This window comes from Mus caroli, unplaced genomic scaffold (assembly GCF_978045245.1).
Source record: "Mus caroli unplaced genomic scaffold, Mus_caroli_1 scaffold_19, whole genome shotgun sequence".
Lineage (NCBI taxonomy): Eukaryota > Metazoa > Chordata > Mammalia > Rodentia > Muridae > Mus > Mus caroli.
In genome coordinates this window covers 4,913,223-4,985,311 of record NW_028227274.1, presented here as the reverse complement: position 1 = coordinate 4,985,311, position 72,089 = coordinate 4,913,223, and the positions used below count along the sequence as shown (strand labels likewise).

Genomic DNA, 72,089 nt, shown 5'->3' with positions numbered 1-72,089 from the left:
TACTATACTTCATTGTAGAATTTTTTAATCCAGAACATAAAATGTGTTTATAAACACCAGTAAGCTCCAGAAAATCAAATAACCCCATGAAAAAATGGGGCTCAGAACTGAACAAAGAATTCTCACCTGAGGAATACCGAATGGCAGAGAAGCACCTGAAAAAATGTTCAACATCCTTAATCATCAGGGAAATGCAAATCAAAACAACCCTGAGATTCCACCTCACACCAGTCAGAATGGCTAAGATCAAAAATTCAGGTGACAGCAGATGCTGGCGAGGATGTGGAGAAAGAGGAACACTCCTCCATTGTTGGTGGGATTGCAAGCTTGTACAACCACTCTGGAAATCAGTCTGGCAGTTCCTCAGAAAATTGGACATAGTACTACCGGAGGATCCAGCAATACCTCTCCTGGGCATATATCCAGAAGATGTCCCAACCGGTAAGAAGGACACATGCTCCACTATGTTCCTAGTAGCCCTATTTATAATAGCCAGAAGCTGGAAAGAACCCAGATGTCCCTCACCAGAGGAATGGATACAGAAATTATGGTACATTTACACAATGGAGTACTACTCAGCTATTAAAAAGAATGAATTTATGAAATTCCTAGCCAAATGGATGGACCTGGAGGGCATCATCTTGAGTGAGGTAACACAATCACAAAGGAACTCACACAATATGTATTCATTGATAAGTGGATATTAACCCAAAACATAGGATACCCAAGATATAAGATACAATTTGCTAAACGCATGAAACTCAAGAAGAATGAAGACCAAAGTGTGGACACTATGCCCCTTCTTAGAATTGGGAACAAAACACCCATGGAAGGAGTTACAGAGACAAAGTTTGGAGCTGTGACAAAAGGATGGACCATCTAGAGACTGCCATATCCAGGGATCCATCCCATAATCAGCTTCCAAACGCTGACACCATTGCATGCACTAGCAAGATTTTGCTGAAAGGACCCAGATATAGCTGTCTCTTGTGAGACTATGCCGGGGCCTAGCAAACACAGAAGTGGATGCTTACAGTCAGCTATTGGATGGATCACAGGGCTCCCAATGGAGAAGCTAGAGAAAGTACCCAAGGAGTTAAAGGGATCTGCAACCCTATAGTTGGAACAACATGATGAACTAACCAGTACCCCGGAGCTCTTGTCTCTAGCTGCATATGTATCGAAAGATGGCCTAGTTGGCCATCACTGGAAAGAGAGGCCCATTGGACTTGCAAACTTTATATGCCCCAATATAGGGGAATGCCAGGGCCAAAAGAATGGGAATGGGTGGGTAGGGAAGTGGGGGAGGGTATGGGGGACTTTTGGGATAGCATTGGAAATGTAATTGAGGAAAATACGTAATAAAAAAATATTAAAAATTTAAAAAAAAATAAACACCAGTAAGATTTTTCTGAAATATGTTACCAATACTAATTTGACAGAATATGAATGACCCTAATATCATCTAAAAAACTGCTAGAGAATATACTCATTCAACCAACAAAGATAATATGAAAGATGCAAAAGGAATAATATATGTAGAAAATAGTAAGTAATTTATTTTTTTAAATATCCATTACTTACAGTGTCTTTGTAAAACAGAACACTATTTTAATCAGCCAAAGAATTCGGAAGTGCATGTGATAGGATCAGAAAATGCACATTGTCAACCTTGAACAACAGGTAATACTGAGCTAGTCATTGAGGGAGCTGTGTCAGATTTCTTTGATATTTGAGAAATATGAAAAAGTAAAGAGGAAAAGGGTGGGGTAATAAGGGAAGAAGAAGTAAAATCAGGGAGTTAATAGACACAAATGGGATGTAGGTCTGTATTAGCCAGTGGGAAAATAATCTAATTCTTAGTAATGCAGTGACAGAGTGGGTAATGTGGGAAGGATATGAAATGAGCACTTTGTACTGTTTGAGAAGCACCATGTGCTTTCCACCTTTTATTCCTCATAGTTTAGATGGCAGCAAATTAAATTGTCTGATCAAACGGAGCTATATATGGGTCACCACAGACTAATATAAACATACTACTCATTATCCATGTATGTCCAGTAATTAATGTGACATTGTGCTGTCACATCATTGACTAGTACCATCTATTGATAATAAGAGAATCAGAAGGAATGGAAGCAATGATTTACACACAGAAGGACCTGCAATGCTATCATAGAACAGTTCCATTAGAAAATTAATGACTTGTATTGAGCTAGCAGCCATATCATGCCTGGAATTCTGGTACTGTAGCACACATGATCCAGAGACGGGCAGCACTGCTGGTAATAACGAGTCCCTAGCAAGTCACACAGTAACACCTGGTCCTCTGAAAGCTAGCTAGTACAAACAGAGTATGAAACACAATCTCAACTTTATCTTTCCATGTCCTAAAACCAAATTATATGGCATTTTCAACAAACCATCACAATAATCGTTACTTGCTTTTTTTTACCCTTTTGTTTTTGAAGATAAATTTTTTTAATTTATAATTATATGTATGTATCTTAGTCCCTTGTCTATTTCTGTGAGGATACACCATGATGAAGGTATGAGGAAGCATTTAATTGGGTACATGCTTACACTTTCAGAAATTTAGCTCATTATCCTCAAACTGGGGAGATTAACAGCATGCAAGTAGGCATAGTGCTGTAGAAGGAACTAAAAGCTACATTGTGATACACAGACAGAGACAGAGAGGGACACTGGGCCTGACTTGAGGTTCTGCAACCCCTAAGCCCATTCAGTGAGTGACACACTTCCTTAAACAGAACCACACCTCCTAATTTTCTCTCAGATAGTGCTACTACTTGATGACTAAGCTTTCAAATAATGAATCCATGGGTGCAATTCTTATAAAATTCCCAAAGTATTTGAGTCTGGGTTTGTGGAAAGGAGCAAGGATGCCTGTGGAGTCTTGAAAAGATCTCTTAATCTCCTAGAGCTGGAATTATAGTTAGCTGTGAACTGTTTAGCACGAATTTTGGGAACTAAACTCAAAAAAACACTGTATAATCTTAATGGCTCCTACATTTCATCAGCCCTTTAGCTGCTGTTTTAATAACCCATTCTTCCTTACCACTCACCCAGTCCAAATAGAATGGTAATGCGTATCCTCTTTGAGAGAGGTCAAAATGGAGCAAACCTGAGTAGAAGATGGTGTGCTAGATTAAATCAGTTTATTCTTCCAATAATTTCAAACTGCTGGACAAAGAACATGCTATGTTGAGAAAGAGGTTCTATATTTGTATTAATAGGAAAGAAGAAAAGGTTTTGGATTCTTTCCAAAATAATAAGGATCATGTTTGATAGAGGGAGAACCTCTGCAGGAAAAAAAAGAAAAAGGAGAAAATGAAAAAGACCAAATGGACCAGAAAGGTATAATGCTAAACCCTCTATTGAAACAGACTAGGACATATGTATGTCTCCAGCCAGAACTTCACCTTACATGGCCAATAAATCCTGTTGGCTACAGAATTACCATAACTTATGCCATCCTTTCATATGGCATGAAGATTTATGGTGCAGTTTGATTATATGATCAAACTAACTTCTGAAGAAAGACAGTTGTCTTTCACCTGCTCAAACATAGAGCAAAAAAAAAAAAAAAAAAAAAAAAATCATCCTTAATCTGTGCACCCTGAACAGAGACCTGGGAGGTGAGAGATTCCCAGGACTCAAAGGGAGGGACCTTAGAAATGCTCAACAGTGGAACTTATAGAGCCCACCTCCAACAGGAAGACAGGACAGCAAGTGAGGGATGGGGTTGCCATCCTACAGTCATATCTCTGACCCATAATTATTCCTGTCTGAAAGAATTACAGGGATGGAAATAGAGAGGAGCCTGAAGAAAAGAAGGTCAAGTGACAGGCCCAAAGTGGGATCCAACTCAAGGCAAGGTCCCAAGGCCTGAAACTTACTGAGGCTATGGAGAGCTCACAAAAAGGGATCTATCATGACTGCCCTCCAAAAGACCCAACAAGTAGGTGAAAGAGTCAAATGCAGATACTTGCACCCAACCAATGGACAGAAAGAGCTGACCCCTGTTGTTAAATTAGGAAAGGCTGAAAGAAGCTGAGGGGAAGGAAGGGCAATCCTGTAGGAGGACCAACAATCTCAATCTGGACCCCCCGAGATCTCTCAAAGACTGGACTACCAAACAGAAAGCATACACTAACTGATATGAGGCCTCCAACACACATACAGTAGAGGAATTCTGGATCTGTGTTCATTCAGAGATGATGCACCTAATCCTCAAGAGACTGTAGGGAGTTTAGAGGTCAGGTGGGGTGGGGATTAGGGACATCTATGTGGAGACAGGGTGGGGTGGGGAGGAGGTGTGGGATGTGGAACAGTTGGAGGGTAGATAGGGATGCAGGGAATGGAATATGGAGTGTAAAAAAATAAATTAAAAATACATTTAAATTTTAAAAAATCGGTGCACCCTGCAGATTCCATACAAATATCTTTATAGAACTATATATTGCTTGTAAAAATTTGTATGTTGCCAAATGGAAGGTCAAAAAAGCAGTCCTGGCACAGGGCATGGTGGCGCATGCCTTTAATCCCAGCACTTGGGAATCAGAGGCAGGCGGATTTCTGAGTTCGTGGCCAGCCTGGTCTACAAAGTGAGTTCCAGGACAGCCAGGGGCTATATAGAGAAACCCTGTCTCGAAAACAAACAAACAAACAAACAAACAAACAAAAAACAAAAGCAGTCCTGGCAAGATCCACACTTGAGGATGCTGGGATGCCTGATCCTACCTCAACTACATAGATGCTATTTCCTCTAAAGATGTGCTTCTGGGACAACTTTAAGCAAGGTCACTTGATTCAGCCTTTCAGACTGTTCCAATTGGGATTCATTTAAGCCTGCAGTTTCTCAGCATATGGAGACTGGACAACAAACACTACAGCTAGCTTTCTTCTCTTTTTAAATTTTTTTTTAAATGTATATTCAGACACACCAGAAGAGGGCATCAGATCTCATTACAGATGGTTATGAGCCACCATGTGGTTGCTGGGATTTGAACTCAGGACCTCTGGAAGAGCAGTCAGTCAGTGCTCATTACTGAGCCACTCTCCAGCCTTGCTTCTTTTTAATTATTTTTATTTATTTACATTCTACATTCTAGGTGTTGCCTCCCTCTGCAGTTCCCCCTCCCACAGGTTTTCATCCCACACCATGGCATTCCTCCTTCCCTGGGGACTCAAGTCTCTACAATATTAGCCACATCCTCTCCAACTGAGGCCAGATAAGGAGGCAGTCCTCTGCTACATATGTGCAGGGAGTTTTAGACCAACCTCTTTGGTTGATGGTTTAGTCTCTAAGAACTCTGAGGGTTCTGGGTTTGTTGAGACTGTTGGTCATCCTATGGAGTTGCCATCCTCTTCAATCCTTTCCCTAACTTCCATAGGGGTCACCGACCTCAGTGTAATGGTTGGCTGTAAGTATCTGCACCTGTCTCAGTTAGCTGTTGGTAAAGCCTACTGGAGGAGAGCCATGCTAGGCTTCTGTCTGTAAGTACAACACAACATCACTAATAGTGTCAGGGTTTGGTGCCCACCCATGAGAAGAATCCTAAGTTGGGCTAGTCACTGGACAGCCATTCCTTCAGTCTCTGCTCCATTATTGTCCCTGTAGTTCTTTTAGGCAGGAACAATTCTGGGTCAGAAATTTTGATAGTGGGTTGGTAACCCTGTCTTTCCACTTGGGGCCCTGTCTTTTGTTGGAGGTGGTCTCTTCAGTTTCCCTCTCCCCATGGTTGGGCATTTTATCTAAGGTCATCCCCATTGAGTCCTGGGAGTCTCTCATATCCCCCAGGTCTCTTGGACTTTCTAGAGGGTCCCCCTGAGGCTGCATATTTTAATTCATTCTCCTAGCCCTCTGGGTTTCTCTACCATTCCCCCATTCCTGACCCTGTCCCCCCCTTTTCCCCTCTTCTCTCACCACAAGTTCCTCCCTCCATCCCTCTGCCTCCCATGATTATGGTATATGTGGAGATAGGAAAGGCAAGGGAGAAACGCTGTAATTAAATTATAGTTTCAAAAATTAAACACACACACACACACATGAAGATGCTATCAGAATCTCAGAAGTGGATATTTGGTGTCTATAGTTAAAACATACAAGCAATAGTCCCTCACTAGAGGAATGGATACAGAAAATATGGTACATTTACAGCTATTAAAAACAATGATTTCACGAAATTTGCAGGCAAATGGATGGAACTTGAAAATATCATCCTGAGTGAGGCAATTCAGTCACAAAAGAACACACAGAGTACTCACTAATAAGTGGGTATTAGCCCAAAAGTTCGGAATACCGAAGATTCAATTCACAAACCATATGAAGCCTAAGAAGGAAGACCAAAATGTGGATGCTTCAGTGCTTCTTAGAAGGTGAAGAAATTACTCACAGGAGGAAATATGGAGACTGAAGGAAAGGCCATCCAGAGACTGCCCCATCTGGGGAGCCATCCCAAACCTGGGTGCTATTGTGGATGCCGGGAAGTGCTTGCTGATGGAAGCCTGATATGACTGTCCCCTGAGAGACTCTGCCAGAGCCTGACAAATGCAGAGGCAGATGCTCACAGTCAACCACTGAACTGAGCATGGGGGTTCCTGATGGAGGAGTTGGAGAAGGAACTGAATGGGCTGAGGGGGTTTGCAGCCCAGTGGAGGGAGCAACAGTGTTAACAAGCCAGATCCCCCAGAGTTCCTGGGAACTGGACCACCAACCAAAGAATACACATGGAGGGACCCCTAGTGCTGGCCCCATCTGTGGCAGAGGATGGCCTTGTTGGACATCAGTGGGAGGAGAGGCCATTGGGCCTGAGGACGCTTGATGCCCCAATGTAGAGGAATGCCAGGGTGGGAGTGGGTGGGTGGGGGAGCACCCTCATAGAGGCAAGGGGAGAGGAGATGGGATGGGAGTTTCCGAAGAGGAGACCTGGAAAGGGGGAAACATTTGAAATGTAAATAAAGAAAATATCCAATTAAAAAAAGAGAGAAGGAAGTCACAATGCAGGATCTTTCCCACCAAAATCTTAAATATTGGTATCCATGGAGAATTTTCAGTGACAGTGCTGTCATTTACACAAACAAAAATATGGATCACTGCACTAAAGAAAAGCAATTGCAAGGTCTTTTGACCTACTTTATATACTTTATATATATAAGCATCTTTATTTTGATAATTTAAAACTGTAATCATTATTATTATATTTATTGAGATAAACTTTCTCCATGTAGCATGGTCTAACTTGTATTAGTTTCATAAATTAAGCTGGCATTGAACTCACAAGGAATCTCTATGTCCCTACCTTTTACTGCCAAGTACTGAGATCAAAAGGAAGGATATATTTATTTATTATCTGTGCATCCTTGAAAACATCAATTTTTATTTCTCTCTCCTTTGGAGATTACTATGTATGTGGACTTATTTAATATTTTTCTCTCTTAATATTCTTTTCTATATTCAACTTTATTTAAATTCCCTTCCATTCAAGTATATAAGCATATTCCCAAGTAAAATTGCATCTGCTTAGAGGCTGCTGCCTTAGGTCTATATGTCATATAGACTTAACTGGCTAGGGTAACTAGTTGTCCCATGGGAGCCCACATTTGAAGAGCCTAGTTACTTAGATTAGCATTGACACCATACCTCACTGGGGATAGCAAGTCCCCAGTCTATGTTATTTCTTCTTTAGACCATTGTCTGTCAGTGTATCCAATCAGATGCTATGATGGCATATCACATTTAGACTTCAATTGGCATTAATCTTTTCTCTTGTTAAATTTAAAACAATATTCTCTATTACATTTATGTCCTCTAACAAAACCCATTTTTATACTGTATTGGCAAACAGATAATTAATGTGCAATACAGTTAATAAGCTTAACAGTACTATTCTTTAGAAGTTTCTCTTGTCCAGTGGGTTCTGGATTCCTTACCTGCCTCAACCCTAACTCAAGGTTCTTCTTCTTTTCTTCTTTCTTTTTCTCTTTCTTCTTTCTTCTTCTTTTTCTCCTCCTCCTCCTCTTCTTTTCTTCTTCTTCTTCTCCTTCTCTTCCTCCTCCTCTTCTCCTTCTCCTCTTCCTCCTCCTCCTCCTCCTCTTCTTCTTCTTCTTCTCCTCCTCCTCCTCCTCCTACTCTTTCTTTCTTTTTTTTTAGCAGACTTAATTCATTTTTTTTTTTTCTTGTATAAAAATCCTTATGTGGTAACCACAGCTGGAGCCTGGGTCTTCTGAATAGACATTCTGGTGTGGGTTTTCACTAGATGATCAGTGAATTCCTGATAAGGAAACTTGGTGAAGACAGTCTCTTTCCGGAGGTCAGGGGTCAGGTAGCTGTAAGAATTGGAGATGGCATCAAAGGTAGCCTTGACAAAGTTGCCCAGTGTGGCAGTGCAGCCTCTGGCTGAAGTGTAGCCATCATCTATACTGGCCATCATCAGTAGTTTCTTGGGCACAGGAGCAGAGACAACGCCAGGGACTCTGGGGGCAAGGGATGAGACGCACCAGCACAGAGCCACAGCAGCCTGTCACCTTGCATGGAGCAGTGTGGACTTGCCAATCTTGTTCCCCCAGTAGCCTCTCCGCACAGAGACGATGGAAAGCTTGGCCAAGATGATGGCCCCTCAGATGGCAGTGGCAACCTCCTTGGAGCACTTAACACCAAAACCAATGTGACCATTGTAGTCCCCAATAGGGACAAATGCCTTGAACCTGGTCTGCTGGCCAGCCCGTGTCTGCTTCTGAACTGGCATAGTTTTTAGAACCTCATCCTTTAGGGATGCACCCAGGAAAAAAGTCAATGATCTCAGACTCCTTAATGGGTAGGGAGAACAGGTAGATCTCCTCCAAGGACTTGATCTTCATGTCCTTAACCAGGCAGCCCAGCTTGGTGACAGGGATCCACTCCTTGTCTTCAGCTTTACCTCCACAAGCTCAAGGCCTAGACCACAGCCAGGGCACCAGCCTGGACAACAGCCTCAACCTCAGCCTGACTTTATTGTGTAGACCAGGTTGGTGTAGAATTCACAAAGATATGCCTGTGTTGTCTCCTGTGTCTGCTATTTGAACTCATGCAGTTTTCACCTTCCACCTGATTCTGGCTGAAACACCCAACCTAGTGCTTTATTTCCGCTCTCCATGAGTGCAGAGCATTAATTCCCACATGAAGGAACAGGGCTGACCTGCTGTGCCAACCTTGGGAGAACCAGTTGTGGTCTCTGGGAAGTCTCTGCTAGCTTGCCCATCCTCCACTGCACTGGCAGTCTGTGTGTAACCTGTAGCTGATTCTTCCCCTTTGGCAGCTGCTGTGCTCTGCGCTTGGGAGAAGCCCAAACCTGTGTTCTGATTTTAAAGAGTTCCTTTAAAAGCCTTCTGCACTATCTCTCTGCAGGTTCCTGCTCTCCTTGGCTAGGAAACCTCGTTCCCACTCCTCTTGTGTTGTTCTGGGAAACTTTGGCTTTGCTCTGATTTTGTTCTTTTTTAAATAGCCCTGCTAGCCTGACTTTCCCACCTTTAACCTGGGCATTTTCAGGCTGCAAACCTAGGTTCTAATTACTGTAAACTAGCCGCCATCTCTGTTCCAATAGAGGCACTGTTAGAACAGCAGCTTATATTAGGCCTTTTTGGCTTAAAAAGTTGAGGGTGGAAGGATAGGACCCAAAGGGTAAAGGTGCTTGAGGCACAAGCCTAATGACATGAGTCCAAATTTAATTCCCCACATAAAGGTAGGGATGAACTGACACCACAATGGTGTCCTCCACCAGTAAGCACGCACATGCATACCCATACACAACTAGTAAATACAAATTAAAAGGGGATCGTTAGGAATGGCATGAAGGCCCAGTTATTAAAAGCTAGGCACATAATCAAAACTAAAAAAGAAAGTAATATGAGAAGAGAGAGAACACTTGTATATAGGGGAATGGGGAGTTGTGAAATGCATGAACAGAAGGGGACACTATCTGAAGGAAAAAAAAAAAAAACAAATGGGAAGCAGAGATGATTATTAACCAGTTATGATGTTTATAATGAGGTTATAAAATCCTACCTTACACAAAAACACACAATTCTCTTCCCTTTTGGTGTTGCAGGAAATGGCCCAGTGCTTCCACCTAAGGTCTGCCAATACAGGCACTGAGAGAAGGTGAGGACAGAATTCTGTCAGCTTCAGTGGGCACCCTGGTTAGTAGTGACTTTCACACTCACTGCTACCTACCCACAGGCCCAGCTTTCTAACATTTTAATTCCCCACTTAACCCATGAGTCTGCCTGGGGGTGATTAGGAAATGTGCTTGCTTGCACTCATGTGCTCTTATATTCCTTTTACCATGGCCATCAGTTCTTGTATCAGAAGAGGGCTGTGTGGAAAAATGTTCTGCCACTTTAAAACCTGAGGCCATCTTGACAGTTTCACCATCAATTTATCAATTGTTGGACCTTTGGAAACCCACTTCTAGAACTTATCCACAGAAATACAGTCTTAACTAGTGAGTGTTCTGTGTGACTTAAAATATAAAATGGCCAAGAACAAAGGTGAAACTTGGTTTGAACTTGTCCATGGGGCTATCTATTCTAATAGTGTATTTTATGTTTCCCAGAACATTGAGCACATACACCTGCAGAGCTGGGCCATGTGCTTGGGGGGAGGAGGAATGGAACTGTCAGAGGGCAGACCGGGATGGGGAATAATGGGTGGACTGTAACCAAAGATTAAAGATAATTTAAAAACAACAAACAAAAAAGCAAGTATACTGTTCTTATCCTAAATGTCAGAAGGAACTAGTTGGGTGAATGGGAAATCATGTGAACCAAAGGTCTAAGTCCACTATCTTGGGAAACCCAGAGCCACCACCTCCTCCCTTGCCTCACACCATTAAACCCAAGGTGGTCCAAGACTTCCTGGTTCATACCCCATAGGTGATCCCAGGAGTGGCAATGTCTTAGTTCTCACTGGCTAATTTACTCCCAATGGAGTAAATTATTACTATAATTTACTATTATATAGTGGCTATTCCTGGTTGTCTACTTGACTTTATCTGGAGTGAACTACAATCCAGAATTAGAAGCCTCACCAGTGATCCTATTATGGAGGCTGGGAGATACAACTTTCTGAGCATGGAGATCTTGAGGCATAGTGGCTATGAATTCCAGACTGGGAGATCTCTGGGTTCAAGGTCATCTGGAATTAAAGGCATGATGGCTACACCTTCTGCTGAAGACCTACATAACGATATTGGAAGATACACACTCCCTCTCTTGTCTGCATGCATTGTGGGACTGCGCAACTGCTAGATTCTTGAACTTCCATTCACAGCTGCTGCTGACCACTGTTGGGAGTAAATCATCAACAAACTCCCTTACTATATAGAGACTACCCATAAGTTCTGCAACTCTAGAGAACCCGACTACACTCCCTAACTCACAGGCTTCTGCTACATGCTCAGTTGATTCCTCCTGCCCCAAGGAATTATCTTACCATGCTAATAATGAAGGTCCATTGGGAATTTATTTGGTTGTTTTTATTAGACTCAACCATTAACAAACTACTTCATATCTTTGTTGTTCTTTTCTTGCCTTACCAGTACTCAGAAGAATATCATAGAGAAATAAGATTTTAATAACCTTTGCAATTTTAAATCCTGATTCTCTCCTAAAGCCAAAGACAGCTGTAATTCACTCAACATTAAGGAAATATTATGTACTCAAGACAAAATGTATAGGGTACTTACTGTGTGGTGCTGTTGTAATTATAGAGTGGAGAACTGGACATACTATGAATGGACAGCAAGATTTCCTACTTCTACTCAGTGTGTATGGTCTGCAAAGCAGCACTGAGTAGTAGGTCTGGCAGATTCTCTAAACTTGCATGGTGTGCTTTACTTCCCAAGCAGACAAGGGTACAGATTAACACTCAATGTGTCAATGTACAGAGGAATAGAATGAGGGGCAGCAGCCTATGAGAACCTAAAGCAGAAGCAGAAAGGTCAGGATATGCCAGGATCTTGATTGATGACAGCAGAGTGGACTGCTAAGTGGCTTTGAATGCATTTTGAAAAGGCAAAGCTGATGAGTAGGTTATACATAGCAAGGAGCAAAAACTTGGACTTGAGTCTTAAGTAACAGGGAACCTATTATAAAGAGAATTTTTATAGGTACTCACCCCATGAAGGCAAAAAGCTACAGATTGTGTGGTGAGGAACTCATAGACCCAGTTCAGAGGCCATCTGAATGTAATTGAGTTTCTCCAAGGCATAAACCATAGGCAAGCTGGAGGCAGCATACCCCAAAGCTCAAGGACTCAGGCCAGACAATGAAGTACAACAGGACCTCTAAATAACGTCTAAACAAGCCCTTTGGGGGAACGACAAGAAATGGAAATCAAAGTCTGGATTCATACATACAAAAAGAGCACTGTACTGGACCTGCATGCCTATAATTCCAGAAATAGTCATTCAGACTGTAGAACATTTAAACACAATTAAAAGTAGCTATCTAGATCAAGTGTTTTAAATTTCTTTCAGAAATACACAAGTTTGTCCTGAAGTCTTTTTTTTTTTTCAGTTCTGAAATAACTGCACCATAGAGTCAAAACATTTTTTATTTCTTTTTCGTATCCTTTTGCACACTTATGTACAAATACAAGAATAAAAGCAGTGTTTACAGGTATTGAAAAGAACTCTGGATATTTAAACTCAGCACCTAAACACAGTAGCTTGAAGCAGTAACTTCAAGGCTCTGGTGGGCGAGTAAATGGTCTTTCCTGCATGTTCTTCTTTGAAGAATTCCCTTAGAGCCACGGTATTTACACAGAATACGAAATAGGAAAAGCAATCTCATTTGCTTGTTTTCAACAGTTCCTCCATAAGATTATTTTACAAGCATGAAATAAACATAATGCCATCTATTTAGGGAGCAAAAATCTTATTTTTTCTTTTAAAAAGTCTGAGTATTTTCTTTTTTCTTTAATTTATAGTCCCAAGCTTTAAAGCTACCTTAAGACTAAATAGAACAAGAAAAGGACCCATGCTGGTTCTTTGGGGAAGATTTTTCTAACAGATTTCTCACAACCCTGTGGGTAGGAGCAGTAAGTTTAAATCCTTTGTAAATAGGCAGGAGGGAGAGAGAGGTTTTCTTGAGCTATGAAGGATTTCTATTTTCAAATTCCTTAAACTTGGTTACCTATTCAGATTCATGGCACCTAAAGATAACCCAGGACACTGAGCCTGCTCTAACAGATATGCCTTAGTCACTTCAGGAGGTTAAGAGCCAGACACATGCGGATAAAGGGCAATGTTTAACGTTTTACTACAAAAATGCAATTGCATCAAATATTACAAAATACTTCAAGAAATTTCAAATTAAGCATTTTTTTCTAAAATATTTAACTAATCCACTTGGGGCTATAAGCGTTAAAACAAACAGGGAGTGACATAGATGGTGTACTGACAACAGAAATAACTTTTGCAACTCACAAGTCAGCTACTCATGGCCAGGAAATGGTCCCTTCTTACAGTACAAACCTGTAGCCCTTTGCCCCATAAGACAGTGTACAGGATTTAGCTTGACCTAGCTCTTCAAGACACCATTAACGCATATAAGAACAGTTAAGCAAATGGCAATGACTGCACAGGCTTCAACATTTTGTCATAACTCTTGACATTTGTCTTTTCTTAATGTTTAGAAGCACTTGAGTGTAACAAGGGGAAGTCAGCTTCCTATAAGCCTGTGCTTCAGCAAACGCCAATACTATCATTTCAGATTTATTAAAATTACAGAAGTTTTAATGTTACCTTTTGTAGCTTAAGTATAATTAAATAAAGTCAAAGCAAAGAAATAAAAGTTTTGATTTCAGTGTTTCAGAAAGTTAACATTGATTCTGATGTAAAATAAAAATCATCTCTTGGTGATTGTAGATCTAGAAGAAAACATCTGCCCCGACAATGGCAATTCTTAAGTCAGCTGTTACAATTTTGATACATACAAAAACAGGACTTGGTACAATGCTGGAAGTGTCATGTTAAGGTCATGTTGACTAAAAATTTTAAGCAAACGGGTTTAAAAAAAAAAAAGCCAAGGTAGCTGTATAGTAGCAATCGTCTCTTTTTTTATTTTAATATACTTTAGGAAACACTATACAAAGCTGAGATGTCCCACTGTTTCTGGGTACAGCAAGTAACTCAATGACACAAACTGTTTTGTGATGTTAGGAAGAACAGTCAGCACCAGACTTGAAAAGTTAAGTACAACACAGACATCCTTCAAAATGAAGTGTCAAAGAGCTAGACAGGTAAACCAAGTTGAACAAATGATGCCACTTAGGAAGTGCTCCCTCATTCTTGTTGAATTTCACTTTCATTAAATATCTTTTACACAATTATGTTAATGTACTTTAAACAAAACCTCCCTAGAAGGAATTATTACTTGTAATAAGATATATTCAACAAGAATCGTTTTGATAAAGAATCCTCATGTAGTTCAAATTCTAATATGTACCGGCCGAAGGGAAAAAATAGTAACAGAATGTGTTTGTTTAAACATGTTTATTACAACAGATACAATTCACATCTGACTAGCTTTGTTTCTCCTTTCCCCTCCCACAACCATGTTCATTGGGCCACTTCCTTGTATTTGAGCAGTTAATGCACTTTCAGCACACTTGCCCAGCAGTACTTCTTAAGTCCATTCTTAGGTGAAAATGGATTTCAATAATTTATACAAACGTGGGTTATGCTTGCTCACTGCGACTTCCAGCTACTGTACATAGGAATGACAAGGTTATAGAAAAGTGCCACAGCAACAGTGCCCCAAGAAAGGAAAGGGGGCACCTTAAAAAAAATGGATAAAATCAGGCCAAGGGACTTCAGAGGGAATGGAACATACAGGAAATGAAAACATATCTTTGCAAAACAAATGGAGCAGCACTGCTCGTGATGAGGTGCGAGTGCTGCTCAGTTGTCTCATGATATTTGTACACTGCTCCTAAGGTTCACAATCGCATCCTCAGACACAGATCACCTGGCGCTTGCACTGCATTTTTGAAAATGCAAGATTTCTAAATGATAAATTAACCCCCCCCCCAATTTTTTCTTTTTCTTTTTTTAAAAAAAGCTAATTTTGCAGACAGGTTTCCATGTAAAAGGCTAGGTATTTAGCCACCTCAGCATTGATTAGTTTCAGATGTCTAAGCTCTGTTACACATGGCTTCCCATGGCTTCACTCTACAAAACATATTTACAACGTGAAGATACATCTACAAGAAATCTACATTTCAAGGGTTTTACAAATCAATCTTGTATCTTTCCCCTGAATTGACTCTCACAGCCCCCGTCCCCTTGTCATTTCATTTGCCCAGCTTAACGGTCCATAGTCTACTTAAATGCAGCTCAAAATGTTATGGCTGGGCAGTAGATTTACAGTTCCTCTATGAGATCATGTGCAATTATTCACAGCTTCAAACCATGAAGGAATTCTGATTTTTTAGCTTTTCGAGTTCCTTAATTTGTTGTCTCAAAAATAGTATCCTGAAAAATAAAAGTAGATATTAAGATATGTTACAAAAAAATGTTGTAAATATTAAATATTTATACCGAATAAAAACATTTTAGTTGATAGTTAAAGAGTATTTAACACCCAAGGAGCTGAAGGCGTCTACAACCCTATAGGTGGAACAACAATATGAACTAACCAGTACCCCCAGAGTACTCATGTCTCTAGCACATATGTAGCAGAAGATGGCCTAGTCGGCCATCAGTGGAAAGAGAGGCCCATTGGTATTGCAAACTTTATATGCCCCAGTACAGGGGAACTCCAGGGCCAAGAAGTGGGAGGGGGTGGGTAGGGAAGCAGGGCGAGGGGGGGGGGGGGAGAATAGGGAACTTTCAGGATAGCATTTGAAATGTATCTAAAGAAAATATCTAAAAAATTAAAATAAAATGAAATAAAAAGAGTATTTAACATATATTAAAATGCTGAGACGGTATATACAAATATACAGAACAATTTGAAATTTATGTGTAGTATAAGCATTAAGAAGAAGTTAGGTAATAAGTGTAGGGTAAATCTATACCTCACTTATTCTTGCATATGGATTCAAATGTACACCTAAGAAAAAAATTTTTCTCCCAAACATTCTTAACTTTATTTTCTACCTATAAAATATAGATAGATAGATAGATAGATAGATAGATAGATAGATAGATAGATAGATAGATGATAGTTTAATTCGACCAAGACAGCTCCAGATGTTCCAATCTACTCTCACAGACACAGATGTTTCTACTGGACCTGTTCCTTCCTATCTCTGGAGACTGGACCAACCTCTCCAGACCCATTTTCCTAGATTCCCAAGAGACGAGTCGTCCCAAAGTCAGTAGGATGTAGCAAAAGATCACCACAACCCTATTCCTGCTCCACCATTGTCTCTTATTTTTTCTTCTTGTAATTAAACCAAAACAGGGGAATATTGACATTTTGTCTAGGCTCTGCCCTGCAGTTTACCAGGCGACAGCCAAGTGTGCCTGACTCACTATAAAGAGGCTGCTTGCTCCCCTCCCCACCCCTTGCTTTCTTGCCTTCTTGCTCTGTCCCTTTGCCCCTTAACCTCTCTGTGCCCACTCCCCCTCCCCATCTCTCTCCACATGCTCATGTGCTCATGGCCAGCATCTACTACTCCTCTACTACTCTCTTCCTCTGCCTTTCTCTGCTCTACTACTCTCAACCCCCCTCCCCATTCCCTGAATAAACTCTATACTCTATCATAATACGGCTGTTGTCCCTCAGGGGAAGGGACATGGGCCTGCAGAGGCACCCCCTTCCCTGACACCTGACTGCACATCCACCAAACATTCCTTCTCTCCTTATCTTTTTATAAAACTCAACACTTATAATATTGTAAAGATTAGAATTAAACAGAAGCCAAACTTACTACAAAGTAATTACTATAGATGTAGATACATGAAACTGATGTCAAATAAAATGTATCATTTCAAAATTGCTAGTTGAGGTATTTTGAGTGTGACAAATTATCCTAAGCCTCTTTCAGTGAGACATTCAATGAATGTCACAATGTAGACAATTAAACTACAAATTAAAAATGAAAACCAGTTTTGATAGTGTAACTCATGGTAAAGTGAGTGTCTGCCTGGAATCAATCTTTAATCATTCTCCCATATATACTTTTAAAGTGGAACACCAACTGATACACACACACAAATACACACACTTAAGAGCTATAACAGAAATTCCACAGTAAGAGTCACAAATTTCATAGAATCTATTCTCTCATGTGGATTACAGTATTCAATGCCTGTACTAACGCTGAATTATGTACTGACTTGTTATCTGACCAGAAAAAAATTTTTATGATTTTTTTTTATACATGTGTGTACACTGTCCCTATCTTTAAACACACCAGAAGAGGGCATCAGATTCCATTACAGATGGTTGTGAGCCACAGTGTGGTTGCTGGGGATTGAACTCAGGACCACTGGAAGGGCAGCCGGTGATCTTGACACTAAGCCATTTATTTCTCCAGCCCCTACCCAGGGAAATGGTTCTATGAACCAACTGACAAAGTCAAATGGCTGCCTATTAAATCACAGTGCTGTTGGAGTGGTAGAGCTAATTCCTAAGCAATCCTACAATAAAAGAATTCCAGCTGATACTTAAAAGTAATAAATATCACTAGATTAGCACAAACTAGAAGTGGATATTAGCCCAAAACTTAGGACACCCAAGATATAAGATACAGTTTGCTAAACACATGAAACTCAAGAAGAATGAAGTGTGGACACTATGCCCCTCCTTAGAATTGGGAACAGAACACCCATGGAAGGAGTTACAGACACAAAGTTTGGAGCTGTGACAAAAGGATGGACCACCTAGAGCCTGCCGTATCCAGGGATCCACCCCATAATCAGCTTCCAAACGCTGACACCATTGCATACACTAGCAAGATTTTGCTGAAAGGACCCAGATATAGCTGTCTCTTGTGAGACTATGCCGGGGCCTGGCAAACACAGAAGTGGATGCCCACAGTCAGCTAGTGGATGGATCACAGGGCCCCCAATGGAGGAGCTGGAGAAAGTACCCAAGGAGCTGAAGGAATCCGCAACCCTATTGGTGGAACAACATTGTGAACTAACCAGTACCCCGGAGCTCTTAGGCCAACTAAATTATAAAGATATTGGTAGAACATGATATGATTAGATTACGAAGACCGTAATTTGACTCTTAAAATGATTCCCACATCCAAAACCACATGAAGTTCACCATCCTGAAGTGGATCATCATGTGGTTCTTCCCATAAACTTTCTGTTCACATGCTTATCTTATCTGAAGACATTCACTCACAAGCTGTCCCTTCTTTATTTAGGGTTAAAAACTCACCACCCACAAAGGCACCCTAATAGAACTGTCATATCAAATCACCTAGACCTTTTGTGTTATTTTTAATCTCGAAAAACTCAGGAAATGAACTTCAGTGTTCTTTGTTCCGTGGGCCCCTTCATGCCCCTCTTGTCCTGCCTCTCCCTATGGTATAAAACATCATACTGTACAGTATAAATAAGCTGCACATGGTATCCCCCAACTCTTATGCAGTCCCTTTCTTGTGTATCAGACTGACATGTGCAGTATTGAAATGCTTGTATTGAAAAAGATATTATTTTCCTAAATAATAACCCTAACAAAGGTATGATGCTGGAAGTTCCTACACCTATAGATCCCCAAACTTCCAAGTCACAAAGTGTTTCCTTAATTGAATAAAAAGAGAAGACTGGCTAACTTAAAAAGAAAAACATCGGGCTAGAGAGATGGCTCAGCGGTTAGAGCACTGACTGCTCTTCTGAAGGTTCTGAGTTCAAATTCCAGCAACCACATGGAGGCTCACAACCATATGTAATGAGATCTGCTGCCCTCTTCTGGTGTGTCTGAAGACAGCTACAGTGTAAGAATAAATAAAGCTTTGGGCCGGAGAGAGAGCACATGTCTTGAATTCAATTGCCAGCAACCACATGATGGATCACAGCCATCTGTACAGCTATATAGTGTACTCACGTACATAAAATAAATAAATCTTAAAAGAAAAAAGAAAAGAAAAACAACAAAAAATACTGTGGATCAGTAAGCTTTAGAAAAAAATTTCTTTCTAGAAAAATGACTATCAAGCAATTAAGAATCATGCTAATTTTACTGCTGGAACCCAGATTGCAAAAGCTAACACCTGTGTGGGTAACGTTGAAGGCATTGAGTGGTTTCCTATTAACCATTTATATGTGTCTAGTGGAGGATTTTTAAATGAATGGGCAGGGGAAAAGCACTATACTTAGTTTTAGAAAGACAACACGTTTCAGGGGCTAGAAAAAAATGTTTCTGCTAAGAAAGCACTAACTGCACAAATATAAGAATCTGATTTTGTATTCTGAGCACATATACTAAAAAGCCAGGTGTGACAGTATGTATCTGTGATTCCAGTATTGGAGAAGCAGAGGCAGAAGGAGCTCTCAGGTTTGCTGGCCAAATCTGACTAAGGTCATTCAAAACCATTTATATATATATTTAAATTATGTAGAAACATACATACACAAACACACAGAGTGAAAAACTTACCTCTGCTCTCGCAAAGTTGCTTGAATTTCACATACTCGAACTAATGATCTCAAATTTTTTAACTCAGTACATATTTCTGACATGTGTACACTTCCCATATTATGGGCTTCTTCACGCAATCTTGATGCCTACAGTTAACAAATTGAAGCTCACATAAAATATGAACATACACAAAAGAATGTAAGAACTTACACTAAAAGTACATCTACATAACCCCAGCACTGTAGCAGATGAAATGATTAAGATATTAAATCCCAAGCCAGCTTCATGTTTACACACTAACTTTCAGACCATCATTACACAGAAGAAAAAAAGAAGGAAAAAAGTAGAAAAGAGGGAGAAGAAGAAGAAACATGTTAACAGAGAGACATACCTGTTTCTCTGCATGGTCTGCAGGCCACCCTTGAACATGCTTTATGAGATTATCATTGAAGTGTGCTGCTAGAGTGGGTGTTAATGAGCACGCAGGTCTAGCAGATGCATTCTGTGGTACAACAGCTGCAGTGGATGCATTACTACTACAAGTATGATTTGGACCAGGTGATGGACTTCTCTGGCTACTGCAAGACAAGCAAGTGAATGTATAGTGGGCTTCTAGATGGCATGAAAAGTCCTAGAAACACTATGTATTCTTTAAATTATCCAAATTCTTAAAATATATCTACATCTATGGCTATATCTATACACACACACACACACACTATCAAATACAACTGCTGGTCCAAAGTATATAATGTATTACTCAACAGCGTTTGGAACATTAGAGTTTTGATTTAAATTTGAAACTTCAAACAATAGCAGAACAGTTAACCTCAGAACAAACACAAAGTGAAGGTCTTATTTTCAGTCACAAATATCAGGTACATGTGAATATTTTATAAACACCTAATTTACAGCACATATGTGTCTTTTCAGTATCAAAATATTCTTGAATCAAGACTATGAAATAACATCAGGCCAAACATAAGCATGTCACTGGAGGACTCTGAACAACTGATAGAATGAGACCAAAAAAGGAACACACTGAGATTAGTGCTCTGCCGTTTGAATACTTTGGGCCAGGGCTTGGGGACACATGGTAGTGAAAACCAAAATCTCAATCACCCAAGTTGATTTCCTACCTGCTTCACCAGACTTGGCTCTGAACGGATTTTAGTAACCCCCTCTAAACTAAATTTCTGAAAGGATTTTCATCACTGAAGATATATTTAAAGTAACACTGCATCCTCTAAACATTATTTAAAATAAGAATTTCCCAAAACTGTTCTGAGCAATGGAAACATTACTGACTTCTAAAGGGATCATTTTGAATGAAGAATTTCTCATTTCAATGCGTAAATTCTGAAATACTTGTTCAGAAAGCAAGTATACACAAAAACCATTCAAAATGAACACAGAATACAATCATAACAATATAAAAGTGATCTGTATAAGGTCAGATTTAAAGACTTTAGGGATGTGTAATATCAATTTTGGAGGTGAGGAGTTTTTTTTTTCCTTTTACTTCTTCAATACTATGAGTAGGCTACACAGCAAATGATGACATCATATGCTTTTCTTGTGTAAGTACCACACATTTTATTCTTATCTAGTTACATTTTAAAGAAGTCCATATTTGTAATCTGTGTGACTTGTACAGTCAAAGTCATCAGGACCTGCCAACAAATTCTTCTGTGATGAAGTACTATTAGGTACACCTTGCTCAAACAACCAAACACGATGCCATATTAAAAAATTAATAAGAACACAGTCTCAACCAACTAACCTTAAGCGCTGAAGACTTCGTGGAGAAACAGGATCGTGACTCTGCTGCTTGTCAGCAGTTACAGGCTGCTGTGTAGCCGAATGTGACACTGGTCCTTGCTTAACTACTGGAGTACTAACCTAAAATGTCAAAATCTGGTGAGACGGGTTTCTATCACGTGAGAAAATTAGATTAAAGAAATTCATATACGAGAGGTGAACAGAGTTCTCAAATCTTGCCTCACAATATGCAAGCTCTAAGCTTCACTTACTCGTGGATAGAATCTTAACTTTAAAAAATTAAAAGGCAAAGGCAGGACTCCCAGATTAAATTGGCTAGTCTGACTAGCCTTATTCATAATCTCTTGCTTCCACTGCCTCAATAAAGAAACTGATAAACAACTGAAGGTGAGTCCACACATGTACTCACCAGCCTACATACACAAACCTATTAAAACACCCTACACAAACATCCACAAACACAAAAACAAAATCAGAGTGAACACTGGTCATGTTGACGTAACATTAGTAAAATCCAGTTCTAGTCCAGTTATATTTCACAACTGTGTTCTAAGTAGGAATTTATAAGTTTTCCTTACCTAAACATAGCCATTCATGCGCACTACTACAAAAATGAAATTTACATAAAAATTTTAGTAGGTGAAACAAAAAGAATGATTCTCTAGCAAAAATTTTAAAAAGTCATATATTCTTATTAGAGAAGTTGTTTCAGTTTTAAAATGAAATTATGGGAGAGAAAAAAAAAAAAAAAGCATGTCACCAATGCCCAAAACAGTTAAGGAATAAATCACAAAGTATACAAAAGAAGTTCAGATTCAACTCACCCCTGCTGCTGCCTCATCTAATCTCAGCCACCTGCCATTCATTCCACCACTACCCTCATTCTCAAAGGGCATTTCCAGGGCCTATATTTGTAAACACTGTCAATTCCGTAATTAGTACAATGGCCTACCTTTGGCTGGGATGAAACAGGTGGAGTACTAATCAAAGGTTTCATAGGGACTGTATTAGTTTGAGGTGTGCTTATTCTTGGAGACACATAGGATCTTGGGGATGAAGCATCAGATGTCAGAGACATTGGGGACTGATTAGATGGCTGGGCTGCAATAGAATGATGTAATTAATTTCAAATGACTCCCAAAATTTCATGTATGCAATGAGGTTTGCTATGTTACTCCACACACTGCAAAGTACACCCAGTTGAATCTATCAGAATGTGATGTCCTTACTGAACGAACAAAGCTCCCAAGATGGCTTCTTCTCACACTGGAAAACTAAGCCCATACCGATTCTCACACAGTAGCCACCAAAGCATCTTTTGTTCATATTTAATCTCTGCATAAGCATAGAAATTGTCTATGAGGCTAGCCACAGAGTTATAAATTTCTACCATTTAAACTTATATTCCCCAATATGCTGTGTCTGCTTTGTGGACTTCTGAAAGAGACCCTTATATTGCAGCATCACCCCCCTTTTGCATACATTTGAGAAGAGATACAATTAATACAAATGTGTAAGTTATTTCTGCTTCCTCTACTCAAAAAGCTTCCAAAACAATCCAAACAAAATTTCCATTGCAAGTATGTGAAATGTTTCACAAAGACTGAGGATATACTATAGTTTGCTTTTTTGCTTTGAGTAAAATTTATCAATACATCTGTATTTTGATTAAAATATATGATGTATTATACATAAAGTCAGATGAATACCAAAGTCTACAGTGAAGGAAATAAAAAGACCTGAGAACACACAAATATTGAAAGGCAAACAAAATAATTATAACAAATATTTTCTGGAACTAAAAATCAAACTTTCCCTTAATCTCAAAACAAAACAAAAGGGAAAGACAATCTTTTAAGTAACCCAAGAGGAAGAAAGACTACCTTGTGTAGAAAGCTGGGCAGCTTGAGAAATCAGCGAGGTGATGTTGAAAGCAGATGGTCCAGCAGTAAGAAACTTGTGGATGATAGACTGCAGGGAAGCTTGTGTTACAGCTGCTGTAAGAACTTAAAACATTCAAAATCCAATCAAAACAAATTCATCTTACATTACTTAAACTCATAGCTAACAAATAGCAATTGTAAAAATACAAACTGGTTTCGTGAAATTTTTAAAATGAAAGCTCAGCACAAACAATAAATCAATGGGCACAAAGAAATGGGGACTGGAGAAATGGGACAGTGGTTAAGAGCACTCTTCCAGAGGACCCAACCCAGGTTCAATTCTGAGCACCCAAATAGCTGTAACTACAGGATCTGACCCCTTCACATAGGAAAAAAAAAAAAAAAAAATGCAGGCAAAACACAAATGCACATAAAAATAAATAAATTTCATATATTTTTTAAAAGCCTTGAAATGGTCAAAGGAAGAGAACAGGCTAACAATAAAGGTAAGCTGATAATCTCAACTCTAAAGCTGCTAAGACATGTTAAGAGCAGCAGGAGCCTATGCATGCTACTCCTTGGTGCTTTATTAGCAAGATTGAAGAAATGGATGCTGTTTCACAAGACCATTTTTAACAAACTAACCAATAAAGCCCTGTACATCAATACTCACCATGTCTTTAGAAGGGATACTAACAGCTGGCATTTAGGAATACCATGTATTTTTGATGCCTAAAAATATTTTTTACAGATGGCTTTATACAATTTCAGATGGTTTATATAAAACATTTAGCCAAAAAAGAAAAAAAGTAAAGAATTACAGTTATAAGTAAAATAAAATAAATACACTAAAGTTGAGAGTAACAAGAAAAACAAGAAGTTTGAAAGGCTCCAACTTTTGGATGAATAAAAGCCACTTAAGATCTTCTATTATGAGAAAATGCATAAATAGAGATTTAACATTTGAATTGTAACAGCTTTAAATTAAAACCAAATCCATTTTTGCTCAGGGTACTATGAGGTGTTGGTTCAAATACTTTAGAAACAGTAAAATAATAGTAATAATAATAATAATAATATAATGTATATATCAAATTCATATTGATTAAACAAACAAAAAACACTAAAACACTACTAAAAACAAACAAACAAAAAAATCACTACCAGTTTTACTGAGTAGCTTACTCTCAGTATTTCTAAGATCTTCATATTAATAGACTTGAAAATGTCTACAAACACTAACTCAATTATATAACCAAGCACACTGGAGGTGGACATACTAAAGTAGAAAATTCTAACATAAATTTATAAAGAAAACTAAGAGTCATTCCTTGAGTTGAGAATTTTATAAATAACTTTGTATAATGCAGGTAATAATGTTCAAAAAACGGTAAGTATGGGTATTCACCTTCATTTATTTTGGATATGTCCACATTAGAATTATTAAGCTGTAGCGTGGCTTGCAAAGCAGGAAGCAACTGTCTAAAAAGATTTGGGTCCTGAAGTAATGGAGGTATTGTTGATTGTGGAACGGGAGAAACAGGTACTGCTGAAGCAGATGTTGGAGGCGCAGATGTAGGGTTCAGGCCAGAGGCTGAAGATGTGGAAGGAGTTGTGCAAGAATGTGATATTGATTTGTCTCCTGGAGCAGATTCTAAATGAAAGGAAGAGAAGGCTCATTAAAAAAGAAAGAAAGAAAAAAAAAAGAGAGAGAGAGAAAGAAAGAAAGGAAGAAATGTTTCAACATCAGAAGCTAAACCAACTATATCACAGCAACATCTTCTGTGTGCTACACGTAACAAACTATATTTGAACCTTAGGAAATTTGTGTCTATAATATACTAAAGTGGATAATTTTATAGCCCTATTTATCAGTGAGACGATAGAGCATGAAAGATTCCAGTTTCTTAATTTAAAAAGCTGATAATGATCTTCATGTATGATTTGAAAATTACACTGCTTTTTGGTTATACACCAAACATAAACACAAGGAAGTTAATTGAAGATAACAAGGCTACACAACGTATGCATTATATCTATCAATCAATCAATCAATAAATAAAAGGCCAAGGTGCCTAGGACCACAGTAAAAGCAATGACCTTAAAAGATAGGTATATCAGATAGGTACCATAACACTCATGACCAAAACAAACTTAAAGAAAAAAAAAGTCTTCTCACTCATTGTGAGTCTTCATACGTTTATGGTAGTTAAGATTTAAAAATTTACAATGAACTTTAATATCTATAAACAAGCCCTTTAAATAGTGAAAATACAGGAGAATACCATTTCCTAGTACTTGGTAATAAAAGATATATGACCATGCATGGAAATCTCCAAGTTCTTCTTATGTGTACATTCAACGCACCTGAACGCAAAGCACCAATAGTTTAATCGTTATTGTATTAGACAAACTAGAAATATAAGTCCTGAAGGCTTTATCACCCGCTGATGAAAGAGAACACAACCAGCAAGTCATACAGATTAATAACAATCCAATTTAACTGGTGTGACTGTGTGTGTCTTTAAAATTATGAGAGCTGGGCTACAATATTAAGACCCTGCCACATAGAAGAGAAAAATGCCAACTTAGGAAAAATGAACTTACCATATTAATACAACTTAAGCCAAACAATATACTAGATTCATATAGAGTAAGAGAAGCATTTGCTTACCATTTTGAAGGAGACTAAACTCACACTGACTATAACTCATGTCATCTAGATCGGGTTAAGATAAGCTTCCTTCAAGTCTTTCACAGAGACTGATACAGACACACACACACATTCAACCATAGCTAACTAAGCACTATTATTTTAGCTCAAAACTTACCAACAAGAAAGGAAAGTGAAACTTTCCCTTTTGTTATAGCTAGTTCAACTCACGAAATACTAACCACGTAAAGGGTTTTAGAAATATGGGCACTTAGAGAACAGCAGATTAGACAATACAAAATGTTGTTTTCCTACTCTATTAACACTGACGTAAAAAGACTATCACCATTTGCTAAAGTATCACTTTCTCTATAATCATAGACATAGACTAAGGCTGCACAAATGAAGCCAAGAGTGTAAGATTGAAGAGTGCTGAATGATAACTACACTGTTAACTAACATGACCATAAACATCTGTATTTAATTCTAGAAACTAAAAAAGGAACTTTCATGGCCCCAAAGGTGCAGAGAATTGCTACAAGCTTGCTGAGTGTCAGTCTTTTCACAATATCACTTCCATGGTCAAATACCTAGGAATAACAGCTGTCTAATGTATAGTTTCGAAAACTACTATAAATACATTTCATGGACAAGCTAACGAACTTATTAGCTTAAAAGTTCTGAAGTGTTTTTCAAACTCTGATAGACTATAAGACTAGCACTTCTAAGCACTGCTGCTTTGGGTCTTTAGGCAAAGGAAAGAAATATCATTGAAATAACAATTTCTCTTCAAGAAAATACGCTGCCACCAAATTTGGTTTAAGTCTCTTACATTGTATACTTGTTTGTATTCATTCAAAATTTTTGTATAAATCCTAATTTGTAATTTTCTTTAGATCTTATCCCTTCAAAAAGACACAGGTGCTACTTTATTTATTGTATAAATTATTAAATCAGTACTTATATTTTTACAGCAGTACCTCTCCTCTCATTGTTAGACTGCCACTGAATGGGCAGGGTAATGTTTCTGAAGACAAAAAATGTTAGTCTTGTTTGATGCTGCTTTGTGCAGTCAAGAGTTTTGAAATATAAAACAACCAAATAACTGAAAGAATCCACAAAATGACAGTAGTAACTATTACTATAAAGATAGTAAAATGGGGGAATGGAATATAAATCACCACTAGAGACTATCCTTAAAGCTATGGAAAGCTTTAACTTCTAAATTTAATAGGATTATTTACTAAGAATAGATGTACATAGTTTTGTGAAACAGAACAATGTGACTGGGAGATCAGTTGTTCCCACCTAAAATGTATAGTTTCCTAGGGCAAGTGACATCTCTTAGGGCTTGAATTCTCTAGTCTGATTTGGGTATAAGTTAGTGTACATTCCAATACTCTGGAGGCAGGCAGGGGCAGATGTAGCTGAGTCTGCGAGCAGCCTGGGTGACATAGTAAGTTCAAAAGTGACACGAGAGTGATTCTACAAAATGCAAAACAGTGTTTGCTTCTGAATGCTGGCTCTTAATAGACTGCTTATCAGAATCACCTTAATTATGTAATTTGTACTGAACTACAGAGGAGGACATGCTCCATTTTTTTAAACTATATGTCCAAAACAGAGATAGCAACCACCACCCCCGTTTATGCTTTTTACTCATAAATTATTGACTTGTACTTCCACCTTTTTCCAGAAGGGGGAAGAACTTCAAAGTAGTACATTCTACTCCTAGCTCTTCCAAGCTACCCAACAGAGAAGACACTGGTCAAAATGTAATTCTGATCCACACTTTTCTGGTCTGACAAATAACTCCCTGCTGGTACATGCTAAGATTTTAAGGCTCAGGTAATAACACTACTGGTTATTTCCTGTGATGTTCTAACAACAGGGCATACGGAACACAAATGTGTTTCTTGACCAACATATTATTAACAGAAAAACAACATGATAAGTAAGGTGACAGTAATAGCTGTTAAGCACAGGTACAGGCATATGTATGTATGTGTGTGCTTGAATAGAGCATGTATACGCACACACACTTTTTTCTACACAGATATAAACATACATGAAAGTTTGCAATTGTAACTTTCATTAAACTGAAAAAAATCTGATTGATTTTTCCCAATCTTGTTTTTTTTCCCATCAGTCACAGTCTTAGCAACATGTTTGGGGATAACATAAAACAGAATAAGGAATTTTACACTAAGTACCGGATTCACCCAGCATATCATTGAATTACTATCTACTCCATTTCTGAACCAGACTGTTAGCTATCAGACTTAGTTGTGCTAAGAGCTTGCTTTTTAAGCTGCTTTGTGTTAGCAAAACATAAAACACATCATACCTTTACTTACTAGATGAAAAACTTGCTAATTTAAGTCCAGTGAACTCTTTTAACACGGGCTTACTTGACCAGAGTAAGGTACAAGGGCTTGTATATGGCTTGTTTTGTGATTTCACAACTCTAGGAAAAACTTTACAACTAGAAGGGACATGAGAGCAATTAAGAAAGGTCATTGTGTGCTACTTGATTTAAAAAAAAAAATGTGTTTCTGGTATATCTGTCTATCACTTCCTATTTGTTTGTATGTTAAGAAAAGATAACTAAGAAATGTTCAATCTCACCTAAACAGATATAGACACGCACGCGCACGCACATGTGCCCGCAGACACTCACACACACACACACACACACACACACACACACACACACACAGGACAAGCTGACCCTTTGTTTCACACTCACATCAACGTAATTTCCTGCAAAACTGATGAGGTTCACTTTTCCCTACACTTCGGTCCTGAGATATGCACAAATGGCTCTCTCTTAAATGATATGGCAACATTAAATAGATCTACACTTATTGTGAGATCCTTTAATTACATGTACAACACATACACTTCTCTTATTATAAGTACATTTTAAAACCATGGCCAATGAAGGCATTTCTTCAACTCAAAACATATTACAATTATTCTGGACATCCTGCTCCACCATGTAACAAATACGATGGCTTGTCAAGGCCCAGGGACAGAGCATCCCTAAGACACACAACAAAAGACCCTGCTCATACACCATTTAATACGGCACACTACCACAGACCAACAGATTAACCTTATGTGAAGCAGCAGTTCTAATAGATGTAGTTGGGATTGTTTTCAGATTAAATTAGGAAGGCCTTATACATGAGGACTCTTCATGCTGTGTATGTTGTCTACCACCCCAAGCAGCTGTTGCCACAATGGAATTTTTTGAGCATGCTAAGGTTATTATACTTGGTGTATGAAGGAAATTTGTGTTGCAATGTTTACTTCCAGTTCTCAGATCTGAGGTCTAATTAGAAGTAAGGTGTGATTCCTTTTATTTTCTCCCTCACACCTTAGCGTCTGCCTAATACACAAGCAGAGGCCAGAAATTCCTGAACTACAAAGATAATATCCACAAAAATTGAGAAATAAATTTAAGTAAATGGGAATGCATTGTGCCATCTGAATCTAATGTGTTATTTAAAACAATTAACAAACTAAATAAATAAATATGTGGTTTTGTTGTCAAAGCAAAACAAACAAGGAAAACATAAACAAAATAAAAAAAAAATTGTTGCGTTCTGAGAATTATAAATTAAAAGAAAAACCTAAACTACTAATTTTAGACCTAAGCCTACCTAATAACACTCTGAAAAAGAATTTAGAGTTAAGAGTCTTACTTGAGCCCAAGGAAAGACTATTTTACCACTAGAGTTCAACATGCAGCGTGGAGCAGTAAGAGCATACCTTTTCTCTCTGTTTTCTGTGCAGGGAGAGAAGCTGTGGGTGTAGGCAGTTTGGATAAAGTAGATGCTCCATTAGCATCAAATGATTTCTTTGGCTGGTGATCAGACTGAAGCGTAAATGGACTAGAAGGAACAGTGCTTGGGGTAGCGGTTGGATGAACCACTGGTTTGATGGGGTGCTGTACTGGCGTAGAGCTACTGTGAGTCTCTGCTCTTGGCAGTCTGTAGTCTTTGTCATTGTGTCTGCTTGTCTGAGACAAAATATTCTGTGGGAGCAAACTACTGGCATCGCTGGAATGCTTGTCTTCCACTGTAGTTCACAGTTCCCAAAAGAGATGTTGGAATGACAGAAGGGAGAAGAAAAACAAATGCTGTTAGAATCCTACATCATGAACATCAGCTAATTGAACAATACACCTGAACTTATTTTCCTTTCCACAAAACTGCAAGCCCAGATGGTAGCAGCAACTTTAACACTGGCATATAAACAGCAATATAGCAAGTTGTACCAACTATAGATATTAATCTATACTCAGATTCTAGTCTAACATTTTACTAAAAAAAAATATGTTTCTAAAAATAAAAAGGCAAACATTTTCTTGTTTCTTTTAAAATATCAATCACAGGGTCAAATAATTATCCAGTAGTTCGATTACAAAGGATCACTGGCTTTATTACTTTCAGATTTTTGAATACCTAAGCAGCTGGCTAATGTGGGCTCTGAAGTGTTTTATTGTAGATCTCTCAATGATAAACGATGGTTTAACATATACTGAATTGTGCATCACAAACAAAACCAATACAAGATTTTAAATAATGCTGACAAAAGTAACATAATCATATTTCACATGTTATTCTGAAAAGAGATGCATGCAGGCATAATCAGAAAAAAAAGTACTTATTGCAGTAAACACCAGCATTTAAGCTCCAAAGGGAGGGACAGGAAATAGCTAAAATTCTGCCAACAGTTTAAATACTGGTACTTTGCTTCTACAAAATAATACAAAAGGAGGAAATTTTTAAACAATTATGTGGACGAAGGTCATTTGTTTAGAAAAGAAAAGAAAAACCCTCTTAATATTCCAAGACTAAAAGGATGTGCCCTTTGAACATGACAGTTTTGCAAAGAATGCCCACCAGTGAATATGCATGTCTTTCCCAATCCACAGCTCTTCTGACTTTAAGATAAAGAAGGTACGAAGAGCAGACACTTCTATGAGTCAGTTTTCACCTTGCCACTATATAACTACACTAGTACCTTTAATTTAAAACAGTGGCTCACCACCAAGAAGCCCTCAGTTGTATCGAAGAAAGTCTCCATTGTCTAATGTAACTCCGTATGTTATACACTGAACCAATATGGAAAGATAGCCTGTGACAGTGGTATCCAAAATCCTGGACAGATATATACACACAGTTCCAGCTCATATGGACAGAGCTCTAGTTTTCTGATACAAGGAAGATTCTACGCTAACTAAAACACCATGCCTAACACCACATCACCACTTAATTACCTACAATTTTTACTTCGTTAACCTAGAAAAGTCTGCATTAGTTGTATATAGCTAAAGCAAAACATGTAAAGGTCAACGTGTTCAGAGGATGACATAAAATGATACTTCAATACCTGCTAATTCAAAAGGACAGTAGATTTTAGGACCTGGGGAAGATGGACCTGCCACTGATTCCTACTATCCCTAGACAGAAGGAATTTACAGAAGCACCTCTAGGGCTCCCACTCTTTTTAAGGCCATGGTGGGAGATGTATGACTAGCTAATTTAGCAGGTATAATAACCATTTAAAACAAAGGACTGGGGCTGGTGAGATGGCTCAGTGGGTAAGAGCACCCGACTGCTCTTCCCAAGGTCCAGAGTTCAAATCCCAGCAACCACATGGTGGCTCACAACCATCTGTAATGAGATCTGACGCCCTCTTCTGGTGTGTCTGAAAACAGCTACAGTGTACTTACATATAATAATAAATAAATAAAATCTTTAAAAAAAAAAAAAAAACACAGGACAATCTCTCCAGCAAAGAATTAGCCTGATTCAAAATGTCACTAGTGCTATAAGAAATCCCAGGGGACAATTCTCTGACAGATTGTGAAATTAATTAAAGTCACCAAATATTCCTGGAAAACAAGGAGTCACAGACTTCCCTCTTTGGGAACTACCCGCTTAAGCCTAGTGCAAACACGTGGCCCAACTCAGCACTGTCTTAATTCTAGGATCTAGTTCCCAAGCACAACAGCTTTCCTTGTTTCCTTTCATGCACACACACCACTTATCCATGCTCCTTGCCCACCAACTGCACTAGCAACAATAAACTACATGCTATTTAATTACTTCAAAATAAAAACCTTGGCTTCTTTTTGTTTGGTCAAAGTCAGCTAGTTACCTGAGACAGAGGGCAACACAGGATTAAACCTCCACATTTTATGCCTTAAAATATAATGTTCTATAATTCCCTAATACTTAATAAATAATACTTAACAAATGAGTCACTACAAATCAAGAATAATTTTACTCATATTTTGAAGATTTAATGTTGCTATGTCACAAGTTCACACTAAATAAATTTGCCATTAAAGAATTAATACCCCTTTTTTGAGAATCAATTACCAACCTAAATAAATGGGTAAATAAAAATAAAATATTTAAACTCAGTTTGTCATACAGATCAAGGATTTCTTAAACAAGGGTTGAAAAATAGTTTCTACAAGATTTAAATGGTTCTACAAAGCCTCAGTACCCAGCTTTATACCGATCTCTAAACACAGTGGAATTAACACCTAAGTACAGATTTAGAGCTCAACAATACTATTGTAAACCAGAGACATGTTGAAAACACACCAGATGTACGCTACTGGAGGAGGGGGCAGGGGAGTATAACCTAACCTACACGATGTGAACTCAGTACAAAGTCAGGCAAAACATCTATCATGAAATTTATTTTGTACTAAAGAATTACTACCTGATGTGATTTTCTAGTATTAACGTCAAAATTGAAAAAAAAAAAAAAAAAGGAGTTGTTTACATATACTTTCACATCATTGTAATACCAAACAACATCCATTTTAGGGGACCATCTACATACTGATATTGCTTCTCATTGATAACCAAAATGACAGTAGTACACAGTGGGATACAGACAACAGACTAAAAATGTTTCTCACTAAAGGGGAAAGCTGTCAGCTATTTATACTAACCCTAAAGCCTAAACCGCCAAGAATGTGTGTGGCTGGGGCTCAATTACTTATTACTTATTAATGACTATAAGAGAAATAAATAAAGAAAAAAAAAGTAAAAACAAAACAAAAAACAAACAAAAACAACAACAACAAAAGGACTATAAGAGAGCTGGGCATGGTGGTGCATGCCTTTAATCCCAGCACTCAGGAGGAAGAGGCAGGCAGATTTCTGAGTTCAAGGCCAGCCTGGTCTATAAAGTGAGTTTCAGGACAGCCAGGGCTATACAGAGAAACCCTGTCTCAAAAAACCAACCAAACAAAAGAATATAAGCTAATCTTTTGAAAAATGTAAATCTTGTTCTTTACCAAGTCTATATTATAGACAATATGAGTATTGAGAATCACACAGACCTCTACTCCCTCCACCCTGCACCTATTTCCCTTTCCAGGAAAATAGGTGAGTGCTGAAAAGCCATTCAGCATAATAGAAACCAAGTATATTTTCATGCCAATTTACACATGCAGATGGAACTTGTTAAATTAAAGCAGACAATAGTAACAAAGAGAACATACTGTTTCAGAGACAACCAAAAGAAAGGAAGGCAGGGGAGGGGAGGGGAGGGGAGGGGAGGGGAGGGGAGGGGAGGGGAGGGGAGGGGAGGGGAGGGGAGGGGAGGGGAGGGGAGGGGAGGGGAGGGGAGGGGAGGGGAGGAGGAAAAGAGGTAAAGAGGAAAGGAGGAAAAGAGGAAAAGACTTACTTCCACTGGTGAACCCACTAGTGGCTGTTGCTTGCATCACCTCTCTTCTGTAATCCCTGTCTTTTGGGAAACTATTAACTGCCAACTTATTTGCTTCTTTTTGTCTCTGTTCTCTATAAATAAAAGATTAAATAAACATCATTTTACGAGTAAAAATGACATTAAGTACTTGAGTCTCTGTACTAACTTATTCTTGTCAAATGTTCCACAAGACTGTACATCGAATAAAAAAACCATCGTTTACAACTGAAGCTGGTCTGGAAGATGGGATACAGCATACAGACTACTAAGAATGGTTCTCACTGAAGGGAAAACTGTCAGCTATTCATCCTACAAATTCCACAGTCCACTGCGTGTTCCCAGGCCACTACATGGTTGCTCTTATGTCCAAGAAATACTTTTATAAGAAGGGAAGATACAGAAATGACCATGACTAAAACTGAAAACTAAAGGGATTTATTGTACAGAAGCAAAGCAGAATGCCTGCCTGCAGGAGTAAGTAGGGAGTATTACTAGGTTAAAAGCAAGTACCTTTCAAGCCACTCTTTTGGTTTCTCCCACTGTGAAACTTCTGTGCGACAATTGTAGTAGTATTTTTTTCCAGATGAGCTAATGTGCTCAGACCAATCATCTGCAGAATCATAAGGCTTAAAAATACATTTTGAAAATTAGTCTGCCATTTAAGCATTCAACATGAAATATTAAAAATTCTAATAATTTTCATACCAAACATAAATATGTATATATGAACAGAATCTATTAAAACCTTTATTCATTAAGAGTGTCTGTGAATTATAGTATATTATATAGTATAGTATATATAGACTGTATTAGGCATATGAAGAACATGGAATTAACATCTTGAACTTAGAGAAAAATGGAGAACACAAGCTAGTATAATTCTGAAACTAACACTACTCTTTGAAACTTCTCAGCTGGTCTTACACATGATAGGCCTGTAAAGTATTTTGGTTTTAGTTCTTCTCCTTTAAAAATTTGTTCAGAGGAAGTTAACACTAGCCAAGAAGTTATGTGTGACTGAGAGACTGATCAGAGAAACCGACTAAGATTCAAGGCTAATAATAAAAGGGCAGGCAGATACATACCAGTGTCTACACCAGTGTGCTTCAACGAATATTCTGCAAACTGTGTCAGCTGTCTTAAAGTTATTCTGTTTTGCCTAAAGCAAATGTGTGTTTATATTTAAGCTAACCTAACATGTAATCCTCACTGGCTATACAGTGAACCCATCTACCCACCAAACAGCACGCATAGCCATATGCATATCCTGCAACACTAGTAACAAATCTCAGCTTGCACAAATGGGATATCTTATTTTATAAAATGCAAGACACTTTCACAATCGGAAACCAGCAAACTATCGTCTCAACCCATTTCTAGCAAGGAGTTAATGACACCCCATTGAGTAATGGTGTAATTTAAAAATACCAATGTGCAATGAATGGCAGTAGCCAAGTTTACTGACTTTACAAAGAGTGTGTAAAATTGACCACTCAAGTCCAAGTCCTACGTACACATCCCATTTCCTAATTTACTTAACACGTAACAATCAGTTTTCAGGCATTATCAGAAACACTTGAGATAATCTGAACTTCTTTCACATGACTAAAATACTTCCTAACATTACTAAAGTGAGTTTGACTTTTTCTTCCTTCATCTATCATAAGAAAATGGGTATTCACCCAGAAGCCACACAGGACAAGTGATTCTCTCTCTCTCTCTCTCTCTCTCTCTCTCTCTCTCTCACTCACTCACACACACACAGGGCAAGTGATTATCACACACACACACACACATATGAAGTTCTATGATACTTCAACTAAACCAAACATCTTAATGGTTTTTCCTCTAGAAAGGTTACATTTTATTAAAATGTTATATATATTAACGCATGATGGGCTTAATTAGCAATCTGAATGATTTAAGTTCTTAAAATACTGTTATCTTCAATATAATACCCATCAAGCTTATACAAACTGTTCACTGAAAAGTGCACTAGATAGAATGTGTGCCTTTAAAAAGGAACCACTAACAAGAAGGCTTGAAGTCAGCCTGGCCTACACACCAAATTCCAGGCCAGCTGAGGTTACATAGTGGGACAGTCTCAATCCTCCCCACAAAGGGAACTTTTACCAAGACACCTATCTATCCTTTCCTTAAACTCAAATTTGGATAGCTCTCTGACATGAATGTAGCTGTTTCTTCTGCAAAAGTATCTCTATTTTCTTAGTTGTTCACCTTACCAACATTCCTATACAGAAATGTGGCAACACTAAAATTAACCCATGAGTTACTAGCAGATCATTGCCTGTCCTGTAACAAAGAATTTCATAAAGTCCCAGTAATTCTTTGATAAATTTCCTTCTTTTTGTAAATAAAGGAGACTCTTTAGGCAAAACTGACTGCAGAGCCAGGCATGGCTCCAAACATCTGTAATCCCAGCATTTAGCAGAAGGCAAAGCAGTTAGATCTCTGAGTTCTAGTCTACCCTGGTATACATAATTAGTTGTAGGACTGCCTAGTGGAGCGATACAGGGAAACCCTGTCTTAAAGGGTTTGCAAAGATCTAGGATAAGCAAATGCTCCAAAATTATGAAGGCTACTTAGGTAGTAACAAGAGGACTATTTCATGCAAAACGGTTCCATTTATAGCACTTTCCAGCCACACAAAATCAGCATTGGATACTGGGGGGTGGGGGAGGGGTGGAATTGTTTGTTAACCATGTACACACACACAAGCCTGTACATGAGGGCCATGGTGAGGGTATGGATGACAGCATACTGTGGAGTCAGTTCTCTTTTCAGTAGGGATTGAACTCAGATCTTCAGGGTACATAGCAAATGACTTTAATTACTGATACTGAGCCTCCTCTTCAACCCTCTATCATAGTGTTGTTCCTAAGTAAGAGTCCATTTTTTTTCTATCACTTTGGTTGTGATCCTGGTCTTAAACAACTAAATCATCTTTCCAGACCCTTTTTTTTCCCCTAAAGGAGCAAAGTCAGAAGAGCCCTTGTTTAAAGTCTACATATACATGTATTTAACTCGTGGTTAATAAGTAGCATGATTTATTTCCTAACTTGACCTGGCATTTTAGAATTTTATAATATTTGACTAGCTATCCCAATGTTCTATACAACTATGCTACTTGACCAGAGGGTGTGGGGGAACCACACACACAACGCTAAGACCTATCTTCCAATGCCAACTAAAACAAGAGAATCACCCAGGTAAAATTTACTGAAATTTATTTGAAGTTCTTAAAGAATAGTTTAAGACTCATATTTTATGTTTTGTCTGCATGTACATACTATGTGCAGAGCAAGTGCCCAGGGAGCTAAAAGGTACCATTCAGTTACAGTTTGTAAACTGTTGGAACCTGAACGTTGGTACTCTGGGAGAACAGCAAGTGCTCTTAACCTCTGAGGCATCTCTCCAAACACTTTTCCTATTATTTACTCTTCCCTGTATTTTAAACACTTTTTGGTAAGTTTTGACATTGCAAATCTGTGTTTGCTATGCATTCATTATATCCTTCATTCGCTCTTGTATGAAATTCACTTTAGTAAAAGACATGATTTTATTATTCACATCTGTCTTCAAAGTTCTTGTTAATTATGGCAAACTTATCCAAATTTCTGGGAGTATTGTCCTGTGCCACCCTGTCCATCAATTTCACACGTCTGTGTCTTTTTTTAAGTGTTGTTTTATCTCTTTACTAGTAAACAGTATCTTGAGCTCTCTAAGCTATACTCAACTTGGAAGAGATGGGAAGTCTTCTTAACGACTCCCCCAGTTTTAACATCATTCTAAATTGATAGCATTTCTGTTACCACCAGACATCAACAACTTCCAGTAAAATGAACCAAATTGTCTACGTTTTAAGACACCTTAGCATATATTTGATTAAAGTTTTTTTTTGCTAAGTGAATATAGATAAAAATCTCAATCGAATTCAATACTAAAAAGTATCCAGTTATTATTTCATTAATCTAAGCCTGCCTGAGTACTAAAATTATGGTATGTTTTTTTTTCTTTCATGCCTTTGAGGATCAGGATATTGTCCTCACTGTCTAACAAAGTACAAAGTACAGAGCAGAGAATAAATAAGCAACTTATGTAAATCTAAAAGAAATTAAACCTTAAATAACTTTAGAAATGTGTTGGTCTGGTATTATTTGTACTTCATATATAATATAGGAAAATAAATACATTAAGCTCCACACCAATTGAATATTTTAAAAATTAAAAGACAACATCTAAGAATATTTACAGTATGCATTTTAATCTTGACAGCCCAGCATCATTTTAATACTTACTGCATCTGAAGTTTTGCTTGGATTATTGCTTGGATTAGAAGAATGTGAATTTGAACTATGAAGTGCACTGTGGTTGTGTGAGTTTTCTTGTGGAGAGTAACTGGTCCCTTAAATAGAAATAACAAAGAATAAGCACAGTTAGATATATTTCATCTATTTTTTTAAGGCATGCCACTGTAAAACTGGATGAGTATCATATCCTATGAACATAAATAAAAACATGTAATCCCTACTTAGTCCAGACTGGCTCTGAATTCATACAGCCTCAGCACAAGGCAGCTGAAATTACAAGCGTATGATGTTAACAGCAAACACAATTCATGCCTCTCATACTACAGAAAATGACAGACATGGCTTAAAAATAACACTGCACAGCTAAGCATAACAGTGTATGTCTTTAGTTCCAAAACTCTATAGGTAGAAGCAGTGTGATCTCTAGAAGTTTGAAGCTATCCTTATGTACGTGAGTTCTAAGATAGCCAACAGCCAGGACTAAGAGGTCTTTTTCGCAAAACAAAATAAAACAAAAACAAAGAAAAGGAATCATTTTGTCAGATTGTTTTTAAAGAAAAATAAAAGGAGTATAAAAACTGAAAGTATAAGGACAAGAGACAGAACTAGCTGTTTTCAATATTTTTGAAATCTGGTTTTTAAAAGATAATCTCTAAACTAGCTTCTTAATACACTTGAAATTTTTTAAGCTAAAAAATAACCTAAATTTTTTACCTGTTTAAAATCTAAGTGAGAAACCTGGTTGGTAAAGATAAAATCAAACGTTTTCTCCTGACAGGATCAACTCAACCTAGAAGTTCTTAAAAGTAATGTGAGTAGTAACCAATACTCTACACATCCCAACAATTGCAAGGAATAACAGTTCCTCCACTATTGTCTAGGAAAAAACCAATGTAGAGCCTTGAGTATACATAATTCAGTACAGAGTTCTTGTCACTCACACCAAGGTAGACAGGTTTAACTGCTGAAAAGAAGCCAAGCTACACAAATCTAAATAAGCAAAAACTCAGAAACCATCAGTTGATCTATTCAAAAGTAAAACAGAAGAGAGGAGCGAGTGTATGAGATCAAAAGTAGATGAATTTGACCTGGGAATTAATACACATTCATTGTGCACTAACAAACAGCAATCAGCAAACAACTATGGCTGAGATTTATCTTTGAATATGGATCCTCCACTTTATAAGTGAAGTTATGACTAAACTACTGATGTTAGGCATGACAAGAGGATCATTTAAGCATTAGTATGGTTAACCAAATTAACACCAATGTGAGGAATTTAATAAAGAAATTCGCCCATACATCTAACAGTGGAGAAGCCTGATGGCTTTTACGTATACTTATATATTGCACTTGTTATCTTATATTGTATTAAACCATTTTTTCTAGATATAGTAGGTAATAAATAAATCCAACAACCCAATAGACTTATAAACCAACCAATTAGGCTCAGAACTGGACAGACGTAGGCAAATATCCAAGCTTCGGGCCATACAAAGTGTAATCACATATTCATGAGAAAAGCTATATTCCAGAAAAATTTCTTAACTCTACTAAATGCTGCTCACCATTTCTAAGCTTCATGCACAAAAACCAAACCAACCAAACAAAAAACAACAACAATAAAACAGCTCATGTGCTCATGCTGAATATCAGTTTCCCACTAAGATATAAATTTTCACATGTGCTAGGCAAAAGGGTAAAACTATTCTAATCTTATTAAAAATTTAATTTAAATCCAATTTGAGCATGCTAGAGACAGCCTTCCAGAACTACTATCAAAATCTGATGCTGGAAGAATGAAGAGCGTTTTTCAGGGGCTACTTGGTAGAAGACACTTGGAAGCATAGCGCTGGAATCTGCCATACTGCACCATGTGGGTCTTTCTACTCTAGGAACTCAACATCACAGTAAGGCCCTGTGACAGTGGTATTTTCCCTCCTGTATTCTGCCAAACCTTTACTATAGTTCCTCATGTTGTGGTGACTCTCATCATAAAATTACTTTTGTTGTTACTTCATAACTGTAATTTTGCTATTCTGAGTGTTAATGCAAATATCCATGTTTTGTGTTAGGCCACCCCCGTGAAAGGATTGCTTTAACCCCAAAGGAGTCATGACCCAAAGGCTGAGAACCAATGTTCTAAAAGTTTATTACAAATATGCATATAATAACAATTACCTACTACTATACCAAGGTTTTAAGAGAATCTTAGATATATTCTAAAATTTCCATTTGCAGATAAATCATGCAACAGTTATAGCACATGCCATTAGTGTCTTTATGCACTATTCCTCAAGTTGTTGCTTTCATGGATTTTCATACAATGTCAAAAATAAAAGAAGAAAAAAAAAACCCTCTGCTATTGTCTGAAATGAACACAAAATAATCTAGTAAGAAAGATGAATTAGGTGAATCTACTTTGACATTTGTTAATTTTCTTAAAGAAAAAGCTCTGTTAAATCTACAGAAGGATCAAATAAGAGCTTTGTTAAAGACACAATTATTTACTCTATGCACATAGTATTTTGTGCATGATGTCTCACAAAATTAAGACACAAGAATCTACTTGTCTTAGTGATTATCAATGAAAATGTGGCATCCAACTCAGCAAATAGAAACCAAGCTATTTGTATAGTCTAGTGTCCTCTCTATGCTCTCTGCACATTATTAATAAAATTTCAGGATTAATGAAATGTTCCCTGAGCCCCTACAGCTTTAGTGTTAAAGTAAATCATACTTAAACCAAACTTTTAAAGATTCCTTTACAGGGTGATACTGGGGGTGTGGGGGTGGAAAGGTGACATTCATATTTGTAATTTGAAGGATTTAAAGGATAAGCAAGTTCTACCCTCTTCAATATTTATCCCAAGGAACGTAACATGGAGACAGAACATGAATCTGTACTGCTTGCAGACTGCTCAGCAATGAACTGCTAGCTTTTGCTTTCTAGTCTTTAAATACTATGTAAATAATGATCCTCTCTGCCTTGAAAATATGTTTCAATGCATGAACCAAGGTAAGTTAACTTTGGATTGTGTTGTAATTTACAAAATACTCAGTAGCCGACTAGTACTGAGATGTCAAACCAAAACTGAACCAGACAATGTCTCTTAATGAGTAGATTAGAAGATAAATTAACAAGGACTACACATGGTTGTCAGAGATCACTTTTGGATCAGTGATAATTTTAATGATAGCCACCAGTTGGTAAACACTTAAAACAAAGCTCATAAATTGAGCCTTACCGTGTGTGTGTGTGTGTGTGTGTGTGTGTGTGTGTGTGTATGCGCGTGTGTGTATGCAAGAGCAACCGGCATGTGATATTCACACTAATCAAACAATCAAAAAGTACAAAATATTATACTATAATTGCTCATATAGACCATTTAAATATATTTAACTAAACAATATATGATAAAACTATTTTAACTGCATGGCACTTGAATTATGGCAGAAATTACACATGATATAGCAGATGAGTATAGGCCATACACAAAAACTATGCCATTTTTATACACGGAACTCTATCTAAATTTTTGGTAATAAGGATGGATATGACATTTTTACAAACATAAACAGTATGTGAAAATGACTTTGAACTGCTATAACAACAAGAAATTGTACAGCTTTGTAAAACTAACCCAATTTAAAACTCGGGGGAAAGCAGCCCTGGAGAGCAGGCTCAGCAGTTAAAGACAGTTGCTCCTCTTCTGAGGAATCACGTGCAAACAGAGGCCCAACAATTCCAATACACCTTCATTTCTGGCTTCCTTTGATACCAGGCACACTACAGAAACATACAGAAGCACACACACACACACACACACACACACACAAACCAATATAGAAAAATGCACAAGGCTGCTGAATGACACACAGAAAGTGGGAGATGAGAACTATCTCCTCAAGGTATTTTTTTAGTGGAATGAAGAACTTCCTGAACCACAAGGTATCTTATCCCTGAGAGGATAATTGATCAAATACTACAAATTTCAGAGAAAACAATCTCTCCACTTGTCACCGCAATCCAATAAACTTCTCAAACTTTCTTCTGTATTTGCATGAAATGACAAACAATTATAAAAACAGACTTTACGGACATAAAAAAAATGATATCGAAAAAAATAATGAAAGATTTTTTTTTTGTTTTTCGAGACAGGGTTTCTAGCCCTGGCTGTCCTGGAACTCACTCTGTAGACCAGGCTGGCCTGGAACTCAGAAATCTGCCTGCCTCTGCCTTCCAAGTGCTGGGATTAAAGGGTAACAAGAATATGGGGAAGTACATATGGGGAGAGCAAAGAAAGGTTTTACAAAATAAACCAGTCAAGAAAACACATTTCAAAGAAATCTTCCAAGCCAAGAGTTTCCTCCCCACAAACGAATGGGATGATCAAAGAAATAGTGCAGTATAAACAATCAAAGAGGGTGAGAAGTAAAGGTCAGTGGTAGGGTACAATCCTTTTCTAGGCACAACAAAAGATAACCTGTCGGGCAGGGCCTTGAAAAGACCATGAGGTAAGCAACTACTTCTAAATTTGACTGGGAGCCTGCTTCCACAAGAGGAATTCATGCTTGCTTACTATAAACTGGCCAAAGCCCTCAGCCTAGAGCCCCACAGCTTCTAGGAGATAAGTCTACTAATGTCATTTAGCTAAATAATGTTACAAAATTGCCTTTTAAGTATTTATGTTTATGCCTCTGGAGGTACTGCTGTTCTCAACCTTGTACAAAGATGCTTCTCTCTGCAGTGAGCATCAGTTGATGCAGAAAGGTAAAACTGGTCAAAGTGCTAACAAATGATTGTTGAGTGCTCAGTCCCAAATGGGATATCTATACCAACCAGCCCAGGCTCAGGGACCTCACAGACAATGAGTGCAATAGCACACGCGCGCACACACAAAACAAATATTAATAAGCTAAAAAAAAAGGCTGTTCTTATATTCACAAGTAGAATGCTTTTGTTCTTTCATTCACTTAAAGAAAAGACTCTTTCTGACACTCCACTGACACTGCTCCTAACTACTAATCATTCTTATTAACTCTTGTTAATTTAATGGCTCTTCTGAATCATATTCCCTATCCAACTTCCATCAGCACAATTAAGTTCCCTATCCCTACAAAAGTCACTCAAATTAATGACATTTTCACCTTCTACTATTCCTAATCTTCAATTTTTCTTTGTATTGTGCATGTATATTCACAGGAAGGCATATGTGTGTGTAAGGCGCAATGTTACAGAAGAGGCCAGAGGACAACTTTTTATGTCATTCTTCTGGTGTCATTCTAAATTTGCTTCAGAAATAAAGAGGAAAGAATATAATACCTTAAGCTGGTCCTAACCACGCCCCAAACTTCCCTGTTATATACATACCTCAACAAAAGCATCAAGATTAGTTAAAAAGCCAAATTTCACAATAGATAAAAATAGTAGGTCTTTTAAAACCAGATCTTCCAAAGTGCTAATGAAAACATCAAATTATTTGAAAAGAATATGCTTAAGGGTAAGTAATTACAAGAGGGTTTGTTGCCGTTGTTATTTGATTTGATTTTAATTTGATAGAGGGCCTCACTCCATAGCCCAGGTTGGCTCCAGGTAATACCTTGGTGGTCATTTCTTTTTGTCCTAGCTGGGCTTTTGTTCTGTTTTTGTCAACATGCTTTAGTTATTTGGGAAGAGGCATTACCATCATTGGGAAGGTGGTGCTATGAATAGGAACACCAAGAGAATTCTTAGATGCCTGCTTATTAGAGTCAAAGAAATGCTACAGATTAGGGTGGAAGATCTGGGAGGAACTTGGGACAATAAAGCCAGGATCAAAATATATAGTATGAAATTCTGTTATCAATCTGTCACCTCAATTTCTGATTCTTTTAACACGTTTTGACTGCAGCACAGAAACTGAATTCCAAGAATCATGCTTCAGATGATTCTCTCAAAAATACTTTTATCACTCAACTTCCATCAAACCCTCCACCACAAGCCAGGTTCTCAATTTGGTGTAATAATAAGGTCTCTTAGCGTAACCCTGCTTCTCCCTTCCAGGCCCAGTAAGGGAAAGGGCAGAGAGCAAAGGTGAAAAATAGGCCAAAAGAACATTTTTCTGAATTCTGAACCATTTTGAAGTTATTCAATTTTTTTAATAGGGATGCTTAACAACAACAAAAAACAACAACAACAACAAAAAACTTTCATATGCCTAATGGTGACACTATAGTGTTAACTCATTTTATACTACTGCTACACTGTCTATGTAGTAGGTACTTATACTACTGCTACACTGTCTACATAGGTATTTTTGCTGACATTGGAAACAAAGTTATGGCCAATAGTTTATCAGTCAATTATATAATATAGTTCCTGTTAGAAAACACAATAATGTTCCATGTAACAAACAGAACAGGGTGGTTAACAAAAAGGAATCCAGAAAATGAAATAGAGCACACTGCTCTTCGACTGAAGCCTGAAGCCCCAGAATGACACTGAGTAAATTCTAAAAACATCAGGCTCTACCAGAAGCTGTCCTATTTGCTTGGCTCTTGAGAACTAGGAAAAGGTGGCCAGTGAACTGCAGCCAAAGACCTAGCTGTGGGAAGAGTGGGAGAGAAGCAGTGGGTAAAGGAGGCTGGAGAGACACTGAAGAAGGTCTCTGCCATTCTAACTACTAGGACTTGGGAAGAAGTGATGACGACTGTACCATCGTTGAGTTCTGGGATGCAGCCTCACAGACTGGAGACACAGAGTGACACAGATGATGCACTGACATAAAAAACCATATCCACAGCAGTCAAAAGTGAGTATCAGCTATATACCTGTTTATTAGTTATTTATCATAATTATGTAAGACCATTTTTAGGCAAGAAATAACTGTTTTTATTAGACAAAGATAATCTCAATTTGAGTCTTTATACTCCATTAGCTATCCTTTCTCAAAAAATAAAATCTTCTAAAATTTGAATGCACTCAAAAAACATACCAAATAAACATTTGTTAAGAAGAAAGCACCAGGGCTAGAGAGATAGCTCAGCAGTTAAGAGCACTGACTGCTCTTCTAGAGGTCCTGAGTTCAATTCCCAGCAACCACATGGTGGCTCACAAACATTTGTAATGGGATCTGATGCCCACTTCTGGTGTGTCTGAAGACAGCTTCAATGTACTCATATACATAAAATAAATAAATCTGTTAAAAAAAAAAAACTCTAATTTAAAAAAAAAAAAAAGAAGAAAGTCTTTAGAAAAGATGAAAGTGCCAGTAATCATACTTTCAATTATAAAACCTTAAAACAGGCTGGTGAGATGGCTCAGTGGGTAAGAGCACCCGACTGCTCTTCCGAAGGTCCGGAATTCAAATCCCAGCAACCACATGGTGGCTCATAACCATCCGTAACGAAATCTGACTCCCTCTTCTGGAGTGTCTGAAGACAGTGACAGTGTACTTACATATAATAAGTAAATAAATAAAATCTTAAAAAAAAAAAAGATTTCATTTAAAAATAATAATAAAAAAATAAAACTTTAAAACAAAAATATAGTAACCCAAATAGTATGGGTCTGCCACTGTTACTGGAAATACATTATGAGGAACAATGAATAACAGGAAATCTAAACATCTGCAAGAAGGAACAAAACTCACGCATTTTGGAACATATGCAAAAAGGTTAAGTACTTAAATGAAAACTCTAAAACTGAAACATCTCTTACTGATAATTTTGAGTATGACATGAGCACACAAACAACAACATACAAATTAAGTGGGATCACAGCACAAAATGCCATGCAAAATGGGAACAAGTGGCTTTGAGTCAAGTACCTCATAAGATTCAAATACTAAAATATGTGATAAATGTATTATATACTGAAGTCAAGTAATCCAGACCAGAAGAATGTTCTCTTATTCATGGATTCCAGCCTGCAATCGTGATGTGAATGCATAACCTGGATTAACTGCAGAAACCAGGAAAATGAAAAGCAACTGGAGATGGAGTAAGGTACAAGAAGCTCTAGTGAGGGGACGGTAGGACACAGGCTCTGTGAAGGAGAAACTAGGAAAACCAGGCTGGCAGGGTGAGGATTGGGGGGTGTAGTGAAATACCTTAACTGCAAATATGTAAAGCAGGGAAATTGAAAAGGAGAGAAATAAGTGTAAGATAGATAACGCTAAAAACTTTGAAAATATTTAAGGAAACATCTTTAAGACACAAATATATCTTAGTATATACACACTTTGAAAGCGCTATCCCACTTGACGCAAAATGCTAAAAAAGGAGCCAGACAATAAAAACGCAGTGCCAGGCATAAGGAACCTCCCTTGAAGTTGGTCAAGGGGGTTGAAGAGACTAGCCCAACGGCTTATAGTTTTTTGCCCTTGTTCTTGATTGACCCTCTGCTGAAGATTCCACATTTGTGACACAGCACTTAGAGGAATCAAGCTGGGACTAAACTGAAAGCCTCCTATCTTGAGAACTAGCTTTCACAGTATCCACAGGTGTTATCTAAGCTGCCAAGGAAGAAAAGTAAATAGTCCCTACCAGTCGTGATGTCTATGAACCACAACAATGACAAGAAAAGTAAGATATCCCCCATGGTGCAATAGTAGCAAGTATGTCTTGGGTTAACCAGCAACTGTCTGAATTTAAGACACGTTCAAAAGAAAAGGATTTATCCCAATAATATAAATCCAGGTTACTATCTGATTTTTTTTTTACAGATTTATCAAGAAATCTTAATACAGTGCCAGTTTCCAAACCAGTATACTCTCTAACTGCACTCTAAATATTTATTCATATGTGCAAGTATACATCTCACCCCGCCTCAACCATAGGACATTGCATACGAGGTAGCAGAAATGATTTTAATAGCCAGAGTTCCATGTCTTCTATACATGACAAGGAAGCTGCACCCATGAAACCTCAACAAGGCTCCTAAACAAGTCCTGCATGTCAGATAACATGCCAATAATATATATAGAGAAAAATCTAAGGACCAATTCCTATTTGATGAGCTCCAAGCAACTAAGAACTGCTGAGTCTTCTTCAGGGACGAGACCCTAATAAGCAATATAGACTATCCAATCACAGATGAGAAACTCTCAACGGACAGAGAGCATTGTTGTGGGTACTTTCCTTACTCTGCTTCATGTTCCTGGCCAGTCCCACATGTGAACCCTCCTCGAAAACACACATACACACAGTTATTTTTAAAATCTTTGGCTAATTCAATTACTGGGCACTCCTAAATCTTCCCTTGCTACCCCAGGTCCAGTAGGGGAAGTAGCCAAAGACCACTTACCCAAAAACTCACTTGGCTGGTTGGCCTTATCTCCTCTGCTGTGTCCCTGTCTTCTCTCCCACAGTCTCTGAATCTCCTGCAACTCTAAGTGTCCCACCCCATGCTCAGCCATTGGCTACTTGCAACCAACTGAGGGCAAGGACTTTCATCGGTAAACAGATTTCCCCATTAAATCAAAGAATCAGAACCACCCTCTACATCTCACCTTTTCTATCCAATTAAAAAAACTCCTCTGAGACAAAAATTGAGCAGAATTATAGCAATCATGTAAATTATAAAGTATGGTATATAATTAAAATCCAGTCTATCGTATTTGTCAATTAGATAAAGTAGTCTACCATCATTCCTAATTTAGTTACAATTCTATCCCTGAATTATTTCTAGATTTTATTTTAGCCTGTAATATCATCTGAAAACTATGTTTTCCACTATATGTCATGTCTTTAATAGTCAACAATTTAAGATCGATTCTGGGACTACAAGTGGTCTTCAACCCTGTCAGAAATGTGAGGATGAATGAAACCTGAATCTATAGGAAAGCACCAGACATGGCTGCTCGGATTGAAACAACTGTAGACAGCTGACTACCTGGACAGTCCCCGTGGCCCAGGATCATCTGACAGACCTTTGTGAAGCAGAATTAAAAGACTGTGCACCCTGTCTAGACAGAGGTAACAATCAACTGTTTCACAAACTGTGTCCGTTGTTTGTAGATGAAATAGGCAGTTTTTGCCTCATGACCACCTTGCCACCATAAGCATGTCATCTGGAGGTAAAGATGGACAGTATCTTTTCTGAACTGTGAAGGGAGTGCTGTCAGGCGCAGACATGTCTCTAGTCAAAACTTGTAATAATAATGAAATGATTAAATGTCAGATTTTGTGGATTTCTGAAGTTTTTGAAGACTATTAATATAAAGTATATTTGAACTGTTAAATCTCAGCTATCCCTAGTCATTTCATTTTTTTTTTTTTTTTTTTGGTTTTGGTTTTGGTTTTTTGAGACAGGGTTTTTCTCTGTGTAGCCCTGGCTGTCCTGGAACTTACTCTGTAGACCAGGCTGGTCTCGAACTCAGAAATCTGCCTGCATGAGACAGGGTTTCTCTGTGTAGCCCTGGCTGTCCTGACACTCACTCTGTAGACCAGGCTGGCCTCGAACTCGGAAATCTGCCTGCCTCTGCCTCCCAAGTGCTGGGATTAAAGGCGTGGGCCACCACTGCGCTGGCTCCTAATCATTTCTATTTGAGTAAATTGAAAGCACTTTATTATAATTAAATCAGAATCTAACCTAACCATGATTTTACTACCTGGCCCTTAACTTGCATTAATCATCTTCTTAAATGGGTTGCACAGGCACAATGTCTATCTAAGAATAACAATATTAATTTTAAATTTTGCATCGATATGTAGATTCATGTCAGTGAAAACCTTAATTTTTATCAATATATAAATTCTGTACCAATGTAAGAGATTATAACTTTAATTTTACATCAATTACAAAGACTTCTACCAAAGTAAGATTATGACTACACAATGTTTAAGATTTAGCTACCCATCCCACCTATTTCCTCCATGTTCAAAATTATAACCAGGAAGACAGAATCAGGAGGACTGGAAAGAGAAAGGGACACAGTAGTAACAGGAGAAAAGCCATGGGAGGTTTCAGGTAAGTGGCCTCTGGATGCTTTCCTGACTGAAACTGGGGTAAGAGGGGACTCATTGAGTTAGCTAAGGCATTTTAAGAATAACTGGCATGTGCGTGCATGCGTGTGTGCATTTTCTATTTGCAAATCTGAAATAGCTCCTGGGTGGGGGCTTGTGTAGGACCAGCCAGAAACACAAAGCAAAAACTGCATGCCACAGAGCATATATACATGTGTCTATATATGTATGTAACAACAAAGAAGTACAAGATATGAGAAGTAATGGGGTAGAGTCCAGGAGTACAAGAGGAGAAAATGGGGTGGAAATGAACAATACTCATGTATAAAGTATCTCAAATATCTACAATATGTAAGGAATGTCCACTTACATATGTACAAACCCAAGAAAACCAAGTGAGGTTACCAATACCTCAGCTACTATTCATGCATTGAGCCAGAATGTATGGCCCTAAGTATTCGCTAAAGAAAATATGGTGCACACATACAAAGAAATATAATTTACCTACCTGCCAAAGGAAGAGCCTATCATTTATACCAACACAGATAACTGTAAAGAACATCTTGCTATCTGAAGACAGAAAAACAATAGATGACAAGCTATTTCCATGTGGAAACTTTAGCTGAACTGATAGAACAGAAAAGACAGGGTGGGGCCAGGCTGTAGAAAGGATTGATCAAAGGACACAAACTTTCATTTTGAACACAGTAACAAGTTCTATGAATCTAATGCATAGTAATGAGTGTATTAATTTTTCAACTATGAAATAATCATTTATCAAATCATCACATTGGATAATTTTAAAACATTCCATGTTGGACAATTAAATATTTAAAATTTAACAACTGACAGCTATTACTAAAAATTTAATATTTTGAAAACAGATACACTACAAATCTAGGAAGTTCCCCACCAAGGTTAAAAAAATAAAATTAAAAACTATTATTTTAACATTTTTTCAAGACTATAAATAGGGGTATTTCCTAGAGAGTGGAATTTGTAGCAATCTTACAATACCATATGTCCCTTTCTGTCAAAGTGTCACCCCAAGGTATATAATTCAAGGGTGAAAATGTCACTAATAATAAAAAAGCAAATGAATTCCAAATGGGCCCTACCAGATCTCATTAGAATTGCTTACAACAAGAAAAAAAGAGGAGGATACAAGTCAGACCTCAGTATCTGGGGGTTCCTTCTCTTTAACCAATCATGGCACAAAGGTATTGGGGGTGCAACAGGACCAGTAAGATGGCTCTGCTGATAAAGCTGCTTAACCACATTATCTGTATGTCCAAAATTCAAAGTGCAAAGAAAGGAAATTCCCTAAGTGTTGTCCTAAATGCAAATGCCAGTACACACCATAGCATACTCCCAATCTTGCAAACAAAATACGCATTTTAAAAGTTGAGACAGCAGGGCAGTGGTGGCTCACGCCTTTAATCCCAGCACTCGGGAGGCAGAGGCAGGCGGATTTCTGAGTTCGAGGCCAGCCTGGTCTACAAAGTGAGTTCCAGGACAGCCAGGGCTATACAGAGAAACCCTGTCTCAAAAATAACAACAACAACAATAACAAAAAAAAAAAAAAAAAAGAATACTAGCAATTTGCAAACTTTTCTAAGAAAGAAACATTGTGATTTTGGAAGCATGATAAATCTGCATGCATCAAATTCCTACCACCCACAACTTTGCACATACTAGTGGCATTTCTATATACCTCAAGAAATCATAAATGAAACTCTGAAAAACAACTGTATAAATTACTGACTATGCCAAAAAAAAAGGGAAAAGTACAGGGCTCCCTCTGTGAAAATGACTGAACAAAAATGCACACTGAAAAACTGACCAAGGCTAAAGCACTGGTTGCACATGTCAAATCCTCTGCGGAAAGGGAGACATGTTTAAGTACCGTGTAGAAAAAGACTCTAGGGAGAGCAAGGATTTGACCATTCTGTTCATGTGTGAACATGTAATGTGGCTAACAGATCAGTCACGGTGACCCTCTGATTACTGCAGTTCAATTGTTACTACTCTCTAAAATTGTTCATTTCAAACACTATATATTACTTTCAAAAGTCTGAAATGACAAAATATGTATCAAATAATTTTTTAACAAAGGCAAGTTGAAAGGCAGCAAGTGACTTATACACTCTCAGGACTACAAGGAAAGTGTGGCTAAAACCCTGAAAGTGAAGAGTAGAACTCCAGAGACAAGAATGTAATAGGGAGCCGGGCGTGGTGGCGCACGCCTTTAATCCCAGCACTCGGGAGGCAGAGGCAGGCGGATTTCTGAGTTCGAGGCCAGCCTGGTCTACAAAGTGAGTGCCAGGACAGCCAGGGCTACACAGAGAAACCCTGTCTCGAAAAACCAAAAAAAAAAAAGAATGTAATATGGGAGGACCAAACAAGCTTAAGTCTTGGAGTTAACCATGAAGACAATGAAGAGGGCTTTTTACACAGGAATAATAGCAATCTGCTGGCCACATGTGGCTAAAGAAGGCACAAAAGAGAAAACAAGACAGTATTACCAGCCTGTTATAGGAGGCACCTTTCATCATTTAACAATTAGCATGAATGGGACAGGAAAACAAGCAGCTAATTTTAGACATTACAATACAGTATGTGTGGTAGAACACACACACACACACACACACCCCAATGTATATGCCACAACTGCATTATTCTAGGCTCAGTTTGGCTGGTTAGAGAAAGTAGCTTGTAAATTAAAGCCTAAAAAGTATAAAGCAATGTGCAAAGGGGATCAGAAGAGTGTTGTTACAGCATTTGGTCCACCCAGACTAGATATCAACAACTAGGAACTGAAGAGATAGCTCGGTCAATCAAGCACTTGTTGTGCAAGCATGAGGACAGAATCCATTTAAAAAGAAGATTGGCATTGTGGTCCAAGTTTGTGATCATGCAAATAGGAACCAACAAGGAGATGCTAACCACCACCCCCCCAAAAAAAATCTATTAGAATTCCAGGTAAATGGGAAAAATACAAAAACCTAGGATGTATACATAAAGAACATGCAGCATTTTACTTCCTGCGTCAGGGTTACTTCATTTATTATTTCCACACTTATCCATTTTCTATGAAACTTCACTTTGTGACTGAATAAAATCCCCTTATGCTTATGAAGGACTTATTTATCACCATTCATCAGTTGATGTACATTGAAGATGATTCCATTTCCAAACAATTAGAACATGAATGTGCAAGAATCTGTGGTAACAAAAAATGGGCTGGAGAGATGCTTCAGCAGTTAAGAGTACTGCCTGCTCTTCTGAAGGTTCTGAGTTCAAATGCCAGCAGCCACATGGTGGCTCACAACCATCTGTAATGTGAGCTGATGCCCTCTTCTGATATGTCTGAAGACAGTGACAGTGTACTTACATATAATAATAAATAAAGCTTTGGGCCTGAACTAGCGGGGCCGGAGCTAGCAGAGGTTCCGAGTTCAATTCCCAGCAACCACATGATGGCTCACAACCATCTGTACAGCGACAGTGCACTCATATACATAAAATAAATAAATCTTAAAAAAAAAAAAGAAAGAAAGAAAAGAAATGTAGCTCTCATCCTTCATCAAAGCCTCTCTTTGAAGGGGGTAGGAGGTAAAGATCATTACAAAAAGCCTCAAATGATAAAAAGACAGAGGACAACTGATGAAGGGGTACTCAACTGAAAATGGTATGAACCTACAATATGGTCTACAAAACCTGAGGCTCAAGGAACATCCATAGATGGGGAAGAAAAGATTTTAGGAACAGATGACCAGAAAGTCTATACTGCTGAGACTGCTTCCTAGAAATGACAGGGAAGCTGCATCCATGTCTCAAAACATGACTGCCTAACAAGACCTAAATGATGACATCAACAGACATGCTAAAATCTCATGGGTCCCACCCCTAGAGTTAGTGCTCTGTGCTGAGTGAGCGAGATTTAAGTCTTCCCCAAGGATGAGCCCCTAAATCTAAGCCCTGAAAACATACAAATAAGCAACACCAAATGGATTCAGCAGGTTCTATTTATATATTTATGTATGCATGTATATATGTATATATAGACAGACACACATATAAATATAACCGTAATTATTAACACAAATGAGTCAGGAGTGAGCAATGAATAGTTAAGAGGAATAAGAGGGTGAAATTATTTGTTGGGATAATCATTTTGTGCACCATGTAAAGGTTCTTTGTATTATTCAAATGTTGATTTCTGAACTGTGAGAGTTGAGTACAGGGCTGACCTTGGTAATGTTATTTTTCTTCATCACTTTGTGATTGGTTTTAATAAAGAGCTGATAGCCTATAGCAGGGCAGGAGAAGAAAAGCAGAACTTCCAGGCAGTTGGAACTCTGGGAAAGAATCAGGCTCAGAGGAAGTTGGATGTTCAGGGATAGAATGAGAAGTAATGGACCACATGGCAAACAGGGCCTAGTACCAACAGGATTATTATCAAGTTATATACTGGGAATAAAGCTAAGCTGTAAGGTCTAAGCTTATTTCATAAATATTAAAAGTCTCAATATCAATATTGGAAGTTTGGAGGTTGAGACATTACAGAGATAGTGGTTCAATTACATTTTAATATTTTAAAAATTGCAAATTTAAAAAACAATCACTGTGGCAGAATAGAATCCTATGGATGTTATGTCCAGGAGAAACAGCTGGTTCTAGCTTCTGGGGGTGGGTCTGAGAAACCTCTGTTCTTGAAAATGAATAGTGAACTTGGCAGACAACTTAAGACAAACTAGAAGCCATACTGATAGAACTAAAGTAATGTTACTCACCTATCCCTGCCTCTTCAGTGTTGGGATTAAAGAAGTATATCCCAAATCAAAGTATTTTCAGTCTTTTTAAAGTTTACTTGGCACTTATAGGAAAAACTAAAACTGAGTTCTGTCTACAATATTCTTGAAACTTTAAGCATTCTTCAATTTAAATTTGAAAATAACAAAGGTATCTGTTTTGGTGTCTGCTGTTCTCTACATTACCTACTAAAAATACTATATGAACATCTCCACACCAAGTAAAACAAAAGTATAACCAAAAAAGCACACTACACTCCTAGCTGTAAGTTTTAGTTAGCACATGCTTGTGGGATATACAGGAAACCCCTGTAAGGCAGAAATTCAAGCAAAAATCTCCTTTCTCCTGATTTACTTATTTACAAGGGAGTTTTTGCATTTATAGATTTCAATCTGATTCTGTAGTTTGCTAAATAGTAACCAAGAGGCTATGTGTTCAGTTAAAATGCTAAAAATCTATCAAATGTTTAATCTCCAAATTTTAATTAAGACCTGCCTAGTATTCTTTCTACTTAATTCTTTACCTCTACACACACTGCCAAGCTGAAAAGGGACCCTTTTCACAATGTCAGAATCCAGTCAGCACTCGAAGATTTCTGGCTATGAGTTAACTTCCCTATCCTCAATACTGGACAGAATATCACACAAGCATTCTTGCACTGATCTAGATCCTCAGCCCTTCAGCATTTTCTTCTTCACTGTTCATTCCCAACTGTGATGCTCAGAATTATGTACATTACAGACCCAAAGATCAACTAATGAGTCTTCCAAAACTGAAAGAGAACCCCATAAACTCGTCCTCTTCCACTGACCCCAACATCAATGATACTAAATGAAAAGCTAAAGTCTCTAACACAAAGATACAGGACTACTACACAAAACTCAACTTTAAAATCTCTAACATTTATTTCTGATACCCTGAATCTCAAGAGAAAATGTGGAATGTGCTTCATTTTATCATCACAAGAAAGGACTATCATCAGTAGTACAGATATTAAAACCAACAACTGACAAATGGGATCCCATAAACAAAAGATACTGTCACTTGACTAAAAAGGCAGCTTACAGAATTGGAGAGTGCCAAAGACTTCCACAGCTATACGTCTGACATAAGAATCTAGAGATACATTTAGCCTATGATCCAGTTTACTATTCTTGTGCATATAGTTATACTAGTACTGTGTCCCCAAAACCCTATATACTACTATACAGCTATCTGCTCATTTGTGTACACTGCTGCTCTATTCACAATAGCCAGGAAATGGAAGCCACCTAGATATCCACCTAATGAACAATAAAAATATGCTTTATATACACTATGAAGTATTATTCACCTAGAAGAATGAAATTTCCAAGTAAATGGGTGGTACTGGAAAGGTAGTCATTCTGAGGATGGTAACTCAGTTTGAGAAAGACAAAAAATGCATGTACTCTCACATACAGATGCTACCTATCCTTGTATGTTTAAGCTGAAGTACTCAAAACCAGGAAACTAATAAGGGTTCATGGTAAGTTTGAGGGGGGATATGATGTAAAGATGTACAGAATAAAAGGGGAACCATATGGAAAACCACAGAAGCTTCCTAAAATATTTACATAAGCTTAATACATAAATATTTTATAAATACAGTATCATGTTTACATATACAACTTGATCACCTAGAAAAGAAAAAACATCATGGAATTTCCACACAAATGTGTGGATTGGAAATTATCATTCTGAGAGGTAATCCAGAACTAGAAAAAACCCATACTGCATATTGTTCTCTCTCACTTGCTAGCTAGTTGTTTTATTTGGGGGGAAGGGGTATAATTGTAGACATTGTTTCTCACGGCCCCAACCACAGCTTATCAAAATAAAAGTCTGGTGACAGGTATAAGTTACCTTTTTTTTGAGTTGTTGGTCAGTGGGATCCATAAACAACACCCCTTCTTGCCCTCCAAACATCATTGCTAAGATCCCCTATTGTTGAAGACACCACATACTTGAGTCATAGGACATGGAGAAACCAAAGTAGTACAAACTGGCTAACAGTCATTGTAGAATACAACCTGAAGCAGTATGTCCACTGTTGTAATAGTGGCACAAATATTATGGGAGTAACCAAGTTACTGCTTTTAAAAAATGGATTAATGCAGAACAGAACTCACACTTGACACTGTTAACTTGGCACCCATAGCCATAGAAGAGAGAAGAAGAAAAGAAAAGTAGCTGGCTAAAGCATGTCCTGCCACCAACAACCTATTATTGCTTAGCTAACTACACAGAGTATATTTAACTGCCAGCACTTCTGAACCCTCATCAGAAACCCACAACCATAAATAATAAAGAGACTGTGAAGTAGTCACATCTATATGGTTTATCTTAATTACAAACCACTGCCACCAAGATACTGGGATGGACTTGAAAGGGGCAGAAACAATGTAACAGCCAGAAGCTGTTTAGAATAAAACAGCATTTGCCAGAAATGATATCATAGGCATGATGTTATAGTATACTACATTGAGATGTATCCTTGTGTTATTCAAATGCTGATTTGCTACCCCCATACCTGGCTGAAATCTGTACAAGGCACTCTAATGCTTATTCTAAGTATCTCCTGCCTGAATGTTACGTAAACACTGTCCCGATTTGTTCTCTGATTTGTCATTAAATGTTGTTCAAGAATGGCTGAAGAGAAAATAGGGCTGAACTTCAGATCCAGTCAGGGGAAAGGGAGAGGAGAGGACATGCCAGAATGTTGAGGAGGTACTTGGAGCAGAGTGTGTCAGACCAGTACTAAAATGCAAGTATCTCAAGGATTTTGGCTGGAAAGTATCCAGATTAGCTTAGAGGAACAGAATGAATTGACAACTGTTCAGCTACTATGCTGTAAAATAAATCGTATTTTCTGTCAAATTTACTTGAGATAGAGAAAAATTATCACTCTTTGTTTGTTTGTTTTTGTTTTTGGAGACAGGGTTTCTCTGTAAAGCCCTGGCTGTCCTGGAACTCACTTTGTAGACCAGGCTGGCCTACAACTCAGAAATCCGCCTTCCTCAGCCTCCCAAGTGCTGGGATTAAAGGCGTGCGCCACCACCGCCGGGCTTTCTGCAAAACTTTTTAAACATTGAGCCACTGCTGAACAAGAACAGCTTTTATGCTTTGAATGAATTTACAAGTCAATTTATTGAAAAAAAAAATATTAAAGGATGAAGTTTAACCATGTAGTACTGGCATTCTCATTTTTCCTGGTTCAAAGGGTCTTTCAGTTACTATTAGTCACTTTAGGAATAAAATACACACACAATAAATCACTAATTTAAATAAGAATAGTTGTTCTAAAGAATGAAAAGCATTCTCAATCTGTCATCATTTTTAGTGATAGGTAATATACAATAACCATCTCTGACTACCAGAAGCCTATAGTGCAGTATATTAACTTCACTATAAAGGCACTATATAATACAGATTGGGGATGTAGCTCAGCTACTTGGGAGTATTTGCCTAGCATACACAAAGCTCTGCATTCAGTTTATCAGCAAAACTTTTAACAGTTCTGGTAGTGTTGGACACTTAAAATCCCAGTACTTTGATGTGGAAGAAGGATGAGAAGTTTGGTACACAGTGAGTTTAAGGTCCACCTGGTCAATCTGAGAGCCTGTCTCAAAATACTAAACAAACAAACAAACAAAAAATAGCCATAATATAAAGCAGTGTCAAGATCAAAGCAGGTTTCCTACAATGGGAACAACAACAAAAGCCAATGCTCTGGAGCAATGGCTTAGCAGTTAGGAGGAGTATTGGATATTTTTCTAGGGGATCTATCTGGGTTTGGCTCCAGAACCTACTCAGCAGCTCACAACCATCTTTAAATCCAGTTGCAGAGAATCAGACATTCTCATCTGGCCTCCTCTTTTGTACCATCAGTTATGCAAGTGGTAAACAGACACACATATATGCAAAGGAGAAACAACTAAATAATACTCTTTTCTTAGCCAAGTCGAACAGGAGTTGCAACCTGACATTTAGGATATAAAGATAAAGAGGCAATAGTACATAAAAGCACAAAATAGGACTATATATGCAGCTTTACTAAGCTGAATTAGTAACAAAGGGAAGGATGACTGAAAAGGAACATTTGGAAAAGGCAAAAGCAGAGCAAGCAATGGGACTGACGTCATAGCCTGACAAGACTGTTGAGGACACTTCTAGACTCTAGCAACATCCAGTCTCTTGCTTACATCATTGTTAACCCAGGGCCCCTACATTCACTCACAGCAAACAACAAGCTGATCCTAAAAGCCAAGCTGGCTAGTAGGTCAACAAGGCATTGAGTTTCCCTACAAGGAACACATCTTGTTCTCGGTGTCCTAAAAGAACAGTCTAGGACTGTAGGAAAACTCTATTCCTTAATTTGTATTTGTCTGTTGCTACTGTTGGAGGAAAGTAGTAATAGCTTCATTTAACCTAAGTACACATGATATCTAGATTCTTACAAAGGACTAATATGTATCCTGCATTTAAACTCCAGAATCCTCACTTCCAACTGAAGGAGAGACATCCACCACAATGATCATTTGCATTTAATAGCTGATTTTACCCATCTATAACAATTTAGCTGAAGAGTAGGAGAGAAAATAACGTGATGATAAGTATTTTACTGGGCACACAGCTGTAAAGCCAGCACTTGGGTTCTAAGAGCAGCCTAGCCTACAGAGATGAATTCCAGGATAAAGCTACATCTAGCAAACAAGCACAGGATACCAACGCATTAAACATTTAAACCGAGACTAATGTAACTTAAACAAATCATGTCTTAAAGCTTGATGACAAGACCTTCCTTATATGCAGTCTCATTACTATCCAGAAAAAAGAGCATGAGTTTTATGCTCTACATATTCTCAAAGACAGAAGACATAAACAAAATATGCCTTAACTGAGAAAAGAAGTCTATTATTCCACTGTGAGGAAACCTACAAATCAACTACAAATACAAAAGATATTAAGCAAAGAGCTTGATCTATTTACTGAAATCATAGCAATGAAAAAATATTTTCAAACATCAAACAATAATTTCTAAGGAAGGGTGTAAAACTCAGTGGTAGAGCAACTGCCTAGCATGAGTCCCTGCCTGGGTTTCACTCCCAACACAAAACGTTCCTAGTATAATAAAACATAAAACGTATCTAGGATAATGGAAAATCTATGATGTGCAAAGAAGCGTTAATTGCAAGTGCCAGTAAAGCTTAAGAAAAAGAGAGCTAAATAATGACCATTTAGAATTCATGTACACATGGACAAAAAAGACAGACTAATTAATGTAGCCATGGGCCAAAAGAAAAAAAGCAAACTGAATGAAATCACACAGATACAAATAAGATAGCCTTGGACTCTGAATCAAAGCCTATATAATATTAACAAAGCAGCAACACTTTCATATTTTACATGTTCCAATAATAAGCTTATATACAGAAGAAAGGGGAATCAAGACAAAGTCAATCTAGTCTCAAAATAACTTAAATCAGGACCATTTTCTTTTTAGCCCATATATGTTAATTCTATGTTTTCAAAGCACAACATATAATGGTCATATAAAAAAGTTCTTTGCCATATGTGGTGGCATACACCTTTAATCTCAGCACTTAGAGGCAGAGACAAGGGGATCTTTGCGTTTTTTAGTCAGCCTGTTCTACAGAGCAAGTTTCAAGCCAGGCAAGGATACATATTGAGACTTTGTCTCAAAAGAAACTAAATACATAGCCAGGCCTGGTGGTATAAGCTTTTATTCCCAGAACTTGGAAGGCAGAGGCAGAAAGATCTGTGAGTTCAAGACCAGCCAGTACAATGCAACTGTGAGAACAGCCAAGGATACATAAAGAAAATCTCCAACTATCAAACCGAGACAAAAAGATGTCAAAATATTATTATGCCAAAATATGAACATTTTTTATTACTCAACAACCCTCAAGCATGTTTACAATTCAACTGTCTCCAACAGGCACAGCCTTCTTTGGTATTGATAAAGATTCAAATTTATTCTTACAAATCAAATACTGAATGCAAAAAGTATTTTATGCACCCTTCCCTCATACTAGGCAAAATATTCTAAGATCATACTTGGCAAATATTTTATCATTACAGAATAGATGAATTCTATGAGATTGAAATAGGTTTATAACTTTTCACAAAGTGCTGTTACACCATACAAACTCAAGAATTCAAAAATTTTATAAATCTAGACCTATTCATTTATCAAGCATACATATCCTAAGTATTCTTTAAGTGCTAAGACTTTGAAAGCTTTTGGGTGTGTGAGTGTGTGTGTGATAAGTTAGTTCAGGTTCATGCTAGACCTTAAGCATACCACTCAATGAACAACTTTCAGGATTTGGCTTTCTACCATGGGTTCCTAGGATCAATCTTGTTGTTGGGCTTGTGTTACAAAGTGCTTTGACCTCATTTCAATGTCTTACAAATACACATAAATAAACTATATGAACTAATTGCTGGCACCTAACTCAGCGTAAATATGCTAACCTGTATGCTTGTTTTTCAAACATGCAAGAACTCAAATTTACTACTGAACTGTCCTAGTGCTTAAAATAATTTTATCTAAAATAACAGTGGCTACAATTACCTGAACTCAGTATATCAACTGACCTATGCACTTGCTAATACCAGTTAGAGATCTCTCTAGTGCCAGACATTAACTAGATACCCTTGCCACTAGACATTAAGTTGGTTATTTAAGAAGCATACAAATTTTAATAGCATTCATTTGTATAGGAAGGTGACAGAGACGTCCTTGAGATGTAAACCATGCAGAATACATAGTCTAGCAAATAATCACTCTAATGTGCTGAGTCCTCATGTGCTCAAGAGTCGGAAACCCTAGAACTGCACATTACAAATCGGCTAAACTAGTTTTATGTAAAACTCAATTTTCTAGGTTCCATCTCCTAACTCCTATGACTCAGAATAATTCAAATATTATAAAATAAACGGTAGCAAGCTCTTCTTGCAATCCTGACAAGCAGCCAAATTTGGTTACCATTTCTCCATTCACTGAAGTTTTTATTTATCAATCCCCTCACCCAAATTTGCAAATGGCACAATGGATGTGAACAAATGCTAGCAGTCTCTACAGCCTGTTTTATAGCTCTCTTTACTCAACTATCCACCACTCTTTTCTAACTCTAAAAGAACCAGTAAACCTAGCTCTTTTTGAAACTGACACTAACTTTTAAGTATTCACAGGAATGCATGGAATATAACCCTAGCATAAAAGCTGGCAGGCAAACTGCCATGAGTCAGAGGCCAGCCTGGGCATACAAGACCCTGTCTTAAAAACAAACAAGCAGCCGGGCGTGGTAGGGCACGCCTTTGATCCCAGCACTTGGGAGGCAGAGACAGGCGGATTTCTGAGTTCGAGGCCAGCCTGGTCAGGACAGCCGAGGCTTTACAGAGAAACCCTGTCTCGAAAAACCAAAAAACAAAACAAATAAGCAAAAACTGAATAACTCATTCAGAACAGTAAGAACAGGCCTAAGAATTTCAAGTCACTGAAAACCTCTTAAACCTCAGAGTGGCATGAGATTAACAGCACTTTTAACTAGATAAATTCTACTTCTTGTATGGGAAGTAACTATGCAACAAAAAGGAAAGAACACCCCTCATGGGCTCTTAGGGAATCGCCACAGAAGTGCCAGTGAACACAAAACCACCCCTTCTAGGTAGTAGGAAGAGCTCCACCTGAAGGCAGAAAGAAAGTTACGTACAGGAAAGACTAGCTTTCCACTCTCAACAGCTCAGCCTAAAGGTTTTGACTGCTTCCACTAGCAGCCTTTGGATGAAGAGGTAGAACTCTCAACTCTGCCTGCACCATGCCTGCCTCGACACTGCCATGCTCCCACCTTGATGATAATGGACTGAAATCTAAGCCTGTAAGCCAGCCCCAATTAAATGCTGTTTTTTTTTATAAGACTTGCCTTGGTCTAGGTGTCTGTTCACAGCAGTAAAACCCTAACTAAAGGTTTTGACTAATTTCAGCAGCAGACCAGAACACACTATGAACTAATTTCAGAGGCTATTTGATCAAATGCAAAGGGACTTTGCAACTTGAAGGTATCACAGAAGCCCTTAAAAGAGAGTGGACATATAAACTTGAAATACCAGGCTCTGGAATGATAGAGATTAGTGTCTTACCACTTGTTACAGTGTCTCAAAGGTGCCAGCTCAATGTCATCTTCTCTTTAACATTAGTTAACTGACATTACTGCAAAACCACACTGCATACACACATACGAAAAGTTACTCAGCAAATAACAACAATCCTAACTTTCCTGTAATATAAAGCCAAAGTCGGAGGCAGAGGCAGGCGGATTTCTGAGTTCGAGGCCAGCCTGGTCTACAGAGTGAGTTCCAGGACAGCCAGGGCTACACAGAGAAACCCTGTCTCGAGAAAAAAAAAAAAAAAAAAGCCAAAGTCATTGGTATGTTAATACCAATTATTTTTGTTATCCAGCTAAGCAGAAATTAGTTTGAGTAAGAGATTGTCTTAAACAGTGAAAGTGGACCATTCAAATGTTTATATTATAAAAAAGAAATGCAAAACCAAAAAAAAAAAACCAAAAACAAAATATATAGCAATTTCTCTCAAAAGTAAAGCAAGCAGAAGGGAAAAATAATAGCATGGCAAAAAGCTATCAGAGAAATAACTTGTTATAAATTTTTTAATCAAGATTTAAAATCACACATGCTTAGACTGTGCACAGTTGGGAGTTTTCTCAAATTAAGGAGAAAGTACCAGAGTTGAAACATTAAGACACTGAGACTGTAGATTGCTGGTACGCTCCAGCACTCCTGGTATAAGCAGGAGAATCAGGAATTCAAGGCCAGCATGGGCCAACTTTTCAAAATGATCAAAAAATAAAAACAATAGGGAGAAGCTAGCTGGTTAGAAGGCTCAGAGGGTAGGGTAGGGGTGCTTGGTGCCAAGCCCGGCCTGAGTCCAAACCCCAAGCTCCACATGATAGGAGAGAATGCATTTCTGAACTTACATGTTCCCTACATACAAATACGTGAATGTAAATTTTTTTTTAAAAATATATAGGAATGCTGATGCAGGATCATCAAGACTAGATAAGGGTAGTACACTGAAACCTGTGTCACTAAAAACAAAACAAAAAACCAAAAATCAGACTGCTTATCTTTCAACATTACTCCGTTGATCACAAAATATTTGGAGTTTTTGTAAACTCGCCTAAAAAGATTTAATGACTGTATTTCTGTCTATACTACACAGTAAGATGACTTTTTAAAGAAAAAGTTTTTAGACCAAACTTACTCATCAAATTTCTAAAATCCATATATGAGCACATTAAATTCTGTACCAAAGTAACAACTTATTTTGCAAAAGAAAAATAAACAAGCTTTATTCCCAGATGGGGAACTCTAATTTCTTCCTAGAGAAACTTTTGGCAAGTAGAAAACACTAGCATGTAACAACCTGGCCTAGAGCTATACATGTATAGTGTACTATAATGTCCAGTTTCTACCTTTGATATTAAAATCATTTAGATTTAGATAAAAACTAACCACTAAGAAAAGCTTTTCGAAGTTACTAAGATGATAAAAGCCAAGTTTTAAACTAACCCATCCCAAATTAAACACTACCAAATGAATTTGTAGTTTGTCTCACTTCTGAGTATAGAACTCACCAGTAGAAAGAGACAATTTTAAGGCACACCTGTTTTATTTTCTGTTTTTTTCCTTTTATGTAGAATTGTGAAAATAGAGAAACTATTTTTGCTACTTTCCAATGTCAAAATGAAGCCAAGTACAACTCAGAGCTTTCTATTAATGATGGAAAACCCTGTCTAAAATGTACCCTCCTAATGAACACAGGACCACACTGAATAGGTTTATTTTATAAAAAGATGCAGGCATTATTAAACTACATCTTGAAAACTTAAATTTTCAGTGATCAGTAGTGATTTAATTCTTCAACATATTATATATTACCCAAAATGTTCAGTACCTTTTTAGGTTTGGGGAGTCTCTTTAGACTTTACCAGCTGAGCATGTATCATCATCCAAAAAGCTTTCCAACATTTTGACAGAATTTCAGATTTTCTGACGAGGCATGCTCAACATACACAATGAATATAGTACAAATGAGAACATTTCTAGAACTGATGGGATATAAAGAACATAAAGCTAGAAACTTCAAAACCTTAGAAACAGTACTTAGTCACTAAACATGCAGTTTTCCTTTCTACTAAAAACAATTTCCAACTTTAAGTGATAAAATATGTAATTGTGTAATTTTACTAAGTTCACACACATATATGTACGTCCATACATACATATATATATATATATATATTTCATCTAACCAAGGACTCTGAATATACTTTTTCACTCATGGAAGACAGGAATTAATATTCTAAAACTGAAGTTCTGTGAAGTTTCATAGAATCCCTACTAAGATAATACAACCTAAGTTATTTGTACCATTAAGGTTTTTTTTCTTAATTATTTATAACTCTTAAGGATTCTCTCAAAGACTTTTTTTTCCCTCAAAGACTTTTTTTCTCTTGTTTTTGAATACAATGACAACAAAAACAGACCCAGAAACTATGGATCACTCCTCAAATCCCAGAACTCTGGAGAAGGCTGAGGCAGTTAAGGTAATCACATAAAGCCCTTAACTCAAAGAAAGAAAGAAAGAAAAGTATACGCTGCATGCACATGTATCATCAACTTCAAAGATGGACTCTGAACTAAAGACTGATTTTATGAGGAGATGAATCTCTGTGGGTTTAGAGCCAGCCTGGTCTGCATCAAATGCCAAGCCAGCCAGTGAGACCTCAAAAGAGCAAACTTTTAATTTAAAAAAAAACACAAAAGATTATTTCATGGTATGTTCCATTCCTACATAAAGGACTATGAAAGAATAGAGTTATGGTGTCTGTTAGGTTCCAGGAAGTCAGATAAGAGGTAGAAGTGAATTACAGAGGATAGGTATAAATTAGCAAGTGACTAGGGAGAAAAATTACTAACAAACTGCTTGCAAATAGAACTAATCAACAAAAACACAAATAAAAAGTAAACAAAAGCCAATGAGTAAGTTCATTCATGAAGGAGAATGAAAATCAAAGTGAAGAAAGAAGAAAATACAGAGAAGGCAAGCAACTGAACAACTACTAGACCTAAGGAAGGCTTCCGGGCAAAGAATCACGTCAGAGCTTGACTTCCTAGGATATCACACAACACTTGGCACATAATATATGTCCTACAGTTGTGAATGAATTAAGCAACAGAATTTGGTGAAGATTATTTCAACTCTAAAGGAATTCATTGTCTCACTGTAAGTAGATGAAATAAATCATTTGTAGACACTTTCTTAAGTGTGTAAAACTTGATTTCTTCCTGGAGTTCAGAATGGATAGCAAAATTGGGTCAAGTTGTTACAAAAACAACTTGAGAGTCTATCAGATAAAGTACCGTATCCTATTGTATCAATTACCAAAATGGCTCAAAATAAAGCATACTAACAGTATAATTAGTCTTGTTTCCAATAGTTAACTTGTAAAGTAAACACAGAAGAGTGACTGATCAATAGTACTACCCAAGTATGCATGGAAAACTACAGAAAATTCACCCATAAAACTGACAATCATCACTTCAGTACCCAAGACTTCCTAACACTTGAATAAGCTACCTGCTATCCTTACAAACATCTAAGTTTATATACATAAGCATCTCAGAGTGATACTTATATTCAACTATCTTCCTCCCTTTCAATTACTCCATCCCAAAGCAATACTCTAACCATTAATAATTCCTCAATTAATTAATTATGCAGAGGCCAGTGTATGATTCTACCCTAAGAGGAAAAACAACAACAACAAAAAAGAGTAAAATAGATGCAAAGTATTTTCAAAAAGTAATTAAAGACATCAAGAACTAGTCATAAACAAAAGCAGTAAGCCCTGGCATTCTACTGCAAGTTTCTTCAGTATTCAGTCAATACTGTATGAGTAAATGTTATCTACTTAAACAATATGAGGTCTTATTGTCAAAGAAAAATATACAGCTCTTAATTATCATAATGAAATTATTTTATCCCGCAATGTAAGCTTTATAAGTAAATGTTACATTCATAAGCTCTAAGCAAAGTCAGCCTGAGAATGTACTTATTCCCAGTCCCCACCACAGTTTGACACAAGGTGCCAAGAAGATATCAGAACTGTAAAAAAATAAGGCTAACTTAATCTTCTTCAGCTGTATAGGTCATCTGAGGCCGGCCTCAAAACAAAAGGCATAAAATTAAAAAAGGGCTGACTGTTTCATCTAAACATCAAGAGAACCCTCGGGGTGGGGGAGAAATGGAATATAAAATGTTAAATGGTTACAACAAAAACTAATTTCCTAAACTTAAAAATAACTTTTAGTGGTTAAACCTCTTGATAAACCTCTTCTTTAACTGTATAATTCATGATTACAACTAAAACCTCAACACCGTAGGAAATAATCTAAAGGACCAATGATTTCAAACTAAAACCAAAATTCCTAAAACCTTAAAAGTTCCTTTCTTGGGAAACTGTTCAGGAACTCTCCAATCACTAGTCACCATTTAGAAGCCTGTATTTGTAACTGCACTATCAAACACTGTGTGTTCATGCTGAAACCATTTTCCACAGTGCCTGCTGAATTAAAAAACAAACAAAATGGATTCAAAGTGATAATACTAGTACGTGGTAACGTGCTGACTGCACTGTTTTCTCTAACTCTCCCAGGACATACAAATGACAGTTTAGCCCAAGAGCTACTTACCACCGTCCCTTTCTCTAACTCTCTGAGTGTGCACGTTTTTGGCCTTGTTGTGACCTGTGCTGTCACTGTATTTGTTTTCAGGACTATTAGATCTCCGCAACATTTTGTTTGGTGGTGAAGGATCTGCGGCGTCTCGCATCTTTTCATGTCTGTGATCACCACTACTGGGGTGACTCTTTGAAGAATACTTAAGTGCCTGTAAAACATCACCCCCCCAAAGAGAGAGAAAAATTGAAAACTTAAACTCAATTCCCAATTTAAATGACAAATTTTGGTATGTCAGGTTCCCTTACATCAAAATTCAGAATTTCCATTTTCAGTACTTCCCTTACTCAGAGAAGATGGAAATGCTCCAGTTACTATGCAACTCCTGATAACAAATGCAACCACAAAACACACACACACACACACACACACAAGGAAAAAAGAAGAAAAGAAAAGAAAAAGAAAAAGAAAAAAACCTATTTGATCATGTAAACTTTTTTTTTTAAACAGTATTTTGGCACACTGACCCACCAGGAAAAAAAAAAAAATTCTTCAAAACTAAAATCAATTTTTGAGAGCTTAGATTACTATCCACTTAATCTCTACAACTAATGCATCCAAGCATGTCTATAAATAAGCATATTTTAATAACCATATTTTTCAAAAAGACAACAGTTTTTCCTCTTTTTTGATTCAAATAAAGCACTATCCCTAATTTATAAGCTCTCTCAGGGATAAATTAGTTTTTAAAATGTAACAAGATGTGCCAAAACAAACTGATACATGAACAGTGTTTCTAAAGAGGAAGAATTCTAAATGCCCTCAAAATAATGGTTCTACACTGCAGGTGTCTGAAGAGGAACATAGTGTTGCAGTCTGGGAGGGAAGGAAATAATGTTTGACAGATGCAAATATTCTGACATCCCAGAAGCTCCTGTACAAGCGTCAGGCTGGAACCGTGCAGGCTCCCACGTGTAATCCAGCATTCTGAAGACTAGACAGGAGTAAAACTGGAAGCAAGCCTGGACCACGGAACCTTGAGGGAGACACAGATCTGTTCCTATTCTTTTCTCTTTTAAGGGTGATTAGAGGCATAAAGTATTTACTTCTCTTATCTTCAGACAGTATCCTGAAGACATTTCTGCAAACCTTTAAAACTTTACATGCAAAACCTTCAGTGGAATAGTCACCCAGAATCATTTCTATTAGTATGAATTACTAAGTAACAGAAGGTTTAAATTAACTGAAGCAAAAACAAAACCTTTCCTTTGAAATAGCATAATCTGAACTAAATAAATAAAATGATAAGAGTATTGTTACTGAGAGTAACTCAAGTTACTTCTCTCAAGCCTTTCCTCTACTTTTAAAACTTTCACATTTATCTTTCAGCTCCTTGATAGAATATTAAATAAATGGGCCTCTGAAATCAAATATCACTACACTTCAGTGACTCCTTCACATTCAAGCCAAGCCAGGTCTTCCTGTTTCCGAGTATTTTTCCCCTTAAAAACAAACAAGCAAACAAACAAAAAAAAACCAAACCCCTGAGCTTCCTCTAGTGACCTCTCAAGATGCATTTGCAGAATGCCAATAAAACCCAATACTGAATTTTAAGCGGACCAGTGGTGCTACTTTCAGATTTGTTGCACCAAAGGGCCTGTAGCGACTTCTGAAGCCTGCGCTCGAGTAGCAGTCCCTCCCTTCCCCCTCCAGCCCCTCCAATCCCTCCACCCAGGATCGGCTGGTACCTGGAAAGGCTGAGAGTCCCCTCTCCGGTCGTGACAGCTGAAAAACAGTAAAGAAGAACCGTCCTGTGAGACATCGCGGGAAAGGAAGAAAGCGGGTCTCCCGGCCGCCCCTCCCCGCGGACCGGCGACAAACGTACCAGCGCGGATCCGCGCGCGGCGGACGCTCCCCGGGCTCAGAGGCCCGGGTTCGGACTCAGGCCGCAGCCGCAGCCCGCTCGTCCAGCCCTCCGGGTCCCCAGGGCGCCAGCCCGTCCGCCCGGCCCGGCCCGGCCCGGCCCGGCCCGCCGCCTCCTCCGACCGATCCCGATCAGGGTTAACAACAAAAATGGCGGCGCGGCCAGCTCCCGATAAGGACGCCCGCCCGTCCGCCCGCCCGCCCTCCGCCGCGGCCCGGCCCGAAACGAAAAGACGATTTACCCATCACTGAGTCTCTGCTGTTTCCTCGCATACATTACCATCAATGCCCGGCTGTGTGTGTGTGTCGGGGAGGGGGAGAGCGGCCGCGAGGCAGGCAGGCGGGCGGGCGGGCGCGCGGGCGGCGGGCGGACGGCGGGCAGCCCCGGCACCAGGTCTCAGCGCACCCTCGGCGGCTCGCGGCACCTCCCCGTTACTGGCGCCGGCGGTCCCGGGCCATCTCCCTCCGTCACCACCGCGTAGGGTCGGCTGGGGCAGAGGTGCCAACTACGGGGCGGCAGCGCGAGCCGGGGGGAGGGGGTGAGAGGCCGTGTTCCGGTCCCCGCGGAGAGCGAACGCCTCCAGCACCTTCCCTCCTCCTGCTCCGCCGCCGCCGGGTCCTTCTCGCCGCCTCCTGCCGCTGCTACAGCCGCCGCCGCTCCACCAACTACATCCGGGCAACTCGGACGCAGCCGCCTTCGGGAAAGCTCGGCAGTTTCCGCCACACCCCCTCCTCCCCGCCCCGCGAGGCTCGAGAACGCCGCCTTCGACAAACCTCGGCTCGCTCCCGCCCTCCTCTTCCTCCGCGGCCTGGGCTCCTCGCCCCGCGACCCGTCAAGCCCTTCCGGTTGCTGCTTTCCTCGCTCGCGAATCCGGCCACTCCCGTTCCACTTTAGGGGTAATCGTGCTCCGGAGCCTGCGGGAGGCGAGCCCCGGGGCCTCCGGGCTGCGCGGGGTGGGAGCCACCTTCGGGAAGAGAACCGTGGGGCGCGAGGGACGCCATCTCGGACTAAATGCGGAGCGGCGGGAGCTGCGCGTGCGCCCAGAGGCGCTACGGCGGCGGGGGCGGGGTGCCCTCCGCGAGGCGGCCGTGTCCCCCGCCCCTCGGGCTCCGTGCGGGGGTCGGAAAGCCCCTAATTGGGCGGCCCGGACGGTGGTCGCGGAGCCTCGGCGGGCCGCGACGGAAGTCACACTCAGCCGGCCGGGAGGACCCAGAACCGCGGCTGGTGCTGTCACCCAGCAGCGCGAACCGCGCGCCTGTGCCCGGCCGCACTGGAGCCTTCCCACGGCGACTCCTGTGTCCCTCCTAGTTCTTCTTCTTCGTGGAAGGAAATTCTTTCCAGAGTACGGGAGTACAGAAAATATGCGGTGTAGTGAGTGAGGTTGCTATAAATTATTTGCGATACACGGGGAGGAAACTTATCAGTGACAATCTTTTCTTTGTGGCAGTCGACTGCTTTTTTTATTCCCCGGAACATGGGTTTAACAGAAAGAATTGCTAGGTAAGCAGGCTAGAGAGGTAAAACACATAAGGATTAAAAAAAAAAAAATCGAAAAGACTATTCGGTATCCAAAAGGTTACATTAATCCTAAAATTGAATACGGAAAGAGACCTTGAAATCATAGCTGAAAAGATTTTTTTAAACTAACAGTGTCGGCTTGTCAGATCCACTTGTCAAATGTTAAGATGATTATTATGGCAACTAGTAAAACCCTGCTTAACGCCCACAGAAGCTGTCAGTAACTAAGAAAAAAGGTGGTCGGTGCCTGAAGTGACAGGGGAGGGCTAGAGGAATAGGTCATTTGTAACATTTTTTTAGCAAAGATTAAACACAAGAAAAAATTAAAATGCCCTTAATGAGGGTAGTCAGATCTCTCCTATAAGGGTCCTTTGGTCCAGTTCCGAACACTAAGTTGGAAGAGGGGAAAAAATATTACATCTTGCACAGAAATTCTAAAGACTGGCACCATTATTCTTATTCCTTGTTTCCTTGTTCCCTTGTGATGAGCTAACACAGGACTGAGCTAATGGAGGAAATGTTCAAGATGTAGGAGTGATACTCAATATTGTGTTTGCAAACTTACACAGTAAAATTCATTTGTCCCCCCCACGTCAGCATGCACCCAATGTACACAGATGTGAGAGTGACATACCTGATAACAATGTGTGCCTCATTAATTGATGTCTCATACTGTAAACTGTCCCTTACACAATATATGTAGTGCCATGGTTTTCTCAGTTCTTGTGCTTGTCTTAGTGATTTTGTTATTTAAATGTCTACCAGCGCTAGTTCTGATACTGTCTAGAGTTCTTAGACATAGTAAAGATCTACTAAGTCTTAAAGAAAAAGACTGGACTAGATTAGTTTTATTCAGGCATACCATTAGTGCTTTTGACCACAAGTACCCTGTAAATGTTTATATTATTTTCAAGAACACATCTTCAGCCTGGCAGTGGTGGGTGGCCCACACCTTTAATCCCAGCACTTAGGAGGCAGAGGCAGGCAAATTTCTAAGTTCCAGGCCAGCCTAGTCTACAGAGTGAGTTTCAGGACAGCCAGGGCTACACAGAGAAACTCTGTCTTGAAAAGACAAAAATAAATAAAATATTCAAACAAACTTACATATTTGCCAGTTGGTGATAACAAAACTAGAAGCTTATAGGTCTTAACATTGTTGATCAAAAACCAATCAGTGTTTATGATTTCTTTATTAATAACTACTACAAATCACAAAGGTTACATATTTACTAGGGAGTAAATTCAAGCACTATAATCATTTTTTAAAATCTGTTGCCTGTGGCAGGAGATGAATAAGGCTTAGTGGTCTAGAGTACTAGCTGTTCTTCCAGGGAGCCTGAGCTCAGTCCCTACCACCTGTAAACTAGAAATAAATACTCCATTGCCTAGCTGAGATAAGTCACTGGAAAACACTCTCACTTCCGTTCCTCCTTAGTGGCCTATGGTACAACTCTGTTAATTCTCTACAATGTATACCTTCCACAGGTCAGCTGAACTTGCCTGGAAAAACAACAGCCATATAAGAATGAAGTTAGTTATTTTCCTGACTCCAAAAGTGCATATGGGCAAATCCCTAGGTCTGTTAATCCATTTCTCCTGCTTCCTTAATGAGCTGTGTAACATCTTCTAAACCTACCAACGCTTACTCCATGAAAAGGCTTTTATCTTGCTTCTTACACCAGAAAAATAGAAATCAGAAAGCAGTAACAATTTCTGACTGTTCCCCAACTACCAACTTTCTACATCTGAATAGAACACAACACTCCAGTAAACTGCACTATGCAAAACCAAACTTGTCACTTACACATTATCTGATGTACCTTACCTGCTCCGTTGGATCACTTAAGTCAACTTAAAATGTGTTCATACTAATTAACCATCTGTGGAAGGGGTCGGGAATTGATTTGCATTTCCCTCTAATGTAGTGGTTCTCAACTTTCCTAATGCTGCTACTCTTTGATACAGTTCATCATGTTGTGGTAACCCCCGAACATATATAAGACCCTGACCCTCAGTCAGTGATACTTTGAGATGCCCTCTGAGTGAGACACCAAGGTGCAGATCAATTTGAA

General features: G+C 38.4%; 1 protein-coding gene across 9 annotated transcripts; it reads right to left on the bottom strand.

Moving 5' to 3' along the window:
• Positions 1 to 14,543: 14,543 nt before the first annotated feature.
• Wac (WW domain containing adaptor with coiled-coil) lies at positions 14,544 to 69,502 on the bottom strand. 9 transcript variants are annotated; one of them, XM_085833491.1, is made up of 14 exons: positions 69,273 to 69,502; positions 68,324 to 68,360; positions 66,591 to 66,786; positions 37,992 to 38,098; positions 34,183 to 34,298; positions 33,652 to 33,764; positions 29,704 to 30,012; positions 24,682 to 24,927; positions 23,274 to 23,396; positions 22,343 to 22,491; positions 21,392 to 21,510; positions 20,000 to 20,186; positions 19,627 to 19,754; positions 14,544 to 15,539 (listed from the first exon to the last, which is right to left on the bottom strand). In XM_085833491.1, exons 3-14 carry the CDS (start codon positions 66,727 to 66,729, stop codon positions 15,470 to 15,472), a joined length of 1,806 nt encoding a protein of 601 aa, XP_085689617.1. In that variant the 5' UTR covers positions 66,730 to 66,786; positions 68,324 to 68,360; positions 69,273 to 69,502; the 3' UTR covers positions 14,544 to 15,469. The 9 variants fall into 9 exon arrangements, with proteins under 9 accessions (XP_085689617.1, XP_085689620.1, XP_085689615.1 ...); XM_085833494.1 differs by having other exon boundaries at positions 66,591 to 66,805; positions 68,325 to 68,360; positions 69,273 to 69,387; XM_085833489.1 differs by lacking the exon at positions 69,273 to 69,502 and adding an exon at positions 68,741 to 69,227 and having other exon boundaries at positions 23,274 to 23,387; positions 66,591 to 66,805; positions 68,325 to 68,360.
• Positions 69,503 to 72,089: the final 2,587 nt, after the last annotated feature.

Bases quoted from the DNA above. Each gene is read 5' to 3' on its own strand.
- Wac (XM_085833488.1), bottom strand. From the start codon at position 68,781: ATGGTAATGTATGCGAGGAAACAGCAGAGACTCAGTGATGG. The intron at 22,492-23,273 runs GTAGTCTTTCTT...ATTCTATTGCAG, and splicing joins TGCCCAGCTTTCTACACAAG to CCCAGCCATCTAATCAGTCC. The intron at 20,187-21,391 runs GTTAGTTGGTTG...CTTGTCTTGCAG, and splicing joins CGAAGTCTTCAGCGCTTAAG to TAGCCAGAGAAGTCCATCAC.